Source organism: Bubalus kerabau, chromosome 1 (assembly GCF_029407905.1).
Source record: "Bubalus kerabau isolate K-KA32 ecotype Philippines breed swamp buffalo chromosome 1, PCC_UOA_SB_1v2, whole genome shotgun sequence".
Taxonomy (NCBI): Eukaryota; Metazoa; Chordata; class Mammalia; order Artiodactyla; family Bovidae; genus Bubalus; species Bubalus kerabau.
Genome location: NC_073624.1, coordinates 46,406,649 through 46,476,494, shown reverse-complemented (window position 1 = coordinate 46,476,494; position 69,846 = coordinate 46,406,649). Strand labels below are relative to the sequence as shown.

The 69,846-nt window shown below is 47.2% G+C and overlaps 3 protein-coding genes across 6 annotated transcripts; 1 reads left to right on the top strand and 2 right to left on the bottom strand.

The window, feature by feature from the left end:
- Positions 1 to 27,392: 27,392 nt before the first annotated feature.
- CIMIP4 (ciliary microtubule inner protein 4) lies at positions 27,393 to 43,004 on the bottom strand. Of its 2 annotated transcripts, XM_055566183.1 has the most exons (5): positions 42,983 to 43,004; positions 39,463 to 39,914; positions 37,297 to 37,441; positions 27,828 to 27,938; positions 27,393 to 27,633 (listed from the first exon to the last, which is right to left on the bottom strand). In XM_055566183.1, the coding sequence occupies exons 1-5, from the start codon at positions 43,002 to 43,004 to the stop codon at positions 27,545 to 27,547; spliced, it is 819 nt and encodes a 272-aa protein (XP_055422158.1). In that variant the 3' UTR covers positions 27,393 to 27,544. The 2 variants fall into 2 exon arrangements, 1 of the variants encoding a protein (XP_055422158.1); XR_008709345.1 differs by lacking the exons at positions 27,828 to 27,938; positions 37,297 to 37,441; positions 39,463 to 39,914; positions 42,983 to 43,004 and adding an exon at positions 34,399 to 34,480.
- Positions 43,005 to 47,152: 4,148 nt separating this feature from the next.
- On the bottom strand, positions 47,153 to 54,483 carry TST (thiosulfate sulfurtransferase). The gene is made up of 3 exons (XM_055574074.1): positions 54,257 to 54,483; positions 52,977 to 53,592; positions 47,153 to 47,618 (listed from the first exon to the last, which is right to left on the bottom strand). Exons 1-3 carry the CDS (start codon positions 54,350 to 54,352, stop codon positions 47,320 to 47,322), a joined length of 1,011 nt encoding a protein of 336 aa, XP_055430049.1. The 5' UTR covers positions 54,353 to 54,483; the 3' UTR covers positions 47,153 to 47,319.
- A 19-nt stretch (positions 54,484 to 54,502) lies between these two features.
- MPST (mercaptopyruvate sulfurtransferase) lies at positions 54,503 to 64,158 on the top strand. Of its 3 annotated transcripts, none has more exons than XM_055574094.1 (3): positions 54,503 to 54,631; positions 60,013 to 60,634; positions 63,583 to 64,158. In XM_055574094.1, the coding sequence occupies exons 2-3, from the start codon at positions 60,040 to 60,042 to the stop codon at positions 63,879 to 63,881; spliced, it is 894 nt and encodes a 297-aa protein (XP_055430069.1). In that variant the 5' UTR covers positions 54,503 to 54,631; positions 60,013 to 60,039; the 3' UTR covers positions 63,882 to 64,158. The 3 variants fall into 3 exon arrangements, with proteins under 3 accessions (XP_055430069.1, XP_055430060.1, XP_055430075.1); XM_055574085.1 differs by lacking the exon at positions 54,503 to 54,631 and adding an exon at positions 54,638 to 54,727; XM_055574100.1 differs by lacking the exon at positions 54,503 to 54,631 and adding an exon at positions 55,032 to 55,122.
- Positions 64,159 to 69,846: the final 5,688 nt, after the last annotated feature.

Genomic DNA, 69,846 nt, shown 5'->3' with positions numbered 1-69,846 from the left:
CCCAGGAGTAAGCCGCTCAGGTTCAGGTTCTCGGGTACTCCACAAAGGCGCAGACTCAGTTGGGCCTGCGTTTTGTGCCTTTCCCAGGTCCGAGCAGCTCAGGTGACCTGGTGCTTGGCGACCGCACACTCCCCAGGTGGGGCGGCGAGTCTTAGCACCTCCCTCGTCCCAGCTGCTCAGCTTCCGGGGTGCGCAGCGGGAGCGCCGTCTCAGGTGTGCCATGTGTCTCCTCTGGGTAGCTCATCTCTGCCTGCGACCCTTCTGGTGGATGTCAACCATCCAGGATCCCAGGAAAACTTGGTTAGCAACTGGGAGCCTGCTCGCAGTTTGGTAGAGGATGCCGTCTCTGGGGCTGAGATTGCCCTTTTCCAGCTCTGGCTGTAGCTCGCCTGCCTCTCTGCCTCTGGTGGGGGATGGGCCAGTCCACAGCTGGCTAGCTCTCCTCTGGTATTTGCTCAGTCCTTTGTTCTGTGAGTGGGCTGGCAATGCCTTAGGTTAGAGCTTTTCTCGTGAAAGTTCTCTTTCTCTCTCTCTCTCTTTTCTCTCTCTCTCTCTCTCTGGCTATCTCACAGTTGGAGTTGCTATCTCACTTTAGCTCCCTCAGATTGTCCTCAGGGCATTCAGGCCCAGTCCTTACCCTAAGCAATGTAACTCTCGCATCCCTGTTCAGCCCCCGCTTGCTGGTGGCCGTTGAGAGGATTTCCTGGTGTTTGGAAACTTCTCCTCTTTCACAACTCCCTCCCCATGACAGGTCTCCATCCTTAACTCTTTTGTCTCTCTTTTTATCTTTTATATTTTGTCCTACCTCCTTTTGAAGTCAATGGGCTGCCTTTCTGGGTGCCTGGTGTCCTCTGCTAGTGTTCAGAAGTTGTTTTGTGGAATTTGCTCAGCATTCAGATGATCTTTTGATGAATTTGTGGCGGAGAAAGTGGTCTCCCCATGCTATTCCTCCACCATCTTAGGACCGCCCCCCTCAATAGTCTTAAATAAAGTCTTCCTTGTCTGTTTCATTTGGCTGAGTACGATTTGCTTTGGCAACAGAAGCCACAGTGGTGGGACTGTCCCTCAGAACCTGAAACCCAGGATTATGGGTTATGGAGAGATTTCTAATGTTATAGAAGCTACTGGTAGGGCCTTTAATTCATTGTACTGATTAATTTCTTGAGTTGGCACTATCATTGCACTGTGGGAGTGAATTATTCTACTCAGTCAGATAGTCCTTTGAGACAATGTTGAATCTGACTTGCCAATACTTTATCAATGATTTTGTGTCTGCATTTAAAAGTCTGGTAAATCTATAGATCTCTTTTTGTGCTAGCTTTATCAAATTTGGGGAACATGGAGGGGAAAAAAGATAAGTAAAAATAGCATTGCTCTCACATTTAGATTGAGGATCAAAAAAGCTATCAAATATCAAGTATTTTTAAATTGCTACAGTAAAAAAAGGAGAGGACTCTCTTAATGATGCAATCATCTGCTGAAGCTTCGTGCTTTCTAAATATTGTGCTGCTTCTAGAAATTTGCTAATCTTGCTGTTGAATCATTTATGTATACTGACATAATTTTTGAACTATCATCAATTTTCATGAATTATATAATTTAGCCTGAGCAATGTTTCAGAAGCCTTTGAAACAACTGAATTATTCAAAGAGTCTTAATATGAGCAATAAAAAGTAAATGAATATGCTCATGAGCACCAGAGGAATTCAGTTTTTTTCTGGGAGGTGAGTTTGAGTTCAGATAAAGAAGGTAAAGCAATAAAGCATTGGTTTTCAGGCTTTTTATTCCGTTGGTAATTCTAGCTGCAAGCCTGTTCCTGATTAGCAGCTGGTCAAATGGGCACTCTAAAAAGGACCTTCATCTTCTTGATCTTAGGTTTTCTTTCTCAAGAGGGGCTTAGGTGTTTTCTCCCCACAGTTTAAGAATGTGACAGCCGCACTGAACCTAACTGGGAAGTTTTCCTTACATCTTTGCCTTTCCTCTGGGATCATGTAAATAACACAGGGATAATCTGTTGCTTAAAAGTAACTTGTCTTAAAAGAACTTAAACACTAAATGAATTTAAGCATTTGAAAGAACTTGTTAAACTGTCTGGACTCAATACATGTATAAGTGGTTAATTATTATATATGTTTTTCCTTTTGTTTCTAGTATTATTCTGTTTTCCAGTATTTTACAATACTTTTAAGGAGACTTGTTGGTTTCTAAAAAATACTCTTTCTACATGACAGCTGACATTCATCTCCCAAGGATCTATGTCAAAAGAAAAGCTCCCCCTGCCCAGTCCTGACCCTGCCAAGAGCTGTGTCTGTCTCCTGGGGCATAATATTAATTTGATATACTTCGTGGCATATTATTTTTTAAAATTTTATTGAAGTATGGTTGATTTACAATGCCAGGTTTAATTTCTGCTGTACATTGAAGTGACTCAGTTATACTCAGTTATATACACATGTGTGTATATATATATATTCTTTTCCATTATGTTTTATCATAGAATGAGCATAGTTCCCTGTGCTATATAGTAGGATCTGCTTGTTTGTCCATCCTATAGATAATAGTTTTCATCTGCTAATCCCAAATTCTTAGTTCTTCCTTTCCCCCAACCTCTTCCCCCTTGGCAATGTGACATATTATTAAACTGAGCATCAGATTAAAACCTACATCAGAAATATACTCATGTTTTTTCTCCCTCATTAGCATTTCTACTTCTTTTTGAATTGGTTTTGGTTTGTGATATTTTACCAGATAATCAGGCATTTCAACTAGACCTTCCAAATTATGGGCACAAAGTTGCACATAATGTTTCCTTGTACTTGTCAATTTTCTCTATTTCTATGACAATATCTACTGTTCTTATTTGTATATTACACACTTTTTGTCCTCTCTTTTAAAATTAGGCCTAGGCCTGGGCAGCATTAAGTCTTCTGAAACACTCAGAATAAAATCATTGATATCATCTACATAAAAGATATAAGATCATAAATGTCTTTAGTGCCAAAAGTTTTCTAACCCGGAAGCAGAAAAAGGCCTCGTATAACTTTTTCAGTATTAACATTTCATCTCTGGTGGGTCATTATCAGGTTCCTTCAGGAAAGTTCTTCACACGGAACCTAAGGTTCTGTGATACCAAAGCATCAGGACTTTCTTCTTTTGGTGGGAAGAAAGAGAGGAATTACTCTTACTTCTTCATTCCCCCTCCTTCTCTCCCTTTTTTCTATCTTTCCTTCCCACTTTCCTTCCTTCCTTCTTTCTTTCCTTTCTCCTTGTTAACTGTTGCCGCCTTTTCTTCAGGAGGCTGTGCCAAGGGCTTCATGTCCCTCCAAGTAAAGCTTGCTTATCTCTAACAAGAAGGAATTACCCCACATCTACAAGTTCTTCATTCTAAGTAGCCATCTCAAAATTAGGTTTAAAAATAATTCAGATTTGTGGTTGGAATTGTACCTGCTTGCTGGCTATATATGCATATACTTCTCTTAAAAATTAGAGAAAAGTGAGCGAGTGTATCATTATTCCAAGTGAGATAAAAGGAACATGATATTGAACATCACACAGGTCCTGGTGGTAACTTCTCCATCTGGCTGTTGCAGGGAGTCTCGGCCATGGGCAAACCCCACTGGTGTCACTGCTGTCAAAAAGAGAACTGAAAAAGTCAAACTCTAAGACAGCCCCAGAGGTTGAAGAACCCTACCTTCGAGCAAAGGACTGGGAACAGTGCCAGGGTGCCTGGCTTACAACACCACGTATTCTCTCACAGTCTCTGGCTCAGATCAGATGTGGCTCAGCTGGATTGCCCAGCTCAGGGTCTCTGGCAAGGACACAGGCAAAGTGTCAGCTGGGGCCACAGTCATCTCAAGGTTCAACTGAGCCAGGATTCGCTGCCAAGTTCACTCAGTGATAACTGAGGGGATTGTGCCTTGTGGACTCTAGGACTAGGAGTCTCAGTTCCTTTCTGACTATGGACCAGAGCCTGACACACTCAGTCTTGTAGCACATGGGCTGTTCCGTCAGGCAGTTTGCAACATGGCAGGTGAGGGGCTTAGTTGCTCTGCGGCCTATGGGATCTTCCCAGACCAGGGATCAAACGCATGTCTCCTGCATTGGCAGGTGGATTCTTTACTGCTGAGCCACCAGGGAAGCCCTAGAGAGAGTATTTTTATTACTGGCAGCTTCCCATTCGATGATGTATTTCAAACCAAAGATGTCTTGGGGGGATTTCTTGAAAGAAATTTTTGTCAATCAAGTGCTGGAACATAGATAAAACTGACTTAAGTTTGTGGGACATTGATGCTTTAAGATACACTTAGTAATTCAACAAACAATAAAATAAAGTATACAGTTATAAAAAAGAGAGAGAGAGAAACTGAATAGCACCCACACAATATTCATTTTTGCAACTGGCCAAGTGGACGGAACTGGTGTTAATAACTTTTCCTCCCATCACTCATTCTGTTTTCCTTGCCCCCAGCCAGCACTTCCATACTCCTGGTTCTTTACCTGTCAGAGCAACTCACATTATCCTTGAAGGTGGTTCTGCCTCATTTAGATCGCTGTAGTTCTGTTCTTACTTTTACCATTGGGCATACAATGTTTTGGAGAAGGAAATAGCAACCCACTCCAGTATTTTTGCCTGGGAAATCCCATGGACAGAGGAGCCTGGTGGGCTACAGTCTATGGAGTCCCAAAGAGTAGGTCACAACCTAGCAACCGAGCATATAATGTTAAGAGGCATCACACAAAGGCCTGGATCCTTTCCATGGTGTAATACCAATCTTCTCCCTTGAGCATCACAACCAGTGACCCCAACAGGACCATGGCTCACTTCTTGCCTGTTGGTTTAGTGATGTGATAAGCCTCAAGTGGCCAGGTGCAGCCTCAGCTTCTGGGACAGCAGAACCTTTGTCTAATGTCCCCTGTTAGAATCATTTCTCCCTCAGTAACCTAGATTTCTAAACCAGCAAAGCCCAATATTGCAGAGACAGGAACACAGTTTTTGCAAAGGGGCCATTAGGAAAGTCTAGTTCCAGTTCTGGCCTTTGTTCCTTGACCAGTATCTTCAAAAAGTCTGAAGACTTCCCTGGAAGTCCAGTGGTTAAGCCTCCATGCTCCCACTGCAAGAACTAAGATCCCACAAGCCCTGTGGAGTAGCCAGAAAAAAAAAAAAAATCTAGGTTCTCCCCTTTCCCTGATGCTCAGTCCCTTTGGAGAAGGCTAGAAGAAACATTTATCATATAAATGTTGGGCAGTGTGGCAGGATCCTTCCTTGAAGGGACCCACCCTTCCCTTTAATCAAGGGGCTCTGTTCTATGAACTGGCCCAATTCTAGGAATTGAATGAGGGGGCAAAGCTTCTTAGTGTGGTGACTCAAATCACATCCCTGTCCATTAGGAGTTTTTTCATTTGTACAGATTAAAACTTTCTTAGGCTGCCCAACTACATCACTCCTAAGTACACCATGCCCAATTAACTTCTGCTAAAGCCCTCTCAGGTTATACTATCCTTTCACTATTTCAGCTCTGCTTCCCAAGGTGCTTACCACATCCACCTTACAACTACTTCCTCTTAGCCTGCACAACCCCTGGACTCCATCAAGCCCCTAAATTCAGGGTACCCATTGCAAAGGTAGCATCTCCCACATCGTTCCTGGTCTGCAAAAAACAACCAGAGACTTTCAAGGAGGTTGCACTCCTCTCACCACTGAAGCAGGGATTAGCGCACTTCCAAAGGTCTCTATGAGCATGTGGTTTGCTTGATAGAAAGTGATGCAAACAGTGGGACTTCCCTGGTGGTCCAGTGGCTAAGACTCTGCGCTTCCAATGCAGGGGGCCCAAGTTGGATCCCTGGTTAGGGAACTAGATCCCACATGCCAAAACTAAGAGTTTGCATGCCACAACTAAAGATTCCTCATGCTGTAATGAAGATGGAAGATTCTCTGTGTACCACAACTAAGACCTGGGGCAGCCAAATAAATAAGTAAATTTTTTAAGGAAAGAGAGAAAGATAGAAAGTGATGCAAAAAGACTAAAGAGAAGGACTTATGGTGATGCTAACAGTCTTTCCTGTTAGCTCAGCTGGTAAAGAACCTGCCTGCAATGCAGGAGGATCCCAGTTCAATTCCTGGGTCAGGAAGATGCCCTGGAGAAGGGATAGGCTACCCACTCCAGTATTCTTGGGCTTCCCTGGTGGCTCAGCTGGTAAAGAATCCTCTTGCAATGCGGGAGACCTGGGTTTGATCCCTGGGTTGGGAAGATCCCCTGGAGGAGGGAATGGCTACCCACTCCAATATTCTGGCCTGGAGAATTCCATGGACTGTATAGTCCATGGGGTCCCAAAGGATCAGACACAGCTAAGCAACTTCCACTTTCACTCTTTCACACAACAGTCCTTCAGTGAAACATCTGGTTTCTCCTATCTTCCAATAGTAAATTACACTTTCCCTTAGTGTCTCCTGCAAAGATTGTGGGGAGATCACACCTGAAAGATCCAGCTAGCTTGATCAGTTGCCAAGTGCTTGCACATCATCACAAGTTATGTCCTGCTATGAGCTTTCCTAACAACCATGTATTCTGAGCAGACGCTCTGCATGTTCATTAGATATTTTTGTCTCATGCTGCTGAACATCTGCACTGCGGTGCAGCTCCGTGTCCCTGGATGACTGATGGGAAAGAGGCTTCCCCATCTCCAGTAGGCTTTGCCGCATCTCATCAGCCCAAAGTATTTCCCCCAGTTTTATTGAGGCATGGTTGGTGAATAAAAACTGTATGTGTTTACATGGTACTGTGTGATTTCTTCACACAACATGATGATTTAATATACTTTTGCAGTGTGAAATGAACATCACAATCAAGTTAATTAATACATCCATCAGCTCATGTGGTAACCATGTTTGAGACTTACTCTCTTAGCAAATTTCAAGCCAACAATAAATATGAGACAGTACAGTCACTATGTTGTAATTTACATCCCCAGAACCTATTCATCTTATAACTGAAATTTTGTACCTTTTGACCAGCATCTCCCCATTTGTCCCACCCCTAGTTCCTGGCAAACACTATTCTACTCTCTGTTTCTCTGAGTCCTGTTTTTTAGATTCCACATATAAGTGAGATGATACAACATCTGTCTTTCTGTGTCTGGCTTACTTTACTTAGCATAATGTCCTCCAGATTCAACCATGTTATCACAAATGGCAGGATTTCTTTCTTTTTTATAGCTGAATAATATTCCACTATGTATATATACTACATTTTCTTTATCCATTCATCCATGAGAAGATCCCCTGGAGGAGGGAATGGCTACCCCCTGCAGTATTCTGGCCTGGAGAATTCCATGGACTGTATAGTCCGTGGGGTCCCACTGATGAACACTTGGGTTGTTTCTGTATCTTGGCCATTGTGAATAGTGCTACTGTGAACACGAAAGGGCAACTCTCTCTTCAAGATGCTGCTTTCATTTCCTTTGAATACATACCCAGAAGTGGACTTGCTAGATCGTATGGTAGTTCTACTTTTAATTTTTGTGAGGAACCACCATACTATTTTCCATAAATGTAAATTTCCATAAATGTAAATTGATTGCACCAATTTACATTCTGACCAACAGTGTGGTCTTCCCTGGTGGTCCAGATGGTAAAGAATCGGCTTGCAATTCAGGAGACTGGGTTCAATCCCTGGGTCAGGAAGAGCCCCTGGAGGAGGGTGTGGCAACCCACTCCAGTATTCTTGCCTGGAGAATCTCTGGACAGAGAAGGCTAGTGGGCTACAGTCCAGAGGGTCACAGAGTCATGACTGAAGCGACCCAGCACACACACACCCACAGAAGAAAAGGTGCTGAAGTAAAGAAAAGTCTTGGAGGAGGGGCACACTGCCACCTTCTGTTCAGTTCAGTTCAGTCGCTCAGTCGTGTCCGACTTTCTGCAACAGGCTTTTAAAAAGTGCCAAGCTATGGATGAGTGGCTCAGATGCTAAAGAATGTGCCTGCAATGTGGGAGACTCAGGTTCGATCCCTGGGTTGGGAAGATCCCCTGCAGAAGGGAAAGGCTACCCACCCCAGTATTCTTGCCTGGAGAATTCTATGGACAGAGGAGCCTGGTGGGCTACAGCCCACGGGATCTCAGAGTCAGATATGACTGAGCAACTAACACTATCACTATCCTGTGTGATTATGACAAAATGTGTTGCATTTGTAATCTGAAAATTGTAAGAAACAAAAAAAGAAAACTATTAAAAGTAAATGAGAAAAAATGCTGCTGCTGCTAAGTCACTTGAGTCGTGTCCGACTCTGTGTGACTCCATAGACGGCAGCCCACCAGGCTCCCCCGTCCCTGGGATTCTCCAGGAAAGAACACTGGATCTGGTTGCCATTTCCTTCTCCAATGCATGAAAGTGAAAAGTGAAAGTGAAGTCGCTCAGTCGTGTCCGACTCTTAGTGACCCCATGGACTGCAGCCTACCAGGCTCCTCCGTCCATGGGATTTTCCAGGCAAGAGTACCAGAGTGGGTTGCCATTGCCTTCTCCGGAGAAAAAATGAATTGGATAAAAATATAGGCACAGAAGAATGGAATGGGTAAACCTTGAACATTTGTTGCTTTGAGAAATCTCCAAGCTTTCCGGAAAACGGTAGATGCACCTACATTCTCTGCCGGCCCGGCCCTCCTTTCCTTTCCAGCCAGAGATGAGGCTTGACTCAGCTTGGTGCTGCCACCTAGAGGTCATCATCAGACATGACTCCAAATACAATCGGTAGAGACAGCCCCTTCTGCGGCAGTATGCAGTTTTCATTCTAACAAGGCTGACGGCGGAGCTTTGTGGGAACTTCCAGTGTGAAGACAAGAAGGCAGGAAAGAGTGAGACAGAATGAGACAGATAACACATGTGTGTGCATCTGTTCAAAAGTATTAAGCATTTCAAATCATGGCAATAGATCATTGAACTAAGTGGGGGCCCCTCTGACTGTAATGCCCTGTGTGACCACATAGGTTGTACAACGAAGAAGTTGTCCTGGTTTGCACACTTGAGTCTGGATGTGTGCATGTTTTCTATGCTTTTCTATAACTCTCATATGTGTATGTGTGTACAAACACACATATCTGTGTGCAGGCATCATGCTGATGTTCAGCCGTCTGTGAATACACATTTGTTCAGGTAACTGTGTATGCCCATGATGGTGTATTTGTGTGTGGGAGAGAAAGCAGGTTTCTGTATTCCAGGGCATGGGAGCCTCAGGTCTGTGACTTGGGCTGTTGGGGAATGGTAAATGGGCTGGTTGGCTTCCTGGGTAACACTTCCAACAGGTGCACCTGGACCTGCCCACCGAAAACTGCAGAACTCTCAGAGGATAACTTCATACAAACCCCCACATTAAAAGATTTGATCAGACTCTAGTCCAGCTTCTAGCAACCTAAGGCTGTGCCCTTTGGATGACACCAAGCCTCCCACTGAAAGGCCTGCCTGAGAAAACATAGCTGCTGGGAGAATTCACCATCTGTTGCAGCCAACACCCAACCATAGGTCTCTGCCCTCCCTTTCTTAGAGTGTTTGCCAGAAAGAGCTTACATGACAAGTCCCTCCTCTACGCTTTTGAAATGTTTGTGTTTCTCCTCCAACCCAGGAGTAGCTTCCTCAAGGACCCGGATGAAAGACATCCTTTTGAAACACAAAGACCAGGGAGGCCAATCCCATCTCCTAGACTCTGGGAGGGCAGAATCTCAGCCTCCACGACTGCCAGCCTCCAGCACCTGGCCTCATCACATTGATTTGACCCAAACCTCAGGCTCTGCTTACCTTTGACACCACACCACTGCCATCTTCACTGTCCAGGGCACCCAGCCACAGGACAGAGGATGCTCTCTGGCTTTGGGAACAGAGCTCACCAAAGGCTCCAGGGACCAGATACTTGGGGCCCCTGGAGAGCCCTACACCCTGCCCCCACCCTTCAGTGGGGTAACTCTGAGGCCCAGGGTCCAGACGCTTCCCAGACTTCCTTGGGGGAATCAAGTTCTTTCCAGTTGTCCATGTGGTAATTTACTTCATAATGTACATTTTATTTCTCTCTCATTTCCTGAGTAAACCATTCACAAGATCCCTGCCCCAGGGTCTGCTTCTGAGGACCCCAAACTCAGGCTGCCCTCCAAGGCTCGTACCCCCAGGGACTGCTCTAGAAGAGTCTTTGTTTTCTGAGCTTCTCTCTGCTCAGTCAGCTGACCAGGACCCAGGCAGCCTGGCAATGGGTCATGTGTTTATCTGTCTCCTGCAGGCAGAGCTGTGCTCAGACGCCAAGGAGGGGGCCCCTGGCTCTTATTTCTCACCCTGCATCTCCCCTCTCAGCTTTTCTGCTTCCCAAATGAGTTTTTACCTTTTTCTCTTTCTTTGCTTGTTTGCTTTTTAATGATTTCTGGGGAGCAAGACCATGTGGAAGATAAAATGACTGCATAGCATTTATCAAGCACCTACCCTGGGCCAGGCACTGCTACTGACCACTACTTTTAGGGAGCCGTTGACCACCCTCTGTCCATCAAGCTGCCTGAGGAGATTTGTTCTCTGACTTTCCTTACATATGAGGACCCCAGGATTCAGAGCAGCCTTAAGGAACCTGTCCAGGGGCTCATAGATGTTTGTTGGCTGAGTCAGGCATCCCAAGGGAGAATCCTGAGACCCAAGTCCCAGCTCTGCCTGCCAATGTGAGCTGGGTTAGCAAAGATAAGGAGGTCACCAAGAGCTCATCACTTCACTTGATTCCTTGTGCCTCATTTTCCCCATCTATTAATTAAGGGAATGCAAGGGTTTTCTAAAGTCCCTCCAGCCTTTGCTTTCATGCTTCTCTTTAGGGATGGAGTACGTGGTCTGCTTACCTCAGGCCACAGTCCAAGACTCCCTGCATGCCTGGTTGCCTATAAACAATTTACCCAGGTTAATTTTCCTTGTTGACATTATCTGGCTCTCACTCAGATCAAATACTCGAAAGTTTGCCTCCTCCTTCACTCAGCTTTTAAAAGATCACTGGCATTCCACTATCAGAAAGAATTTAAAAAAAAAAGAATTTAAGGATCAGCCAACATGAAAATCCCTGTGTGAACTTCCTCCTCTGGACTCAGATACAAACATTTGAGAAGCCTCGCCCCGTGCCCACACTAATTCCTGAGGAAACCACTGTTTACATTTCTTCAGAGCAATGTAACCTGTGGTTAAGGGCAAGGACTTCAGAGTTAGACCCTCAGAATTCAAATCCCAGCTCCACCACTTACCGACTGTGTGGACCTCTCTGTGCCACCATTTCCAGATCTGTAGAATGGGACCGTTAAAGGAAACGACTCTGAAGGAGCGTTGTGACTGAGTTGATGTATGTAAAGCTCTCAGTGCTATTTTCTAAATGGACTCTGCCTGGGTTTCTAGTCCCTTAAATCCAAGGACACAGAGGCTCTCCACAGTGACTCACCTTTCCTGTGGAGGACCCTTGCGAGGAGGCTGAGGAGTGGGTCTTACCCTGGGCAACAGGGTAAATAGGTAAATAGAATGAAAGGGAAAGCAAGAACCTAGGGAATATCTCTTAAGGATCATAGGTGAAGATCTGTGACTGAAAACTGTTGCTTACCTGTCAGCAAACAAAGAATGTTGCATCTGTCGACCACTATAGCCACTCAAACGGTGAGCCCTGAAGGGACTCAGGATGAGAAAGCACAGGATACCAGCCTTAGATATCAAAGGTGCATATCAAAGGAGTGATTTCAGTGAGCCCAGACTCTGGTATCTTCCCATATAGAGAAAAGCTAAATTCCTTAACTTGAGATACCTGGTTTTCTTTAATTAATGGTAATTTTTGATGTTCCAGCTACCTTTAGTCTTTGTTAGAAAACCCCTCTATAGCCAGGACCACCCCCCCCCCCTTACATCTGGGGAGCAGTTCCTCTGTCTCCTGGGGTTGAAGTTCTCAGAAAATCCACCTAATATAGCACAACTCTCAACTTTTAGGTTGTTTCCCCTCTCCGCCCCGCCCCCCCCACCCCCGCTCCCCCCCCAACCCTGTGGCTACTCTTCATTGTGGTTTCTCATGGCAAAGGCTTCTCTTTTTGTGGAGCACGGGATTAGTTGCTCCAGAGCATGTGAGATCTTTCCAGATCAGGGATCGAACCAGACTGGGATATTCCTAGACCTTGCACTGCATGGCGGCTTTTCAACCACTGGGCCACCAGTGAAGAAGCCCTTGTGATTCTTATTATAATTGCAAGGCCCACTTCAGCAATAACCATCAGGAAACACTGAGAAAATAAAGGCTTATTACTTACAGGACCTGGAAATTACACAGTACAGTGGGGCCGGAGAGCAAGGTCCTGGGGAGGAAGAGAGGGAGAGAGAACAAACTGGGTTTCTACTTTTACTGGGGTCAAAGGTGAGGGGGCTAAGGTTCTGAGTGTTCATTCTTGTCAAACTACAGATTGGCACTTGCCATCCACCTCTACTAGGATTATTAAATCAGTTGCTGCTGCAGCTGCTGACCTTCAATGCCCTCGGAAAGGAGTTCAGGGCAGAGGACAGAAATGAGGCACTCTGAGCTTTGGGAAAACTGGCAGAACAGGTCTTCAGACAGATGTCTTCAGGAGCCAATTTATGAGCCTGATTCTTGTACCTCCTCATGGAGACGTCTTGGTGACATGTATTCTCCTCGTGATTAGCAGTACTGTACTCTACTGTGCTTAGTCCCTCAGTCGTGTCTGACTCTCTGTGACCCTATGGGCTGTAGCCCACCAGGCTCCTCTGTCCACAGGGATTCTCCAGGCAAGAATACCGGAGTGAGTTGCCATCTCCTATTCCAGGGGATCTTCCCAACCCAGGAATCGAACCGGGGTCTCTACATCGCAGGCACGTTCTTTACCAGCTGAGCTACTATGACTAGCAGCAACCTTCTGTAAAAAATGTGTGCTTAGTTGCCTGTATTCCTCCTTTACCAAAATCACTTATATACTGACCTTCCCTTACCTCTTTGGAGCAGTTTCTCAGAGCTATCTGAGATGCTATCTCCTGGGCTATAGTCCTCATTTTGCCCCAAATAAAACTTAGCTCACAACTCTCATATTGTGCTTTTTTTTTTTTTTTAAGTTGGCACTGTTTATTGGTGAATTTAAAACATAAGCAGGGAAATTTAAAGTGTGAGAACAAGTGACCCAAATAGTCAGTGATTGAAATCAACCAAGATCTCTAAAACTGAGGAGACTCAGTGGAGGGGTAGGGGCGTGGGGTGGGGGGTGGCATGGCTCTTTTCTTAGTCCTGTGGCTGCTCAATGTGCTTCTTTGTGATCTCCATGTTTCAAGTGGATGCCTCTGTGATGAAAGCTTAAATCAGGCCCTTGCATTGCCAAGAAGAAAAAAGCAAATGTCAGGGCTTACCCTCTACACTCCTTAGCATTCTGCTCATCTCTGTCTTCCATTATTTTTTTAAATATTTATTTAATTTTATTTGGCTACGTCAGGTCTCGTTGCAGCATGCAGAATCTTTGCTGCATTATGCAGGATCTTTCACTGCAGTGCACAGATTCTCAGTTGCACAGGCATGGTTGCTCCATGGCATGTGGGGTCTTATTTCCCTGACGAGGATCAAACTACATCCCCAGCACTGCAAGGCAGAGTCTTAACCACCAGACATCAAGGAATTCCCTCTGTCCTCTGTTAATATCACCCTGTAGCCTGGGAGCCCTCTGAACATAAGGACAACTCATCTCTGTCTCTTCCATGATGCCAAATACCCAATACATACTAGGTTCTTGGTAAATGCAAGTCCACCGAAAGAGACTAGGAATGGGGGAGATCCAGGCCTGCCTTCTGGCCACTACCTGGAGCAAGTCACCCTCTAGCTTGTAATCCAGGGAAGCCAGCAGCACAAGAATGGGAGAAGAGGCTGGGTTATCCCTCACATGGCCTAATTCACACAGGATCACCATGAAACTCACCCCCTTGTCCTAAGGACAGGCTCGTGCCTTCTCTTATTACTTAAAAGCTTCCCAGATGAGATGCCTGCAGGCTTGGCCAGAGGGAGGAAGCCAGGCCCTTTGGCCTTGATACAGAGCATCCTGGTTGACACATGAGTCCATCCACCACCACTCTCCCCCTGCCAAAAAAAAAACCAAGGCTCTTCTCCCCCAGATGATTCCCCAAGCTTCTGAACCTGCAATTTTAATAAAATCAGTTTTATTGTCACAGCTCTTGGTGGCTTTCTGTGTGCTAGGCACAATGGAAAACAGTGAAGACTAGGCAATAATTTGCAGTGGCACAATGAATCTTTGCATATTCCAGGTCCTAAGAAATCTTGCACAAAAAGAAAATTAAATCAGCATCATCCATTTGACAATGGGACAATTCTTTAAATCATACCTGTTAATATGTCCCAGTGTTTCTTGAAACACAGTTGGGAAACCTAGGCCTGAAAGAAAAGAATAAGCATTTATTACATGCCTGAAAGAGGGCTATATGCTATGCCTGATCCTGGACATGCATTTTCTCAGACAGTTCTGAGACTGGTGTTATTTCCCCTGAGATGAAGGAGAATGAGTCTCTGATAAGCAAGGTGATCTTCTCAGGGACTAGAGCCCAGCTAGAGAGTCACTTATGGCTGCAGAGTCTCTTGTTGCCTCTTGGATTTCCCCTGGACTTACTGCGTGCATGCATGCATGCATGCATGCATGCTCTCCATTCAGTCGTGTCTGACTCTTTGTGACCCCACAGACTGTAGTCTGCCAGGCTCCTCTGTCCATGGGATTCTCCAGGCAAGAATACTGGAGTGGGTTGCCATTCCCTTCTTCTCCAAGGGATTTTCCTGACCCAGGGATCAAACCTAGGTCTCCTGCAGCTCCTGCATTGCACACAGATTCTTTACCACTGAGCCACGGGGGAAGCTGGGACTTATTACAGCTGCTGCTAGCTCCCATTTACCACAGAGACAATGATTCCCAGAGGGAGAAGGCAGAAAGCCTCTTCCAGCCACTCTGGACTGTCACTGACAGTTTGGATTTGCAAAGCTGACCATGTGTACCGTTCACTTTCAGATTAAACAGGAGTTCACTCAATTGGGCCTTAGCTTCCACAGCGATAAAATGGAGCTATGAATGAAGAGCGGGAAATACATGGTTAGAAAGGTGTAATTAAATGGTCTCTGGGTCCCCTCCTTAGCACATACATGCTGGATTTCTAAGGTCTAAGTACTTTGCTGTAATTTAGAGACACTACCAACAGGGAGTGAACTGGACTAGGATAACAGCCAGGTAGAGCAGGTCGCCTGAGTCCCAGGATAGAGCATTGGAAGTTGCTTTTATAGGTTTCTCCCTCAGGTGGTACTTGAATATCACAGAATATATGAAGACAGATCTGAATCACTTTGAGTAAATGAAGTCCTGCAAGAATGGAAGGATGAATAACTTTTCCATTCCATGCACTAATGCTACTTAAGACCTGGTCCCTGTACCTCCTAGAAACTTAAGAATCACCATGTCTACCATCTAATGGGCTTCCCTCGTAGCTCAGTCAGTAAAGAATCTGCCTGCAATGCAGGACACCCGGGTTCAATCCCTGAATCAGGGAGATCCCCTGGAGAAGGTAATGGCAATCCACTCCAGTATTCTTGTCTGGAGAATCCCATGGACAAAGGAGCCTGGCAGGCTACAGTCCATGGGGTCGCAAGGTTGGACACAACTTAGCGACTAAACCACCACCACCATCTAATGACCTCAGAAACACAATGAACAAGGAATGCTGTTGGAAACAGCACCAGTGAAATTAAGGTCTCATTTAAGTTTTAAAAGCTGTGCATGTTTTATTTTGCCCAGATTGCAGCTTCTCTCTCTCTCCAGAATATTCAATGTTTAATTAAAAAGGGCTTCTCTTAATGTCCGGAGATAAAATCTTTAACTGAAGCAAAGGCATAAAATGTCTTTGTTCATTTGTTCATTTTGTTCAAATTGAAATTGCTCATTTAACTTAAAATCACCTTCCCCACATTCTGCTACTCAGAGGCTCTTCCTGAGCATCTGAGCTCTCTCAGAGGGCATCTTGCCAGCTCTCGCCAGCAGTTACAGGAAACAAAGCAGTTACAGAAACAAAACAAATGTAATGTGAAGCTGAATTTCTGCAGTATCCTTTCAATCCACCTTCCATACTGTGAAGGTGGAAAATCGCTCAGCTCTGATGAGCAATGAAACTGTTGGGTGTGTGCTTTTTGAAGGTTACATAAATGGCACATTTCATATTGTAAGGCTCATTCTGCAGACTGTCATTTCCACCCACTATGATATATCGCGAGATCTTTCCATGCTGGTGTATGTAGATGTGGTTCGGCCCTTTTCACTGTCATAAATGACCCTCCTTGTCCATTCTCTGCCTAACAGATCTGTGCGTTGTCTTGCTGTTACAAACAATGCTGCAATGAATATCTTTGCATGAGGTTCCTTGTGTGCATGTTTCAGAGTCTCTCTAAGCTGTGCAGAAATTGAAGTGCTAGGTTGTAAAATTTAATTTCAACCTTGCTAAATTCTTCCTTGCTGTTCTGGATTCATGATTCATGGAGTGTATGTGACTTCTCATTTCTCTCCTCACCTATACTTGCATTTTAATGTTTGCCAACTCTATGAATTTATTGTTTTAATTTGCATAATGGTCTCTCTAATTATTGGAGGTATTGAGCATCTTTTCAACTTGGTTATGTGGTTGCTTCTGTCATTATCAGCCCTTTGTGTTCCAGCCAGACTCTAAGCTCCTGGAGGGAGCATTGGATCTCACATCCAAAACCCTCAGAAGGCACAGTCCCATCCAAGTATAGATTCTCTTTCTGTGAACTTTTCCCCCTTGACCTTTGTGCCCCACCTTGGAGTCTTACCCTCCAAGATTAAGAAATAAGCAGCTCCCCAAATAAGCATGCTAGGTTTGTGCTCACACAATACCTTCAGTCTGGAATGCTGTAACTCTTCCAGGCCATCTGAACCTACCTACTCATGTCCCAAGGTTCACCTCAAGATCTTCCTCCTCTATGAGGTCATCTATGAGCCCCCAGCCCTCTCTCCCACCCCAGGTTCATCTCTGTGCTTCCATTGGCCCCATATGACCTTCTCACGGCATGCGTAAAACTTATGAGCGTCTTTGATTGATTCATCTCTCCACCAAACTCTGGACTCCTTGAGGACAGGCGCCATGTTTTATTCATCTCTGAACTTCTGGTTTATTGTTCAGTACTGGACAGAGAGTAGATGCATAGTATGTGTTTGTCAGATGGGTGGATGAGCCTCAAGGCCAGCTCCTTCCACATCAATTCTCTGCAGACTGTGATGTCCTTAAGGATGGAACTGTATTAATTCATACCATTGTGCCCTATGGTGGCTAACAGAGCCAAATGATTATGGCCCTCAGTATCTGTGATTGCCTGGTAGATCAGAAAACAACTTTGGACAGAATTTCCTGAATTTTTCACCCCAGCTTCCTGCTGGAGAATTTCCTTGGTCTCTCCAAGCCTCAGTTTCCTCATCTTCATAAAGAGGATGATAATAGCATTGAGGATGGCATAAGGATGAAATAAGGCTGTGTGTGTGTAAAGCATCTGGCACACAACCACAAGCATCTGGCATATTATAATTTCTACATCAGAACAGGATGGGGGTCTACTTTAGCTACAATTCTCTAGATGGCTCATTTTTTTTTCAGTTGCCATATGTAATGAGCAGATAGTTCAGTTCAGTTCAGTTCAGTCACTCAGTCCTGTCTGACTCTTTGCAACTCCATGGACTGCAACACGCCAGGCTTCTCTGTCCATCACCAATTCCCGGAGCTTGCTCAAACTCATGACCACCAAATCAGTGATGCCATCCAACCATCTCATCCTCTGTTGTCCCCTTCTCCTCCTGATTTCAATCCTTCCCAGCACCAGGGTCTTTCCCACTGAGTCAGTTCTTCACATCAGGTGGCCAAAGTCATAGCTCAATCAGTAAAGAATCTGCCTACAATTCAAGAGGCACGAGTTCAATTCCTGGGTTGGGAAGATCCCCTGGATAAGGAAATGGCAACCCACTCTAGTATTCTTTTTTTTTTTTTTTTTTAGGAGTTTAATTTAATTTAATTTAATTTTTTAAAATTTTATTTTATTTTTAAACTTTACATAATTGTATTAGTTTTGCCAAATATCAAAATGAATCTGCCACAGGTATACATGTGCTCCCCATCCTGAACCCTCCTCCCTCCTCCCTCCCCGTTCCATCCCCCTGGGCCGTCCCAGTGCACCAGCCCCAAGCATCCAGCATCGTGCATCGAACCTGGACTGGCAACTCGTTCCATACATGATATTTTACATGTTTCAATGCCATTCTCCCAAATCTTCCCACCCTCTCCCTCTCTCACAGAGTCCATAAGACTGTTCCGTACATCAGTGTCTCTTTTGCTGTCTCGTACACAGGGTTATTGTTACCATCTTTCTAAATTCCATATATATGCGTTAGGATACTGTATTGGTGTTTTCTTTCTGGCTTACTTCACTCTGTATAATAGGCTCCAGTTTCATCCACCTCATTAGAACTGATTCAAATGTATTCTTTTTAATGGCTGAGTAATACTCCATTGTGTATATGTACCACAGCTTTCTTATCCATTCATCTGCTGATGGACATCTAGGTTGCTTCCATGTCCTGGCTATTATAAACAGTGCTGCGATGAACATTGGGGTACACGTGTCTCTTTCCCTTCTGGTTTCCTCAGTGTGTATGCCCAGCAGTGGGATTGCTGGATCATAAGGCAGGTCTATTTCCAGTTTTTTAAGGAATCTCCACACTGTTCTCCATAGTGGCTGTACTAGTTTGCATTCCCACCAACAGTGTAAGAGGGTTCCCTTTTCTCCACACCCTCTCCAGCATTTATTACTTGTAGACTTTTGGATCGCAGCCATTCTGACTGGTGTGAAATGGTACCTCATCGTGGTTTTGATTTGCATTTCTCTGATAATGAGTGATGTTGAGCATCTTTCATGTGTTTGTTAGCCATCTGTATGTCTTCTTTGGAGAAATGTCTGTTTAGTTCTTTGGCCCATTTTTTGATTGGGTCATTTATTTTTCTGGAGTTGAGCTGTAGGAGTTGCTTGTATATTCTCGAGATTAGTTGTTTGTCAGTTGCTTCATTTGCTATTATCTTCTCCCATTCTGAAGGCTGTCTTTTCACCTTGCTAATAGTTTCCTTTGATGTGCAGAAGCTTTTAAGGTTAATTAGGTCCAATTTGTTTATTTTTGCTTTTATTTCCAATATTCTGGGAGGTGGGTCATAGAGGATCCTGCTGTGATGTATGTCAGAGAGTGTTTTGCCTATGTTCTCCTCTAGGAGTTTTATAGTTTCTGGTCTTACGTTTAGATCTTTAATCCATTTTGAGTTTATTTTTGTGTATGGTGTTAGAAAGTGTTCTAGTTTCATTCTTTTACAAGTGGTTGACCAGATTTCCCAGCACCACTTGTTAAAGAGATTGTCTTTAATCCATTGTATATTCTTGCCTCCTTTGTCAAAGATAAGGTGTCCATATGTGCGTGGATTTATCTCTGGGCTTTCTATTTTGTTCCATTGATCTATATTTCTGTCTTTGTGCCAGTACCATACTGTCTTGATAACTGTGGCTTTGTAGTAGAGCCTGAAGTCAGGTAGGTTGATTCCTCCAGTTCCATTCTTCTTTCTCAAGATCGCTTTGGCTATTCGAGGTTTTTTGTATTTCCATACAAATTGTGAAATTATTTGTTCTAGCTCTGTGAAGAATGCTGTTGGTAGCTTGATAGGGATTGCATTGAATCTATAGATTGCTTTGGGTAGTATACTCATTTTCACTATATTGATTCTTCCAATCCATGAACATGGTATATTTCTCCATCTGTTAGTGTCCTCTTTGATTTCTTTCAACAGTGTTTTATAGTTTTCTATATATAGGTCTTTAGTTTCTTTAGGTAGATATATTCCTAAGTATTTTATTCTTTCCGTTGCAATGGTGAATGGAATTGTTTCCTTAATTTCTCTTTCTGTTTTCTCATTATTAGTGTATAGGAATGCAAGTGATTTCTGTGTGTTGATTTTATATCCTGCAACTTTACTATAGTCATTGATTAGTTCTAGTAATTTTCTGGTGGAGTCTTTAGGGTTTTCTATGTAGAGGATCATGTCATCTGCAAACAGTGAGAGCTTTACTTCTTCTTTTCCAATTTGGATTCCTTTTATTTCTTTTTCTGCTCTGATTGCTGTGGCTAAAACTTCCAAAACTATGTTGAATAGTAATGGTGAAAGTGGGCACCCTTGTCTTGTTCCTGACTTTAGAGGAAATGCTTTCAATTTTTCACCATTGAGGATAATGTTTGCTGTGGGTTTGTCATATATAGCTTTTATTATGTTGAGGTATGTTCCTTCTATTCCTGCTTTCTGGAGAGTTTTTATCATAAATGGATGTTGAATTTTGTCAAAGGCTTTCTCTGCATCTCTTGAGATAATCATATGGTTTTTATTTTTCAATTTGTTAATGTGGTGTATCACATTGATTGATTTGCGGATATTGAAGAATCCTTGCATCCCTGGGATAAAGCCCACTTGGTCATGGTGTATGATCTTTTTAATGTGTTGTTGGATTCTGACTGCTAGAATTTTGTTAAGGATTTTTGCATCTATGTTCATCAGTGATATTGGCCTGTAGTTTTCTTTTTTTGTGGGATCTTTGTCAGGTTTTGGTATTAGGGTGATGGTGGCCTCATAGAATGAGTTTGGAAGTTTACCATCCTCTGAAATTTTCTGGAAGAGTTTGAGCAGGATAGGTGTGAGCTCTTCTCTAAATTTTTGGTAGAATTCAGCTGTGAAGCCGTCTGGACCTGGGCTTTTGTTTGCTGGAAGATTTTTGATTAGAGTTTCAATTTCCATGCTTGTGATGGGTCTGTTAAGATTTTCTATTTCTTCCTGGTCGAGTTTTGGAAAGTTGTACTTTTCTAAGAATTTGTCCATTTCTTCCACGTTGTCCATTTTATTGGCATATAGTTGTTGATAGTACTCTCTTATGATCCTTTGTATTTCTGTGTTGTCTGTTGTGATCTCTCCATTTTCATTTCTAATTTTATTGATTTGATTTTTCTCCCTTTGTTTCTTGATGAGTCTGGCTAATGGTTTGTCAATTTTATTTATCCTTTCAAAAAAACAGCTTTTGGTTTTGTTGATTTTTGCTATGATCTCTTTTGTTTCTTTTGCATTTATTTCTGCTCTAAGTTTTAAGATTTCTTTCCTTCTACTAACCCTGGGGTTCTTCATTTCTTCCTTTTCTAGTTGCTTTAGGTGTAGAGTTAGGTTATTTATTTGACTTTTTTCTTGTTTCTTGAGGTGTGCCTGTATTGCTATGAACTTTCCCCTTAGGACTGCTTTTACCGTGTCCCACAGGTTTTGGGTTGTTGTGTTTTCATTTTCATTCGTTTCTATGCAAATTTTGATTTCTTTTTTGATTTCTTCTGTGATTTGTTGGTTATTCAGCAGCGTGTTGTTCAGCCTCCATATGTTGGAATTTTTAATAGTTTTTCTCTTGTAATTGAGATCTAATCTTACTGCATTGTGGTCAGAAAAGATGCTTGGAATGATTTCTATTTTTTTGAATTTGCCAAGGCTAGCTTTATGGCCCAGGATGTGATCTATCCTGGAGAAAGGTTCCATGTGCGCTTGAGAAAAAGGTGAAATTCATTGTTTTGGGATGAAATGTCCTATAGATATCAATTAGGTCTAACTGGTCTATTGTATCGTTTAAAGTTTGTGTTTCCTTGTTAATTTTCTGTTTAGTTGATCTATCCATAGGTGTGAGTGGGGTATTAAAGTCTCCCACTATTATTGTTATTGTTAATTTCTCCTTTCATACTTGTTAGCATTTGTCTTACATACTGCGGTGCTCCTATGTTGGGTGCATATATATTTATAATTGTTATATCTTCTTCTTGGATTGATCCTTTGATCATTATGTAGTGACCATCTTTGTCTCTTTTCACAGTCTTTGTTTTAAAGTCTATTTTATCTGATATGAGTATTGCTACTCCTGCTTTCTTTTGGTCCCTATTTGCATGGAAAATCTTTTTCCAGCCCTTCACTTTCAGTCTGTATGTGTCCCCTGTTTTGAGGTGGGTCTCTTGTAGACAACATATGTAGGGGTCTTGTTTTTGTATCCATTCAGCCAGTCTTTGTCTTTTGGTTGGGGCATTCAACCCATTTACGTTTAAGGTAATTACTGATAAGTATGATCCCGTTGCCATTTCCTTTATTGTTTTGGGTTCGAATTTATACACCATTTTTGTGTTTCCTGTCTAGAGAATATCCTTTAGTATTTGTTGGAGAGCTGGTTTGGTGGTGCAGAATTCTCTCAGCTTTTGCTTGTCTGAAAAGCTTTTGATTTCTCCTTCATACTTGAATGAGATCCTTGCTGGGTACAATAATCTGGGCTGTAGGTTATTTTCTTTCATCATTTTAAGTATGTCTTGCCATTCCCTCCTGGCTTGAAGAGTTTCTATTGAAAGATCAGCTGTTATCCTTATGGGTATTCCCTTGTGTGTTATTTGTTGTTTTTCCCTTGCTGCTTTTAATATTTGTTCTTTGTGTTTGATCTTTGTTAATTTGATTAATATGTGTCTTGGGGTGTTTCGCCTTGGGTTTATCCTGTTTGGGACTTCTGGGTTTCTTGGATTTGGGTGATTATTTCCTTCCCCATTTTAGGGAAGTTTTCAACTATTTTCTCCTCAAGTATTTTCTCATGGTCTTTCTTTTTGTCTTCTTCTTCTGGGACCCCTATGATTCGAATGTTGTAGCGTTTAATATTGTCCTGGAGATCTCTGAGATTGTCCTCATTTCTTTTAATTCATTTTTCTTTTGTCCTCTCTGATTCATTTATTTCTACCATTCTATCTTCTAATTCACTAATCCTATCTTCTGCCTCTGTTATTCTACTATTTGTTGCCTCCAGAGTGTTTTTAATTTCACTTATTGCATTATTCATTATATATTGACTCTTTTTTATTTCTTCTAAGTCCTTGTTAAAACTTTCTTGCATCTTCTCAATCCTTGCCTCCAGGCTATTTATCTGTGATTCCATTTTAATTTCAAGATTTTGGATCAATTTCACTATCATTATTCGGAATTCTTTATCAGGTAGATTCCCTATCTCTTCCTCTTTTGTTTGGTTTGGTGGGCATTTAACCTGTTCCTTTATCTGCTGGCTATTCCTCTGTCTCTTCATCTTGTTTAAATTGCTGAGTTTGGGGTGTCCTTTCTGTATTCTGGCAGTTTGTGGAGTTCTCTTTATTGTGGTGTTTCCTTACTGTGTGTGGGTTTGTACAGGTGGCTTGTCAAGGTTTCCTGGTTAGGGAAGCTTGTGTCGATGTTCTGGTGGATGGAGCTATATTTCTTCTCTCTGGAGTGTAATGAAATGTCCAGCAATGAGTTATGAGGTGTCTGTGGTTTTGGGGTGACTTTGGGCAGCCTGTATCGTGAAGCTCAGGGCTGTGTTCCTTTGTTGCTGGAGAATTTGCTTGGTATGTCTTGCCCTGGAACTTGTTGGCCCTTGTCTGGTGCTTGGTTTCAGTGTCGGTATGGAGGCGTTTGATGAGCTCCTGTCAATTAATGTTCCTTGGAGTCAGGAGTTCCCTGGAGTCAGGGTTTGGACTTAAGCCTCCTACTTCCAGTTATCGGTCTTATTTTTACAGTAGTTTCAAAACTTCTCCTTCTATACAGCACCATTGATAAAACATCTACTTTAAAGATGAAAAGTTTCTCTACTGTGAGGGTCACTCAGAGAGGTTCACAGCGTTACATGGAGAAGAGAAGAGGGAGGAGGGAGAGGTGACCCAAATGAGATGAGGTGGAATCAATAGTGGAGAGAGTGGGCTAGCCAGTAGTCACTTCCTTATGTGCACTCCACAACTGGACCGCTCAGAGATGTTCACAGAGTTATACAGAGAAGAGAAGAAGGAGGCAGGAGACAGAGGTGGCCAGAAGGATAAAAGGGGGAAATGAAAAGGAGGGAGACAGATCCAGCCAGTAATCAGTTCCCTAAGTGTTCTCCACCGTCTGGAACACACAGAAATTCACAGAGTTGGGTAGAGTAGAGAGGGGTTAGGGAGGAGATACAGGCGACCTGGTGGAGAAAACGGAGAGTCCAAAGGGAGAGAGAGCAGTCAAGCCAGTAATCTCGTTCCCTAGTGAAAAATGGGTCCTGAAGATTGGGTTTTTAAAGGTACAAAATTGGTAACAAATACATAAAAGCAAAAATTAAAAATCTAGAGTAGAGTTTGGAATTTCAAAAATGTGATGTTAATGAAAAGAAGAAGGAAAAGAAAGAGAAAAAACGAACAAAGAAAAACAAACAAGGTTGCGAAAATTATAAAAAAAACTACAGGTACAAAATTGATAACTAATACCAAAAAGCAAAAATTAAAAATCTAATCACTCTAGTATTCTTGCCTGGAGAATCCCAAGGACGAAGGAGCCTAGCAGGCCACAGTCCATGGGCTCGTAAGAGTCGGACATGACTTAGCAACTAAACCACCACCAGACTTAATTGATAAAACAGTGGCAGGCTCTGAGAAGACAGAACAGATAGTAGCTACTCAATAGCTACTATTGAATCCAGATGTTTAAGCTGGATTTAGAAAAGGCAGAGGAACCAGAGATCAAATTGCCAACATCTGCTGGATCATCGAAAAAGCAAGAGAGTTCCAGAAAAACATCTTCATCTGCTTTATTGACTACACCAAAGCCTTTGACTATGTGGATCACAACAAACTGTGGAAAATTTTTCAAGAGATGGGAATCCCAGATCACCTGACCTGCCTCCTGAAAAATCTGTATGCAGGTCAAGAAGCAACAGTTAGAACTGGACATGGAACAACAGATTGGTTCCAAATCTGTTATTTGGAAAGGAGTATGTCAAGGCTGTATACTGTCACCTTGCTTATTTAACTTCCATGCAGAGTACATCATGCAAAATGCCAGGCTGGATGAAGCACAAGCTGGAATCAAGATTGCCAGGAGAAATATCAATAACCTCAGATATGCAGATGACACCACCGTTATGGCAGAAAACGAAGAAGAATTAAAAACCCTCATGATAAAAGTGAAGAGGAGAGTGGAAAAATTGGCTTAAAACTCAACATTCAGAAAACTAAGATCATGGCATCTGGTCCCATAACTTCATGGCAAATAGATGGGGAAACAATGGAAACAGTGAGAGACTTTATATTTTGGGGCTCCAAAATCACTGCAGATGGTGACTGCAGCCTTGAAATTAAAAGACACTTGCTCCTTAGAAGTAAATTTATGACCAATCTAAGCAGCATATTAAAAAGCAGAGACATTGCTTTGTGAACAAAGGTCCATCTGGCCAAAGCTATGATTTTTCCAGTAGTCACGTATGGATGTGAGAGTTGGACTATAAAGAAACCTGAACACAGAAGAATTGATGCTTTTGAACTGTGGTGTTGGAGAAGACTTTTGAGAGTCCCTTGGACTGCAAGGAGATCCAACCAGTCCATCCTGAAGGAAATCAGTCCTGAACATTCATTGGAAGGACTGATGCTGAAGCTGAAACTCCAATACTTTGGCCACCTGATGCGAAGAACTGACTCCTTGGAAAAAGCCCTGATGCTGGGAAAGATTGAAGGTGGGAGGAGAAGGGGACGAGAGAGGATGAGATGGTTGGATGGCATCACCGATTCGATGGACATGAGTTTGAACAAGCTCCTGGAGTTGTTGAAGGACAGGGAAGCCTGGCGTGCTGTAGTCCATGGGGTCACAAAGAGTCGGACATGAATGAGTGACTGAACTGCTCTGAACTGAAAGATGAAATCTAGTTTTTCTCACAGAAGAACAGTGTCTTGCAGAAATTAGGTACCTAATATTAGAAAGCTGAGCTGAACTCAATGTTTTACACAGTAAGGTACCCAGTAAATATTAAATCAAGCCAAATTCACTTCCCTGTACTACATCCAATCCTACCTTAAAGATGTCACTCCTTTTTGTGGAAAAAAGGGGCCCGCCCCCTTTTTCTGCCAAAGATACACTTTTGATTTTTCCAGAGGATGATGGTCACTGTGGTAGACAGTTACTGTGGTGAGTCCCCAGTGAACTGTTTCTGCTGATAGGAATGCTCTTGTTTAGCCACCTCCCACTAGAAGTTTGACTTGACTGTATTTGTCTCTGACCACAGGGACATTAACAAGTCAGTGTTAAGACATGATAAGTTCTAACACATTGAGTCTTGTCTCCTTGAGAGACTCCTTCTTGGAACACAGTCACCATGCCAGGAAGAAGCCCAAACTGCTGCAAGGAGAGGCGGAGCTCCAACAAAGAAAAAGTGATGCCCAACCAGCCTCCAACTGAGGAACAAGGTATGTGAGAGAAGCAGCCATTTTCACAGCAGATGCCCCATGGAGCAGAAATGAGCCATACCTTCTAACCTTGCTCAAACTGCACAATCTAAGTAAATAAATGATTGTGGTCATTTTAAGCTCCTAGGTTTAGGGTTGGTTTAGTGCAAATCAGTGATCTGGGCGTTGGGGAGTGCTATGTCTTGGAGACCCACCAGGTTATAAGCTTCGGGATCAGATGGCAAGCATGACTGTCTAACCTGAAACCCCTTCTCTGGGGATTCTTTCTTGGTGCCCCAATTCCGAGGTCCCTCCTCTCTTGTTACCAGGGGCCCTTATTGGTTCAAGATAAGTTTGACTTAAACAGTGAGAAGATGCCCAGGTTCACATTATAAGAAGTTCAGAGGGAGTGGGCGGTGGGTATTGGTTGGGGGCGGGGGGGACTTCTGGCCATGAGGATGGTGTTCCATGAGGTAATGGGGGACCAGATTGTCCTGCAGTGTCTGCAGTTCCTTTAGTCATAGGGTATCTGCCAAGAGCTGTCTGCTCTGCACGTTTCTCTCACCACAAGAGGAGCAAGGAAGGATCCCAAGCTTTCCAAGTAGAGAAAAGAATTTCCCAGAATGCTCCACACACCCACACCTTTTCTTGCATCTCATTGGCCCAAGTTGAATCACATGCCCCTTTCTGAACCAATCACTTTGTGTGTAGAAGGAAGGGTTAGAGTTTCTGAAGACCAATCAAAATTACCCCTGGATTGGAGGAGGCGTGGCCAGTTCCTCTGAAGTCCATTGGATCTTAGGGAAGGAACCGATGTTTGGAAATAATTGGGGTTGTGCTATGGAGTCCGTGCAGTAAGATCCAGCAGGGGTCCCCTATAGGAGCCCTTCGCCCCGGGCGAGGCACCCCGGGCTTGAGCAGAGTTCCACTCGGCTCTCACATTGTTTCCTGGAATTATGAGGGAAACGTGTGTGTGTGTGTCCAGGAGGAAAGGCTGGGGTTGGGTGAGGAAGGAACGGTAGTTTGGACTGTTGGGGCTTCTGTCCTTTCTCAGTAGGTTTCTCCTGCACTATACATTGCCCTCTCCCGCAACCTGAAGAGAGGAGCCAAGCAGAGACAAAGGTTCGGATGTGTGCCTTTCTTTATTAGCACTTTCTCTGAGCGGAGGGCACCTCTCCTGGGTTGCATCTACTTTGAGTTCTTGTTTTTGCTCTTTTCTTTCTCATCCAGTGCTTTCTGCAAGTTCATGTTCATCGCATTTTTCTGGTGCCACCGTCCTGCAGAGCAGAGAGAAGGAGCCAGCACAAATCACCAAGAGGACCTCTGGAGTGTGCAGGTACCAGTGGCAACCCATATGTCTTCCGGGCCCACCCTAGGGCTCTAGCAGCTGTTGTGGTTTCTCTCAGGACCTTAGGCCAACACACCCTACCCAGGGAGATCCCTCCTCCCCCAGTCCCAGCTTCCCACCTACCCAGATCATCCGTCTTCCTGCCATGCCAGTGCTCTAAGTCCCTCACCGATTTCTCAATCACCTCGGGGGTGTAGGACGCCTTCATGAGGCTTTTCGTCTCCTGTGGGGCCCCTATGGAACCCCATGAAGAAAAGAAGCCCCAAATCAACAGAGGTCAAGTACTCCAGGGTTCATATTTGGGTGTCAGTTTCCCCTGTGGATCATGGGTTGTGGAAGGGCAGAGGTTAGGAAGGGTTAGGCAGAGGAAGACTGGCCTGGACTCAAACCCGAGGTCCATCATTTATGGACAGTATGGCCTCAGATAAGATTTTAATCTCTCAGAGCTTTGACCTCTTGATCTGTTCAAAAGAACAAAACGTTCTCACAATATTGGGAAGATTACATTCCTTGGAGCAGCTGGCATGTGGCAGTTGGTACCTATATTTTCATTTAGGTCTGTGTATTAAGTTAAAACACACACGAGGAAATAGTTACCATGATCAAAAGTCAGAAAAATCATCAGAGGACCAAATTCCAAAAGACACAAAGATTTGAATGATCAGTTACAGAATATAAAATTATTGTCATTCAGTGTGTAAAGTTTTGAAAAAGAGAATAAAAACATAAGCAAAGAATAAAAAACTACCCATAAAGAACAGACAGGTTAGTAAAAGAAGCAAATGGAATTTCAGAAATAAAATATAATAGTTGAAAGGTAATGGGTTCAATCCCTAGGTCAGGAAGATCCCCTGAAGGAGGGCATGGCAACCCACTCCAGTATTCTTGCCTGAAGAATCCAACTGGACAGAGAAGCCTGGTGGGCTACAGTTCCTAGGGTCGCAAAGAGTCGGACACAACTGAAGAGACTGAGCATGCACACACAATGGATGGAAAATAAAATAAAAAGAAAGGTGATGATGGATGGTAAGAGGCCTGGGATTTGCTTCAGAATTATCTGGGGTGGGAATGAATAGGTGGGTGAGGAAAATGATGAAACAAGATTAGTTGTGTATTGATAATTAGTGAAGCTGGATGGTAAGTGCAATATCTGCTTATTAAACTCTTCTCTCTACTTTTCTTTAAGTTTGAAAATTGACATCATAACTTTTAAAAACAAATTCAATGAACAGGTAAAAGAGCTAATTAGATACAGATGAGAAAAAATGGTAACCTAGTAGATAATATCTAAAGAAATTAAGTAGAATGCAGCATAGAGGGGGGAAATAAAGATGTGGAAAATAAAAAACTGTTAAATAAAGAGTAAATGAGAAGGCCTAACATATGTCTAATTGTAGTTCTAAAGGAGAGAGTGGAGAAAACAGGGAGAAACAATATTTGGAAAGATAGTGGCTGGAATTTTTTCAGAATTTATGAAATACATGAATCCTTAGATTCAAGAATCACAATTCCCCAGTCAGTTTAAGCAAAAAGAATTCCTTACCTAGGTATAATCAAGTAAAATTTAGAATACCAGAGACAAAGAAATCTTAGAAATAGCCACAGAGAAAAGACGGATTATGAGAATAATAATGAGTTTAAATAACCATCCAAGTGAGAAGGAAATAAATTAGCATCATCAAAGTGCTGACAAAAAGAAATCAACAATTTCGAACTGTTTACAATAACTCTTCCAAGAATAGGATGAAATAAAAATCTTTCTGAGCTTAAAATTTACCAACAACAGGGATTTCCTGGCCAGTCCAGAGGTTAAGACTCTGTGCTCCCAATTCAGGGGACACAGGTTTGATCCCTACTTGGGGAACTGAGATCCCATAGGCCACACAGCTTAGCAAAAAAAAAAAAAAAAAAAAATACCAACGACAGAATCTCACCCCAAAAATCTTCTAAACAACATAATTCAGAAAGAAAAAATAATCCCAGAAGGAAAAAATCTGAGGTAAAAGAAGGGATGGTAGGCAAAGATATTGGAAATCTTGAATAAATCTAAATACACATCAATTATAACAACAGTACCAATGTTGAATATGTGGAGCAAAATAATGACTGTGACAGGTAAGTATTTTTGAAGATTTAGCAGGTGCTAAGCACAGACAGTTTCATTCAAAGCTTTACAGAACTTCCTCACTGAATTTTCCCAACAACCCTAAGAAGTGTGGTTATTACCCCCATTTTGCTGTTGAAGTCACTGAAGCACAGAAAGGTTAAGTCACTTGTTTAAAGTCATGCAGCTGGGAAGTGAAAGATGGAGGACTCAAACGCGGACCCTGTGGCTCCAAAATCCACAGCTTAAACTACTTTGCTTATGTAGAGTAAAAAACCTATAAAATAATCACACATTAGCTGATATTGGAGGGGTGGCAAGAATAAAGGTGAAGCATTCTAACACCTTTATATTGTTCAGAAAAGCTGAAATACCTTGATTAACTTTAGAATTTGCTAACTATGCATGTCAAAATGTCAAAGATAGGAAATTCACTGGAGGTCCAGTGGTTAGGACTGAGCTTCCACGGTAAGGGAACTAAGATCCTGCAAGCCACACAGTTCGGCCAGAAAGAAGAAAACTCAAGGATAAGCACTGAGAGAATAGGAAGAATAAGGACAAAAATTAGATTGGGCGAAAAAAAGAAAGCTCACTCAAATCCAAAACAAGGGAAAGAGAAAAAAAGCAGCATAGAAAAATTAGGTCAAACAGAAAGTACAAAATAAGACCGTAAAAATAAATCCAAATCTATCAGTAATTAAAATAAATATAAATGGAGTAGACCAGCTGTTTAAAAAACAGATGATCAGGCTATAGGTGTTTTAAGATATATATTATTTAAAGCACATTTAAAGCAAAAGGACACGAAGAGAAGATAAACACGGAAATACAGAAAAGGATTAATAATCACAAAATCACAAAGCAATCTAGTCACATGACATTAATATTGGATAAAATAGACTGTAAAGCAAAAGCACTATAAGAGATAAAAGTAACTGCAGTTCATTCCGGTGACATAATAATTCTAAACTAGCTGCCCTGGAATAATCACGAAATTGGTAAAGCAAATCTGACAGAACTACAAAGAGCAATTGACAAGGCTGCTATCATAGGAGAAGACTTGAAGGTACATCTTTTAGTAATTAATAGATACAGAATCCTGAATTCAAACTATTTTCAAATATATATTGATTATCTATAAAAATTGACCATCTGCCGGATTATAAAGCTCCGCATTTGAAAGGACTGCAGTCATTACAGGTCGTGTTCTCTAATGATGATGCTATTGAGAAAGAAATCCACTTTTTTTAAAAGTGATTCTTATGGTGTTTAGTATTTATCGATTTAAATATTTACAGAACACAATGTTAAGTCAGAGACTTGGACTGAAGCCCTAAGGCTAGTAGAGATCAGATAACAGACTGAGCTGTGAAATAACTCCTGGGGTCACTTGGGGAGCTTGACACATTGCCTGAAAGTTTGGGGTGCCCCAAGGCTTGGAACAAGAGGCATTGGCCCCAGATAAGAATGCACCAGGCATAATAATTCAAGTGCAAGGATGTACATGCATGTGTTTCCGTGAACCAGATGTGAGCTAGTGGAGAGAGGACCAGCCTGGAGCCATTTTCAGTCCTGCCTCTGATCTGGTCCTCCTCACTGGTCCTCCTGCTTCTAGTCCTGCCCTTCTGGGTTCTGTCCTGTAATGCTACAGCCAGATGGATCCTTGGAAACAGAAGTCACTCCTTAGTACAAAATCCTACAGTGGTTCCCAGTAAAAGGGCCAGAAAGAGTCTATGTCCTTAGCATGGCCCCTGTGCCTGACTGCTCTTGCCCTGCAATCCACAGGCTGAGCCCCACTCCTTCTGGTCTGTACTCAAATGTCTCCTACCCAAGAGGTCTGACACTATAGAGAAAAGCAAAGGGATTGTTAACAAGAGTCAAACAGGGACTTCCTTGCCGGTCAAGTGATTAGGACTCAGCACTTTCACAGCCATGAGCCAAAAACATCAAAAAAATGGGTCAAACAAAAGTGAGATGAGGCAGCTGGGAGAAATACAGGAGAGGCTTCCAAGGTCCCTGTAAAGCCACCCACTGACCCAGGAGGTGGCACACAACTAGTTATTATTATTCTTTATATTCTACACAAAGACTTTATACACTCTTCTACATGACAGCCTTTACAATTAAAAAAAAAAATAATGCATCTGTTGTTTAATTGCTATGTCCATCTCTTTTGTGATCCACGTGGACTATAGCCCGCCAGCCTCCTCTGTCCTTGGGATTTCCCAGGCAAGGAGTGGGTAGCCATGCCCTTCTCCAAGGGATCTTCCTAACCCAGGGATTGAACCCTCAACTCCTGTGTTGGCAGGTGGATTCTTTACCCCTGAGCCACCCAGGAAGCCTGATAATGCATCTATACTAATTTAAATGTAGGTATACAAGTTTGGTTTAATATTTAAAAATCAGTTAATATTATTTACCACATCAACAGATCAAAGGAAAAAATCATATGATCATCTAAGTAACAGCTGTATGACTTCCCTGGTGGTCCAGAGGTTAAGACTCTGTGCTCCCACTGTGGGGGTCATGGGTTCCAACCCTGGTCGGGGAACTAAGATGTTGTGAGATGCAGCCAAAAATAGAAAAACTTTATGGGGCTTCCCTGGTGGTTCAGTGGTTAGGACTCCACCCTGCCGAGGGTCTGGGTGGGGAACTCATCCATGCAAGCCAAGCAGTACAGTCAAAAAAACTAAACAAAAACAGCTGTAGAAATAGTTCATACAACTCAGCACTCATGCACGACTTTTTAAAAAATTAAAGTGCTAGCTAACTAGGAATAAATGGAACCCTCAATCTGATAAAAGGTACCTTCAAATTCCTTTTAAAATATTGGATTTAATAGTAAAATGTTAGACTCAAGAAGCAGAGAGGGATACCTGCTTATTTGCACCATTGTCCCAGATAAGCCAGCTGGGACAGATGGTACAAAGATGGAATAGAGCCTCATGGGTAATAATGTGAACTCTGGTCCCAGGCTGCCAGAGTTTAACCCCAACTCTGACTATTCCTAGATGTGTGGCCTTAAGCAAGTTATTTAAGCAAGTGGCCTTAAGCAAGTCATTTTTTCTATCTTAAAAAGGTGGCAGGGGCAGATTATAGCAATACTGCCTAAGGTTCTTATGAAAATTAAAATGTATACAAAGTACTTAGAGCAGTGCCTGGCTCATGTTACATGCTACACATAATTAGAGCCATTGTTATTATTAAAAATAAGAAGCCCCAAAGAATCTACAAACAAATTATTGGAATTAATAGGTGAATTGAGTAAGCCCTCTGGGTATAAGATTAATGTACAAAAATTAAAATTGCCTCTGTGTATATAAGCAGCCAAAGTTAGAAAAAAAATCACATTTTTAAAAAGATACCATTTGCAATAAGCAGCAAAAAGTAGATAAATAAAAGATTTTTCAAAGCAAGTCTAACAAAAAGTTGTGTAATCTTTGTAGAAAAAAAAATTTTAAGTGTTACTGACACATTTTGAAGGTAGATTTAAATTAATGGGATACTCATGGATTGGAAAATTCATTGTCAGAAAACTGACAACTGCCCCTAAATTGAGCTGTAGATTCAATGTATCAATACTTTCAATCAAAATGCCAACAGGATTTTTCATGGATATTGACAAGCTGATTTAGAATTCATATGAAGAGCAAAGAGCCTAGAATAAGCTATGACATTAGCTATTCCTGCTGGTGGTGGTGAAGGAGTAGGGAGTGAAGACAGCCCAACCAGATATCAGGCCACTTATAATACCCTGATAATTAAAAGTGTAATATTCGACCAGTGGACAGAACAGAGAGCCTGGAAACTGATCCATGCACATAAGGAAACTTGATGGAGACCAGTTGTACCACTGCAGGTCACTGGGGGCCAAAGATGAGATAATTCAGTAAAAGGTACTGAGAAAATTGGATTTTCACACCAAGGAGAAATTAACAATGAATCCTTGCTTCACACTGAAAACAGAAATCAACTCCACATGGATTAAAGACTTAGGTGTGAAAACCAAAACTAAATATTTTAGTAGACTATATAAAAGATTATCTTTATGACTCAGCATGGCATAGGATTTCTTCAAGCCACTCCTCCTGGACCCTTCTCTATCTCAGTAAATGACAATCTCATCCTTTAAGTTGTTCAGGTCAAAAACCATGACATCAACCTTTATTCCCTCTCATGCACCCCAAATCCATTGGTTGGTATATTGTGTTTGCCCTGCCTTACACAAATAGCCAGGCTCCTCCTGCATCAGATCACCGTCACCATTACCTCCCTGTGCCACCACATTGCACAATGTGTGTGCGTGATCAGTTGTGTCCGACTCTGTGATCCCATGGACTGAAGCCCATCAGGCTGCTCTGTCCATGGGATTTCCCAGGCAGGAATACTGGAGTGGGTTGCCATTTCCTCCTCCAGGGGATCTTCCCGCCCCAGATATCAAACCGGCATCTCCTAAATCTCCTGCGTTGGTAGGCAGGTTCTTTACCACTTGAGCCACCTGGGAAGCCCATTCTTGCACAATGGTACCTATCAGAGTCATAAAATGCAGCAGCCCTGCTCTCTAGACCAAGCCCCCATCATTTACCCCACCTGGATTTTTGCAGGCACCTCCTCACTGGTCTCCCTGTTTCTATCCCAGCTCCCTGTGTTCTCAACACAGCAACTGGAATGATCCTTTAATCTAAGTCAATGCCATTCTCTGCTTAAGACCCTCCCTTGGCTCCTCATCTCACTAAGAGAAAAGACCCTCCTGCTGCCTTCCTCACCTAGCCTGCTTCCTCCCTCCCACTCCTGTCCAGCCACAGGCGCCTCCTCAGCCTGGAGCAGCAAATGCCAAGACCAACCTGGGCGGATGGAGGGGGATGGATGGGTGAGGCACGCTGCCCGTCTGCTTTCTGCTGGGTGCAGAAAGCAACGCCTTAATTTGTAAGCCCTTGCCAATTTCTGGAGTTGACCCTTGAACAGTATGGGTTTGAAATGCACAGGTCCACCTATATGTGTATTTTTTTTTCCCATAAATATAGTACCTGCATTTTCCTTCTATAGATCTTTGAAAATTAACTAGGTGTAGGGGAAGTTTGTGTTTGGTTATGGGTCGCCATACATGGAAACAAAAGAACTAGGATTTGAGTCCTGATTCTGTTTCAACTATCTCAGCGTCCTCCCTTGGGTGAGTCATTTATCAATTCCTTTGTTTGGGGGGCAGAGATAGTAGTACTTGGATTGTTGATTGTGTGCTGGGGGTACGGGTAGAGCAGTGGTTGACACCCTGACTGATCTGTGTTCAAAGGACAATTGTAGGACTATGGCCAATTGTAAGATAGCTTATGATATCAACAATTTGGTAAAATTTAACCATCACCTCTTAGAAGCTGATGCAAGCTAGTTTGCACTGGCTCCATGGGTTTGTTTGCACCCTTGGCGCAATTGTGTTTCTCAGGCTGGCTGAAGTGTGCATGTGCATGTTAGTCGCTCAGTCATGTCTGACTCTTTGTGGCCCCATGGACTGAAGTTGGCCAGGCTCCTCTGTTCATGGAATTTTCCAGACAAGAATACTGTAGTAGGTTGTCATTCATTCCCTTCTCCAAGGGCTCTTCCCAGCCCAGGGTCTCCTGCATTGCAGGCAGATTCCTTTCCATGTGACCACCAGGGAAGCCCTGGGTAAAGTATACACAGATGCTTTTTATATCATTCTTTTAAATGTATGTAGAGAGACTTCCCTGGTTGCTCAGACTGTAAAGCGTCTGCCTGCAATGTGGGAGACCTGGGTTTGATCCCTGGGTCGGGAAGATCTCCTGGAGAAGGAAATAGCAACCCACTCCAGTATTCTTGCTTGGAAAATCCCATGGACAGAGGAGCCTGGTAGGCTACAGTCCATGGGGTTGCAAAGAGTCAGATACGACTGAGTGACTTCACTTCACTTCAGACATCACCATGTAAAGACATACATAAAATTATTGAGTGATAATTGGAATGGAAGGCCGACTCCCAAGACTCAGAAAGGGACAATCTGAGGCTGTATTCTCTCTTTTCTCCCCAAGCACTACCCCTTCTTCAGGCTCAAAGGAAAACTCAGAAAGTTTTACAGTGGTTGTCTGGTTCCTTGGGTGATGAGGATCTGAGCCAGGTAGGAGATTGCCAGGCCCTGAGGACACTGAGAAGGCATAGAGTAAGGAGGGAGGAAAGAAGGGGGCCAGAAAGACTTGATATTTTGCAATGAGGCCAAACTGGAATGTGGGGACAGAGAGACGCTGCTCCTTGCTCACCGAGGACCCCCATCCGAGCAATCAGTCAGTCCCCTGGGAACAGGGTCATATTTTGGGAGGTGACCAAGTACTGGGAAAAGACTCTGGGGCTTTGCAGGCGGAAGGAAAACCTGGATTTGAGTTTCAGATCCACCTTGTATGACCAAGAAGCCCTGGGGAAATTGTTTCCCATCAGCCTGTGAGATGGATCTAGGGGTACTCCTCTGACAAATAGGACCTCAGAGGCCCACAGGACTTGCTGCAGATGTCTTGGCCTCCGACCCACACTTTGCCCCGGAGGTGCCCCTGCTGGGCTCTGGGAAAGAAAAATACTGGCCTGTCAGATAGTAAGCTGGTTCCTCATAAAATCCTGTCATGTTATAAGCCCCATTGTACCAAGAAAGTACATAAAGAAGGACTGTAAAAAAGGCTGAGCGATGAAGAATTGATGCTTTCAAATTGTGGTGCTGGAGAAGACTCTTAAAGAGTCTCTTGAACTGCAAGATGATCAAATCAGTCAATCCTAAAGGAAATCAACCCTGGATAGTCATTGGCAAGATTATTGGTGAAGCTGAATCTCCAATACTTTGGCCACCTAACGGAAAGAACTGATTCATTGGAAAAGACTGTGATTCTTGGAAAGATTGAAGGCAAAAGGAGAAGAGGGAGGCAGAGGATGAGATGAGTAGATAGCATCACTGATGCAATGGATATGAATTTGAGCAAACTCTGAGAGACAGTCAAGGACAGAGGAGCTTGGCATGCTGCAGTCCATGGGGTCGCAAAGAGTTGAACATGACTTAGCAACTGAACAACAACAACCAAGAAAGTTGGCTGAGGCTAAGAGAGGTTAAGGATCCTGCCTGAGGCCATACCCATTGGCTAAGCTGAACTTTGAACCCAGGAAGTCTGATACTGTCCCTGTAATCAAAGTAGGCCAGACCAGAGATGCACTGGCCTCCTTTTGGCAGATTAGGACACCCGAGTTACAGGGGGGAGGTAGGGCTGACTGCCAACTGGCAGGGACCATCTGCTCCATGAGGACAGACTTCCCAGGGGACTGGACATTCCCAGCACTTGGCACAAAGCCTGGCATACAGGGGGCCCTTGGTGGCTGTGAAATGAGAGTCCCTGGGGATGTATCCTGGGGTCTTAGATTCCTCTGGGGATCCAGGTCCTTCCTGGCCCAATAACTTGAAGGCTGTGGGTTTTCATAGCCCATACCCTTGTCTTTCGGCCTGACCTTGAAACAAGTTTGACCGCATGTTGTAGCCCAGATCATAGTAGTCTGAAAAGATGGAGGTAATTTCCGTGGGGCTCTGGATCCTACTGGGCCATGAGCTTGTCCTCTTCTGGCCCTCCAAGGCTTCCCTGATGGCCTTTCGAGCCTAAGTAGGAAGGGAAGGAGGGAAAGAGAAGACAAAAGGTAGGGAGGCAAAGTGAATCCCACATCTCCCCTCTAATTTCTCCTCCCTTGGAGCCTGCCCTCACCACTCCTCCCCACCCTAAACCTGCAGCCTTCAACCAACCCCAGTCCTGGGAGCTGGCATAGCTGAACGCCCTCACCCTCCCATACCACCTCAGCTTGCACATGGGCCTCAGGCATCAAGGAAGAAAATGATCATGAAAACTTCTCCCTACACTGAACGTGTGAATGTGTCAGTTGTTCAGTCTTGTCCAACTCTTTGCGATCCCATGGACTATAGCCCACCAGGCTCCTCTATTCATGGGATTTTCCAGGCAAGAATACTGGAGTGGGTTGCCATTCCCTTCTCCAAGGGACCTTTCTGACCCAGGAATCGAACCCAGGTCTCCTGCATTGCAGGAGGATTCTTTACCATGTGAGCTACTAGGGAAGCCCTATGGAACAGCAGCAGGGGACATCTTTATAAGGTGGTATTATTTCCACAATTTATAAAGAAGGAAACTGGGCCTCAGGGCAGGGACTCAATCCAGCATACAGCTAGAGAAGGAAGCCTCCTACAATGGTAGGAGTGGTTGAGCCCAGGCCTAAGAGCCAGGAACCTGGTTTGGGTCCCAACTCTGCCATATACCAGCTGCTAATTTGGGCAAGTTTTTGCTCCCTTCTGGGCCTCAGTTCCCCTACTCTTAAAATGAGGGTGGGGGCAGAACTGGGTGGTCTTTGAAGTAACTTCCAGTTCTAATATTTCCTGGCCTGATGACACTTGTGATCTGGGTCGCAGCTGGATTCAAAACAAAACAAAACACAGATCTCTTGGTTTAAGCCCAAGACAACGATGGCCAAAGAGAGAAATGGCACGTTCCCTAGGCTAAGAAGGGCAGAGAGAGATAGAGACCATACTGCCAACCTCAAGATGGGGGCAAGATCCTCCAAGTGGAGTGGGGGGCTTAGGATTTTGACCTCCCAGACTAACAGGAACAAGGGTCCCCCACCTTAAGATGATAAAGTAGAAAGGGACCCACCCACAGCCTTTCTGACCCTGGCTCTTCTACTTGTTCTGTGTGACCCCAGGCAGATCACTTCACCTCTCTGAGCTCCAGATTTATCATCTGTTAAAAAAGATGGTGAAGAACAGGGGAGCCTGGTGTGCTGCAGTCCATGGGGTCGAAATGAGTTGGACATGACTTAGCCTCTGAACAATAGCAAAAAAAGAAATAATGACTAGTGCCTGGCCTCCTGTACAATGTATCCGTTATGAGGGTTGAGATGATGACTTTAAAAATATGTCTCAAAATGCCTCAAAATATCTGTTTGACTAGAAGTGGCAGGTAGGCAGGTAAGCTTTCTATCAACTTTCAGTTGATCAGCACTGAGTTCCTGCAATGATGTATCAAGTGGAGGAAAAGGGCCAACATCGATTGATGATGTCTGCCATGAATTCAGGCTCTGTTATTTGCCAGCCTGATCTAGTCAGCCTCACTTGACAGATGTAGAGACTGGGTTCAGAGAGGAGAAGTAGCTATACAAAGTCTCCCAGGATTCAGGGGCAGAACCAGGATTCAAACCTAAATCTTCTGATTCCCAGTCAATCCTGTCCCCTTGAGGAGACTTAAGTTAAAAGCATCTAATTCTAACATAAATCTTATAAGTGCAAAATCATTACAGACCAGGGCTCCAGAATCTGCCAGACAGTTTGGATCCCGTTTAACTTGGGTTAATTTACTTAAGCCTGCTAAAGCTTGGGCTTCTAATCTGTAAAATGAGGATTATTATAGTACCTCCCTCACTGGGAAAATTGAACGGTTAGATGTGAATACTAAACAGTACACAGTGCCTGGCCCATAGCAAATGTGCAGTAAACACTACTCTGACGATATTATTACAGGGACTCTGTACTCAAGAGCAACTTCCTTTAGGGGTCCTCATTGCCCATCTCCATGCTTGACCCTCCTGCCACCCTTAGCTTCCTGTGCCCCGTTCTGACACCTGCTCTTCGGACACCAGCTGGTCCACCACGTTGCTCCCAAACTTGTGACGAATATTGTTGGGAATGCTGCTGCCGCTCTGGCCCTGGGCCCCAGAGTTGGGGTCTTCCTTCGGCGCCTGGCACGGCTGAGCCCCTTCTCGTAAGGAAGCCCTGCTCTCCCTCGAGGAGGGTCTGAAGCTCCCCTTCTTCAGGGATTCCGGGTCTGAGTCCCTCCAGAGGGATCCCCGGCTGACAGCTGAAGGGGGTGGAGGCAGGATCTCCTCCAGGGAGGCCCGCCCCAGGGAGCTGCTTTGGGGGCTGTCTCCTTGGTAAAGGGATGGCTTCAGGGAGACCGGGGCCTGGTACTTGAGCTTGGAGGTATCCAAAGGGCTATGGGCAGCTCTCCAGGGGTCCGTGTCCTGCTGGCCTTCCTTGTTGTTGTTCGGATGGGCCCTGGTCAGAGTGGTTGTACCTGAAAAGGGAAGAGACAGGAAAGAAAGGAGAGGAGACAGACATGCAGAAAGTGGAGGGTAGGAAAATGATGATGGCAATGGGGAGGGGGAATAGACAGACAACCCAGAGTAGAAAAAAAGATGGTATGGGGTGTTGGGGGGGTGGGTAGGATGGAAAGAAGTCACGGGAGACAGAAGTATGGGTGAGAAATCAGGAGAGAGACCAAGAGAGAGGGTAGTAGCCTGAAAAGTGTCCCACTGGACAAGGCAGCCCTCACTGTTTTTGACCACAGGGGCTGCAGCCCCAGCCTGACCAGCCTTGAGGCTAGCTGTGTGACCTTCAGAAAAGGAGGTGACCTCTCTGTGCTTTGGTGAACTGACTCCATTTGGTTAGTTCCCTTCTGTACCTTGAACCCCCTCCATCCACCACCCCCGACCCCCAACAATCCAGTGAGCAACTGTGAAAGCTGGCAGAGGGCATCTTTCAGCTTGGCCAAATCACACAGCTAGAAAGTACTAGAGCTAGGTTGTCCGGCTTTTGTCCCCAGTTAGAGCTGCTTCCCAACCCCACTTCTCTCCCCTGTTCTCCAGCTCATGGAATAGTGTCATCCCAGCCACTTCCGGGCTCTCACACCCCATCTCTCCCCTTCCCTGTCCCCATCCCCACTCCTGCCCTGACTTCCAGTTCCCAGGAATTTCCTGCCCCAAGCCCGCAGGTCTGCTCATTCTCTTCCCTGATCCCTGGCTGTAGCCAAACTGCCACTCCTTCCCCACCACACCTCATGATGTCCGACCTCCCAGCCTTTGCTCAGACTGGTTCTGCTACCTGGAAGTCCAGCTCCTCCTTTCCCCTGAGTTAAAATCCTCCGGGTTCTTTCCAACTCAGCCCCACCAGAAAGTCCTCACTGACACCCACCCCAAGCTGGTGGAGCCAATGCCTCCTTTTCAATTCCACAACTCTGTTCCCAGCACGCTCCATGCATCTCTCTGGGTTTTCCCCTCTGACCATCCTTGTAAGATTCAAACCCTGTTATTTTCTCTCCCTGATCAGGGAGGGGAGTCATGGTAGTGGGTCCACAGGTGAGTCGGTCCTGGGCCTCCCCTCAGCACCCACCAGAACCCTGTGCATCAGAGATTGCTGGTGGCTCCCATCTGTGAGGGAGTGAATGAGTAGATGGCTGCAGGGGAGTCAGACCCAGGTCACCCTGCAGCTCATCAATTCTGAAATGTCCTTTCTTCTCATGTTAGCATCCTTGACATCCAGCTGCATCTGATGATCAGTGCGCTCTGGTCTAACCAGCAATGTTTTCTTTCTTAATGACCAGTAACTAAGTAACATTTCACCTTACAACCCCCCCCCCCCAACAGTGACTTACAACACATTTTATATAGCATTTTACACGTGGTATATAATAAACACCTTCTTCCTGGGCAAAATACAGAAGGCAGGTCTGTCTCTGCCCCCTCCCCACATATAGCCACCCCCACAATCTTCAGTCTCAGGTGGTAGCTGTCCCTCCACAATGTTTTGGATGAATCCTCTAGTACTCCTGAAAGATACACAGCCCTGTGGGCTCAGGAGGAGCCCTGCCCTGAGCTGGGCTTCCATCTCCCCACAAGCACAAGGCAGGGCCATGGTTGATCAGGCCAGTGCTGAGTGCTCCTACTGCTGTCTGCCTGCATTCTCTTGAGAAGGTTCGCTGTCCCCATCCTGGAAGCCTTGTCCCCAGAGGTGCCCTTTTCTTGACTGCCTGTTTGTTGGCCAGAACCACAAGACAGGAGGGAGGGAAGGCAGTCTGGTCTTGGGGAACAGGTTTCTCTTCTTTTGTGAAGACAACAAAAGGGCAAGAACAGGATACTCTGACTTCAGCTCCATGGGGGTAATGATGGTAGGGAGGAGAATAGTGAGAAGGAAGCGGGCAGGTCTCCAGGATCCATACTCCTGTTTCTCCCAGGCTGTGCTACTGCCTGCCTCCTCTAAACACAGTTTATCTTAACTGCCTGCTCACCCTCCACGTGCCCTTTAGGGTTAGGAGAGCTGCAATGGCTGGGAACATATCTCCTGTCCCTGGCTCAGAAAGCCAACGTGTGTGTGTGTGTTCAGTCACTTCAGTCATGTCGGACCTATGGACAGTAGCCCACCAGGCTCCTTTGTCCATGGGATTCTCCAGGCAAGAATGCTGGAGTGGATTGCCATGCCCTCCTCCAGGGGACCTTCCGGAGCCAGGGATTGAACTTGTATCTCTTGCGTCTCCTGCATTGCAGATGGATTCTTTATGCAAAGAGTCACCTGGGAAGCCCAGTCAAATAAATTAATAAATAATTAAAAAAAAATTGCAAAGAATTCCCTGGCACTCCAGTGGTTAGGACTCCACACTCTCACTGCCAAGGGTGCAGGTTCGATCTCTGGTCAGGGAACTAAGACCCCCGCAAGTTGCGTGGTGGAGCCAGGAAAAAAAAAAAAAAAAAGGAACAATAATGCAGTGATTAAAGCAGGATCCTAGTTTCTCCTCAAGGGATATCTTTGAGTTTTTCTGCAGGAACTAAGGTCTCCACCCTGGTAGAGGATGAAAACTTCAGAATGGAGCATAAGATTCCTAGAGCACCACTCTGTTACCTCACTACTACCCAATCAGAAAGAAGTCACACACCTTACAGCCTTCACCCCAAAGCCTATAAAATCTTCTGCCTGAAAACCATTGAGGAGTTCAGGGGTTTTGAGCATGAGCCACCCATTTTCCTTGCTTGGCCCTGTAAGGAACTTTTTTCTGCTCCAAACTCTGATGTTTTAGTTTATATGGCCTCACTGTGCCATGGGCACATGAACTTGTGTTTGGTTACAAGAGGGGACACTAAGGTGGGGTCATAATCCCCAAGATCAGGCAGATGGGAGGGGATCATCAATCCTCTGTCCCCTTCCTCTTCCTTCTGTCTTCAGATAAAAGCCTCAAGGAAGTCGGGGCCACACAGCAGGTCTAGAGGCCAAAGGAAGACTAAGAGGGGGAGGGGTTGGTCCTTGTTGTCCTCAGGGGGTCCCTCCAGAGGCCCTGCATTGTGCATTCAGCGTGTCCCTGCTTGCCCATCCTACCTGGTCGGTGGCCCAGCTCCATTGGCTCTTGCTGTGGAACAGGTAATTCCAAGCTTCGTCCTGCAGACAAAGAAACACACAGGGTCATCTCAAATGACAAGTCTCTGTAAACAAAGATGAATGGAGGGCTGAACAGGGAGGCCTGTGGCCATCTGCCCAACCCCTGACCGGAGGGCTCCCTGTGCTGCCTCCATGGCTCTCTGGCACCAAGGAGCCCCCTGCTCCATCTACCCATCACCCCTGGCACTGGACCTGCTTCCTGGACCCTGGCAGGCTGGATCACCCCATCTCCAGTACCTCTTTCTCAAGGAACCTGGGGTTCCTCTTCCTCCTTTGCAATCTTTTTCTTCTATTTCCTCCCCCATCTGTACCACCCAACCCTCTCTAGGGGCCCCCAGCAGGCCCCTAGCTGGGAGGGGCATTGCCCAAAGCCCCCCATCCTGGAGACTACTTGCCTTCTGCAAATAGGATTTTGTCTATTTTTACTAACTGGTCATTCAAAGAGAGGAACCAGCTTGGCCAACATGGAGGAGAGCCAAGAGCAGGAATCGACTCTGGAATAATCTCTGTCTTTCTTCCAAAGAACAGGCCTTTGGGTCAAATTTGAGGGCCAGCTCTGGCATCTTAAAAGCCTCTGCAGCTTTCAGGTTTATATTCCTTTCTTCTAAGTGAATTTTTTTCTTCATTCATATTCTCTTATTCTTTTGCATGTTTTTTTAAAGGACTTTTGTGAAATTTGTAATATGAATAGGATAAAATGATTTAGGATAAATGATGATTAATAAGATCTAAGTGGTAACTATCTTTTAATAAGGAAAACATAGAAGCATTAAGTCAGAGCTGGAAAGGGTCTTTGAGATTAGTTAATCCAATCCCTTTATTTTACTGATAAAGAAACAGACTCAGAGGGTGTGATTTGTCAGGTCACCCAGCGAATTGGTCTCTGCCAATAAACTCAGAGAGGTTAAGAACCAGATGAATTGTATTCTCTTGAAAAATCACCCCAAACAAAACACCCTATTAATTTTGACTTAATTGTTTGGTGACTGTGCAGCTTCTGGTATGACTCTTTAACAATCCTTAGCCCCCTGGTATTCATACACTGTGTTTCCCCTCAACTCTTGAGTCTGGGCTGGACCTAGTGACTTGCTTCCTTTAAAAAAAAAAAAATTATTTCTTTTTTGGCTGTGTCGGGTCTCATTGCATCATGCGAAATCTTGCGTTGTAGCAAATGGACTCTAGTTGTGGCTCGCGGGCTTAGTTGCTCTAAGGCATGTGGTATCTTAGTTCCCCAACCAGGGATTGAAGTTATGTCCCCTGTACTGCAAGGCAGATTCTTAACCACTGAACCACCAGGGAAGTCCTGGAAGGGATGCTTGTCGTCAGAAGCTAGAGGGTGGGCTGAGGTGGACTGTGACTTCTGTCTTGTTCACAATCTCTCTGACTCTTCTTGTGCTGATGGAAGCAGTTTCTGTGTTATGAGCTGCCTTCTGGAGAGGCCCCCATGGCAAAGAACTGAGGGCCTGTGGCCACCAGCTCAAGAAGAACTGTGACTCTCAGTTCAACAATCTGACATGACGAGTCTTACCTTGGGCATGGTCACGGAAAGAGGTCCTTCACTAACTGTCCTTTGAGATCAGACAGAAGCCCTGGCCGATACTTTGATCACCGTCTGTGAGAGATCCTGAGACAGATGGCCCATTGAAGCTAATCTGTATTCCTGACCCACAGAAACTATGAGGTAATAAATGTTGTCTTAAGTCACTCAGTTTGGGGGTGATTTGTCATACAGCAGGAGATGACAAATGCATCTCATGTGTTAAGCATTCCTCCATCTAGGTGACTAGCCTTTTCACGAGGACTCAGTGAGATGTTTGGAGAAAGTGTTAACTCACCCTCTTTCACAATTGGAGAAACTGAGGCTCAGAAAAGAAACAGGACCTCTTGCAGGTGGTGCTGAAACCAAGCCCCACTTCTGTCTCCTCTGAGTTCTCTTTCTGCTCCTGTCCCTGTTCCCCATCTCCAGCCACCCCCCGCCCCTGATATGCCCGCTGGAACTCCCCATCAGCTCCAGTGACACCCCCAGTCCAGAGTGGCCTGGACTGGTTTGAACAGAAGTATAGGCTCACTGCCAGTTTCTGACCTGGAGAGAAAGATCCCAAGAGACGTTGGTCAAGGAGGGAGGGAAAGTAGATCCCTTGCAGTCTGGGAGCTCCACTCACAAGCAGCTCTGCATAGAGAGAAAGAAGATGAAGCCCCGTGTCCTGGCAGACTCCTGGCCCACTTCAGGGTCCCTGCCTCACCTGTCCACTCTCTCTCATAACGTCAGAAAACATGTGAACTGCCCTGGTGCGTGCCGAGGCCCAGGAGTGCAGATCTGTGCTGCACAACTGCTGCTGGAGACCAGTGGATAGTTGCTGGGGAGCAGCCCACCCCCGTCCATTGGAGTTGCCATGGTGATCACTATACACAGGGCTCTGTTACCTCAGAGGGCTGATAAGCCCACCCTGGGGAACAGAGGCCAAGGAGAGCCAGTACGGAGGGGGCAGCAGGGGCCTTCAGGCATTGCTCACTCTCTCATCCACTCAAAATGTCCCAAGTATTCACCATGGGTTTGGTTGCATGCTAGGCACAGAGGGCTCAGATGCCATAGAGTGTGAAAGACATTCTTGGGATTACAAATTTGTTAAGAAGAGAGGGTAATTAGTTTTATCTAGGGAAAAAGAAGCGGGGCTCACAGAAGGGCCATTTGAGCTGGGTCTTGACGTATGCGTAGGAGTTTAACAGTTAGAAGAGACTAGACTATTAAAGGCCCAGGTGTGCTTTTGAGCATAAATTAGGTTAACGGGAGTGGGGAGGGAAAGGAAAGATGTACCTGGAGCTGTCTGAGCTGGTTTCAAAGGGATAAGGGATCAGAACAAAATGAGAGCAGGGGTGGAACAGCGAGGATCTACTCTCTTCCCCTTAAACTCCAAGGTTACTTTCTTCTCTTGCAGCTTTCTTATTTCCCACTGCCAGAGCTCTGAGACCTTCTCCCAGGGACTGAATCTGTTTCTCTGGTCCCTCCCCCCAATCACGCCTCTAAAGGTCTTATTCTGAGCCAGGAAAGACACCCAAGGTAGAGACCACCTTCCTTTGGCCCACCTACTTTTTAAAATTTTTTCTTTATACTATGATATAATTTATCATGTGGTGTTAGTTTCAGGTGTACTGCAAAGTGATTCAGTTATACATATATTTATTCTTTTTTCCGATTCCTTTCCCATATAGGTTATTAAAGAATATTGAGTAGAGTTCCCTGTGCTTATAAGTCCTTGTTGATTACCTATTTTATATTAAGAAGTCAGTATATGTTAATTCCAAACTCCTAATTTGTTCCTCCCTCCCCCACCCCCAACCTTTCCCCTTTGGTAACCATAAATTTGTTTTCAAAGACTGTGAGTCTGTTTTTGTTTTATAAGTAAGTTCACTTGTATTATCTTTTCAGATTCCACATGTAAGTGATATCATGCGATGTTTATCTTTCTCTGACTTACCTCACTTAGTATGATAATCTCTAGGCCCTCCATGTTGCTACAAATGGCATTATTTCATTCTTTTTTATGGCTGAGTAATATTCCATTGGATATATAATATGTACCACATCTTTTGTATCCATTCATCTGTTGATGGACATTTAGGTTACTTCAATGTCTTGCTTATTGTAAAGCATGCCGCAGTGAACATGGGGTTCATTGAGCATCATCTGATCATCACCATTTCTGAAAGGCCCCAGGGCCTGTGGGACACCTCTCTGAACACTCATTTCAAGTGGAAGACCAGTTGTCTTCTCTTCTGCCCTCTCTGAACACTCATTTCAAGTGGATGACCAGTTGTCTTCTCTTCTACCCTCTCCTCCCAGAGGGCTGGACCCACAGTACGAAGGGGTGGCCCCAGAAAGCCTGGATCTCACCCTCTTTCTGGCTTACTGATGCCCTTTCCAGGTAAGGGCCTGGTGTGCTCCATCTGACAGGCATCAACAGGCAACTTCTTTTGCCAAAACTAAATAATAAAGTGGTATCCCCAGTGTGGGGGCTGCTGTGAAGTTTCCTTCCTTGGTAGGTTCTAAGGAATTTGAAAGAGAAATACAGGGCAAGGACGGAACCAAAGAGAAAGAGGCAGACACAGCTCCTTGAGAAGGCCAAGTTTATTCCAGTGTTGTTGGGGAAAGGAGCACTCTACACATTAATTCTAAAAACTTGTCCATTTTCTTGGCTGAGGAGGCAAAGATTAGCTGCAGGCCATGCTGGATCACTCTACCAGCAGGAGTAGTGGGCAAGGGGAGAAGAGGCCACCACTCAGGCCTTCCCACCTTTCCCCTGGGACACCCGGGTCTCTGGGGGGGCCCGGTGGAACCACTCAAACCAGGAGCCATCGTAGATGGCCACATCGGGCTTGCCACAGAGGTAAGCAGCCAGGGCAATGTGGCAGGCGCTGACACCCTTCCGGCATGTGGCAATGAGGGGCTTTGTGAGGTCCACCTTCTTGGCCTCGAACATGGCACGGAGCTCCTCCGGGCTCTTTTCAAAGCCATCCTCCGTCAGGAAGTTCATGAAAGGCATGTTGACCGAGCCTCGGATGTGGCCCGAGTCCAGTCCTGGGCAAAGGCAGAGGACAGGACAGGGTTAGGAGCAGCACAGGGGGTGGGGGCGAGTGGGCCTGGAGGTCAGAATCAACCATGGTTATGAGAACAGAGAGCTTTGCAAACAAACAATAACGTCCTTGCCTTTCTCAGAGCTCAGTTTATTCCAGCCCTGGCTACATCCAATGCTCATGACCACCACCCCCACCCCCCATCAAATCTACCTGATATGTTCTACCTGCTTGAGAGGACAGGCTCTACTATCTACTAACCTTTACCTTAGGCAAATTGCTTCACCTCTCTGAACCTCAGTTTTCTCATCTGTCAAATGGGCTCAGTGTTACATTCCTATATTATAGGGCTGTGGAGACGAGTAAATGGGATGAGGAATGCAAATGCTATGGGGAGTACTAATTGCTAAGAACATTGGGTGAAGGGGAGACACAGACCACGCTCTCAGGGAGATTACAGTCTAGCAAGGAAAATAGAGGTTAAATACATAACCAGGATTCACTAAATATAACGTCGCTCTATTTTACAGATGAGTACACTGAGGCTTGACAAAGTGAAAAGACTAGCCTGAGGCAACACAGCGAGGTAAAGGCTGGGCCAGGATTGTGCCCAGTCCCCTGGTTTTCTTGTTAAGCCCACAATGTGTAAAGAGCCTGTGATCCGTTATTAGACGGAAGTTCAAATCCCAGCTCTGCCACTTACGGAGGGGTGACCTTAAGCAGAGGAGAGGCCCCACCTCTGTGAGCCTCAGTGTCCCCATGGGTAATGTGGGAAGGACTGCTGTAAAGGGTAAAGCACCGACTACCTCAGTCGGCCCACCACCCTCAGGTGCTGCTGCTTCTCCATCACTTTCCCACCTACCCTGGGGGGCAGGTGAGAGTGAGGGCCCTGTGGTTCCTTGAGGACCTTCCTAGCAACCCTGAGAGGCTTTGACAGAAGCAGAATGGGGTTTTAGGCTAGCTCCAGGGTCTATTCCAGAAACTTCTCTACACCTAGTTAGGCCCCTCGGCCAAGTCTGGGCTTCAGAATAGCCATCATGTGGGGCAAATGGAACCGGGCCATGGCTGAGCTGGTGCCATGTGCAAGGCCAAGGCCAAGTCCATGGTCCAGCCTCCAGCATGGCCCTGGTCACTCCTCTTCCTCAAGTGTCCCACACCATGGCAGACTAGAGTGCCCACTGGGAGTGGGGCCTCCTTGTCTCCCACAGTCCCTGCTTAACCCAGACTGTGGGGCAGGACCAGGTGGGCAGCAGTGTGAGAGAGAGATCTGATCAGGGTAACCAGGGCACATCCTGGGGCAGTGTGAAGGCAGCTGTGCCCTGTATGTCTGAGCCTCAGTTTTCCACCTGGGAAATGGGGAGATAACCACACCTATCTCACAGGCTTGTGGGAAAGTCAGCTTCAGCAGATAAAAGCCCTTAACCACCTGGGCACCCAGGAGGTGGGCAATCATGCCAACAGTGTCCCATTCTCCTCACCTCAAGGCCAAAGAGAATTTGAAATTCGTTGGCCCAGTCAAGAGTTCCTTTGGTTGACTATAGAGGTCCTGACTTCTTATAGTGATTTATGGGTTGAGTATTCTTGCCTGGGAAATTCCAAGGACAGAGGAGCCTGGAGGGCTACAGTAAATGGGGTTGCAAAGAGTCACGACTGAGCGACTAACACTTTATTCCTGTTGTGATTTCATCCTTTTGTCTGGAAATTTTGATCGGAGATCTGATGTGAACTGACCCTACCGATGAGGAACAATTGGTCTGTTGGCTTCAAGGGTGTTCTTTTCCAAGAAACCAACTTAAAATGTCTCAGAGAGCTCCCTGGTAGCCTAGTGGTTAGGATTCTGGGCTTTAATTGCTGGGGCCCTGGTCAGGGAACTGAACTCCCATGCAGGCACAAAAGAAAAAAGGTTCAGTACCCAGGCAGTGGGCTGGATGAAGTGCATTAAAAAACACCAGCATTTATTGAGTCCTGAACGCTGTTTTGTTTCTTTCCACCCATCCCTGATGAAACAGCTTTATTGTTTTTTTCTAATTACAGAAAAGGCACCTCTTCTGAGTGAAAAAGTGGCGGTAGTATGGGTGGAGGGGGTGTTCTGTAGACTCTGACTCCGCACCCTGGGCAAGCCTCAGGAGTTGGAGGCCCTCCCTTTCGGCCAGCCAGTGCTCAGGGCCTGTCCGAGGAATTTAAATGAGCAGAAACTGGCCGCCTGCATAGGGGGAGGGCTGGGATGAACTTGGCCGGAGAACCTGGGAGACCAGCCAACTAGGGAAAAGGCACCTTGCACCCAGGGGCAAGAACTCCTGCTGTTCCTCCAAGCCCAGCATCAGCTGCAGGCTTGTGGCTCTCCTCTCCCCAGCCACCATGCCAAACCTCTGGAATTAGGCACCCTGACGGCTTATCTGAAGAACTTTTCCTCTGTCCACACATTACCATACAGATGGGCCTCCTGGCACTAACGGGGGGCCCAGGCTCAGAAAGGTGAGGTAACTTGCCCCATGACACACAGCACAGGTGTGATGTGCACTCAGGTGTGTCCGACCTCAAAGCCTGTGTACTCTGACTACCCTGAGCCTTCCTAGAAAGAGCGGCTGAGGCAGGCTGAGATGACCTCTCGTGATGACCAGTTCAGAGGTCTGGGATTTGGTATTCCAACTTTGGCCAAGAAGATGGTGGTCGAGTTGGCAAGTTAGCATCCCACAGGTCACTGATAGGTGTGGTCTTTCAAGGCCAGGAAAACCTGAGTAACTCTTTCTTGCTTTCCTCCTAAAGATACCAAGGAACCCAGTGCAGGCAGCCCCCAGCCCTGCCTGCTGGGAGTCAACTTGGCACCACCTACCCCTTCCTACCCCAGTCCGCAGCCCTGGGAAGACACACAGGCAGAAATCACATGACCCCATGAAGCAATATGAAGCAACGCTTGGGAGCTGTGACCACCCCATGCTTGTTGACACAGCAGCGGCCTTGGGAAATAACCCCTCTTTGATCCTGTGACTGGGATCGAGTTTTGGCCTCAGTGTCTCGCTGCAGAAGTTTCTGCTTCCTTTCCCTACCTGCAAAGGGGGACCACTTGGAACCCCCATCTGCCTCCCTTGCTTGGCTGCTGTAGTTGCCCAGGGGAGAATGTATATAAAGGGTCCTAGAAATAACAGTAAGCATTAAGGGGTCAATATTCTCCCTCTTGACCCTCATGGACCCCACTTCCAAGCAGACGGGAGGAAAAGAGAATAAGGTTTATAAAGATACTGAGCTGGATCAACTCCCACCTCCCACCTTTCCCTAAGGCTCCTCCTATAAGGTGAGCGATGGTGTTCAATAGGAGGGTTCAGAGGTGAAGGGAGAGGCCTGAGGCCACACCTAGGTCTCACACAAAGATGTAAACTCAGGTCTGTCTGACTCACTTTTCTCCTCTTACAAACAGGACCAAAGGCACTGGGAGCACATAACTGAGGCCAGGTGGGAGGTTGCTTGCTTGAAATGGGCAGAAAGTGGCTATGGGGTTTCTAAGGCCCTGCTTCCAGCTCCTCTTGGGGGTCATTCCTTCCAGGGACACCCAGGGCCTGCCACCCATACTCCCCTGGGTATTATATCTGGGTGGCTGAGCCCACGGGGTGCCTTCCTGATCCCATGAGCTCAGCAGAGCCTCATGTGCCTAATGTCTTGTATAGGAGGCCAGCAAACCCTCTTAGGCTTTACAGACAGCTCCAGGCTTTGTACTGTTCTTCATCCTTCTCAAAGTAGCTTTCTAGCCATTGCTGTGTTTAATAAATACATAGCCAGGGGGGTAGGGCTGGCATTACTCTTTTCATTTTATAAGGGAACTCAGAGAGGCTGAGCAATGAACTGATTGAGGTCCCAGTATAAAGGAGGAGCAGGATTCAAACTGGGGCCTGTGCTCCCTGGTCTCCAGATGGGAACTGGAGGGGAGAAGCTGGCTACAAGAGAGGAGCCAGGGACTTTAGAATCAGGGGCTTGCAGGAGGTCCTACCTGCAGCAGCTGGCTTTAACCCCCTCTCTCAGACTTAGTTTCCTCATTTCTAAAATGGGAGAACGGAGGCCGAATCTGGCATCTTTACGCCCTCTGCTCATTTATTCTGTTTGCTTCAGGGCAAGCTGGGGGATAGCTAGAGAAACAATTTCACCTCTCCTCCCTGCAGTGGCATCTCAAGTGCCAAGGAGTGGAAGGTGACTTGAACCAAGGCCAGGAGGGGGCTGCAGGAGCTGGTGCCAGGAGCTAAACAAACTTGAATCTTCAACTTCAGACCTTCATAGAGCAAGCCAATCAGGAAAAACACAGTCCTGGAGAAAGCCACGGCGGGGAGGGCAGAGTCCTGTGCCTTTTTAGTTCTGCCTCCAGCTACCCAAGTGGCCTTGACCCACCCCTTCCTCTGTGTACCACAGCCTCCCCTCTGACTGGAGAGGTGACCTTTCATACCCTCCAGTTCTAAGAGTGTTGGAATGGCTTTCACAATGCTCTCCACAGAGGCACAGAAAGGAAGAGACTTTTCAACAAGTTAGTCCAAATGTTGCATAGGAGGTGGATTCCACAGAGGTTTCCTGAGGACAGTGCTGCAGCACCCCCGGGGCTATCCCGCACCCTGAGAGCAGTGAGGTCGCAGCCACCAGAGGTGTCCAGGAAAGGTGATGGCAAGACCTCTGTGGTCCTGTTAGGAGGTTCTAGAATGCAGTTCTGAGATTCCCCCCACCCCAACTTCCACCAGTGTAGAACCCTCCCTCTTTGTCTGCAGAAGGGGACTCATGAGCCATATCCTTGGAGATGCCTAGCGAATGGGCTCCCTGCTGGCCCCAGGAGGTGAGGGTGGAGCAGGATGGTGGTGCACCCTGGCTTGAAACTAGGCAGCACTGGGTTCAAATCTGGACTCTGCCACTGAGCTGAGCAAGCAACCTAAGGAAGGTCAGGGGGTCTAGGAGAGCTGCAGGAGGGAGGGGGTGCTGGGGAACAGCACTGTTCATGTTGCTAAGAATTTCTGAAGACCTTGAGGGGTCCTGAGGAGACTTCTGTACAGTGATGCCTGTGTGGCTCATGGACGCTGTTGAGCATGTTGGGGAGCTAGTGAGTGGGCATGGATGCGCGTGGATATGTTGTCAGTTACCTACTGATGCCACTCCACACAGAGGCTCGGTTGTGCCTTAGCATGTGGCTACGGGAAAGCATGTGTCTGTTCCCGTGGATCATAGCTGGAAAAACCTTTAGGTTGGGCTCTCCCTTTTCATTTTACAGATGGAAAGACTGAGGCCCTCCTGGGGGCTGCTGAGGGCAAAACCTGGAGAGGGTCCCAGATATCCTACTCCCCATCTCTCCATAAGCATTGCTCCCCAGGGACCATCCCCCCATGGGGACACCTACCTACTGCATCTGGCTCCGGCTGTGTGCCCAGGTACCGCCCTTGGGCCCGTGAATCCACCAGCTGGAACCTCTTTGATTCGAGGTTCTCCAGCACCTGCTCGTAGGTCTTGAGCAGGGAGCGGTTCAGCGTGGCTTTGAAGATGGCTGGCTCTGGGCGTGAGGGCTCAGATGTCACCGGGTGGCCCTCCTTCAGCCAGTTCCGGAAGCCACCATTGAGCACGGACACGGTGCGGTGGCCAAACACACGGAACATCCACCAGACCCGCGGCGCATAGAAGCTGCCCAGGTCGTCACCATCGTACACCACCACATGCGTGTCGTTGCTGATGCCCAGGCTGCCCACGTAGTCAGCGAAGCCCGCCTCGCTGGGCAGCATCACCTCGTAAGGCGAGGCCTTGTCCCGACACTCCTCTATGTCAAAAAAGGAGGCGCCGGGCACATGGCGCTCCAGGTATTCCTTGCGGGCCTCGCGGGTGCCCGGAGAGTACCAGGACGCATCCAGCACCCGAAGGCCAGGGCCCACCTTACCAGCCCGGACGGACTCCGCCAGCCACATGGTGGAGACCAGCGCCCGGTAGAGCACCTGATGAACCATGGTGTCAGCTCTCCGTGTCACCTGGCGCGGGTGGGAACCAGGAAAGAGATCGGCGTGAGGACCGTTCGTGCAGTGGGCTGGGGCCTGGGAGGAGGAGCTTTTTTCTCACTGCATTTCCCCAGGAGTGTCGTGTTTATGGCAACCCGGCAGGGTTGAGGTGTGCAGTGGGTTAGGTTTGCAGATTCCCTAGGGAAAGCCTGCTTCCGCCGCTCCCTGCACCCCCCGCCCGCGCAGAAGTGGGTGGAGCGAGAGGGCTGGGGATCGCGGAGCTGGCTGAGAGGGTGTCCGGCCTTAGAAGCTACTATCCTCTCCCTCAGGATCCTCCAGGAGTAGCGAAAAGATGTCTGGGAGGAGAATGCATCTTGGGCTTAGAGACCCCTTCCTGGGAGCGTAGCGGAGTGGGCACATGGAACACTGTCCGCTGGAGGCCCGCAGCCGCCCTCACCCGCGCCTCTCGCCTTGCAAACCTTCCTGCAGTCTCTCAGCAACCTGGGGTCGCCCGCCTCCTAAATGCCCGCGTCCGGCCCAGCCTGGTGTCCTCTGCCCGAGTTGGGTCCAGGGTTCCCGGGGCACCCCCGCCCCGCTCTCGCCACCGGGACCCTCCCCAGGGTCGCAGGTGGTTTGGCCGGCGGCCCAATCCCGAGCGGCCCGGGCGCATACCGCAGCCCCACCCCGCCGCACTCACTCGCCCTCGCCGCCGCCCTGGCGCTTGCCACTGCCCGCTGGAGAAGTTGGCAGGTTCAAACCCGGAGCCCGCAACTCCCCGGCCGGCCCACACCATCGCGCGGCCTCCCGCGGGGGGGATCGCGCGCCGCCCGCCACTCCATGCGCTCCGGCCCCGCGCCGCGCCCGCCCCGGGCCAGTCCCCGGACTTTCGGCGCCTCTCGAACCCGCGGGGACCCGGTGAGGAAACCGGACGGCAGGCGGGGCTGCGCGGGGCGGGGCTCGGTGGCGCGGGCTTCCCCCCACGGCCTGGCCAGTGGAAGGTGCCGGCAGCCTAGGCTCCCAGTGGCCCGGGCGGTGGGCTGTGCCGGAGTCTCCTCCCTTTCGCCCGAAGCAGGTTAGTGATGGGAGGAGGGTACTGCTGAGGGCTCGGGGAGGGGGCTCTCTGCGCGAGGTCATGGCCGAACCCGGAAGCCGGGAGCCCGAGACTCCGGTAACTGCTGCTGTGTGGTTCTTGCCTTTCCTTAGGGGGAGCCCGATCGTCGGGGTGCGCAGAGTGGGGCTCCCCCGAGAGGCCTGAGCAGAGCAAGGGGCCGTAGTCTAGGAGGGAAGAAGCACCCCTTCCGTAGTCTAGGAGGGAAGGACGGCTGTCCGCGGCTGCTGGGGGGCGGCCCAGGCTGTCCGCGGCTGCTGGGGGGCGGCCCCCTGGGCGGGGGCGGGGTAAGAACAGGGGGAGGGGGTTGTCACCTGGTGACAGTGGGGAGGACTAATAAATCCTGACCAAGAGGCCAGGAAGAGGAGGCCAACTGACCCACAGGCTCCAGGAGGACGAACTGGCAAAGAACTTGCTGGAGTGAAACGAAACTAACATTTGTCAAGGCCTGCTTGGTGAGGCACTTTACTGGGGACTCCTATGGCTGTCACTTAACTTCCCATAACAACCCTGGGAGTAGGCCAGGAACTTCTTTAAAGACTTGGAAAAAAGTTGCCCAGGGGCTCGCGGTGACATTGAGGCCAGGCCATTTGTTAATCCTGGGTCTGAAGCCCACATGGCAGAGGCTGCTTTTGTTTACTTGCTCATCCCTGAAGTCACATATTTTTTTAAAAAAACTGCCTTTGTCCTTAACCTATTTCATTATAAGTGTATATAATTTAATTTTTAATAATGGCTGTGTTTAACAACCAGTTGGCTTAATTCCTGAAAATCTAACAATTACTTCTTGCAAGCTATTGGGACACCCCTACCCACCCCTACTCAGTTTTTGTATATGCTATTATGTATGCTTGGAGTGCTTTTTTCATCCCCCTTGGAAAAAAATTCTTTTTATGCTGAAACAATGATAGTCTCACAGAAAGTTGTAAAATTCATACTTTGATAAGCATTTACCCAGGGAATTCTCTGAGCTTTGTGCTTTGCAGTCAAGGGAGAGAGGGGGCCAGGAAGTACAATACCAGGGAAGCCCTTGTAGAAGGTCGAGTCTGACTGGACCCTGCTATTCCAGGGCCCATCCCAGATGGCAGCCTGGTGCTTACACCTCCCCTAGCACAGTGTGTACCTGGGAGACGGGCCTGGGGCTGTCCTGATTGTCTGGGGGTCCTTGACTCCCAGAGCAGCCCCACCTACAGCCATCCAGGCCTGCCCAAGCACATTGGGACCTGGTCCACACCCTTCAGTGACACACATGGCCTGCTCTCCCAAAACCTCCTCTACCTCCTATAGTCCTTAATGGGAACTGCCAATCCAGCATAGGGAGTGTGTGTGTGTGTGTGTGTGTGTGTGTGTGTGGCAGGATGACAGACCTCTGAAGTCCCGATTCTAGACTTGCTGATGATGGATCAGAGGCCACCCATGAGAGTAACTTTGAAGAAATTATGGGATTTTTATGAGCTGTCTTTAATGATTATTAAAACCAGCCATATGCAGGGCATTATGGTGGCGCTTTGATGTTCACTGGGGCTTCCCTGCTGGCTCAGTCAATAAAGAATCTGCCTGCAATGTGGGAGACCGGGTTCGATCCCTGGATCAGGAAGATCCCCTGGAGAAGGAAATGGCAACCCACTCCATTATTCTTGCATGGAGAATTCCATGGACAGAGGAGCCTAATGGCTAAAGTCCATGGGGCCACAAAGAGTCGGACATGACTAACACTTGATGTTCATTATTTAATTTTCACCATTAAGAGGTGAAGATTGGAAGCTCAATTATAAGAAATGGAAATGGTTCTGGGCCCCTCACATGCCCGCTCAGCACATACCTGGTTAAGAGGGGCATGGGACTGGCACTGACTTTGGAGGGGCTCTGGCTCCCAAGTCAGCATTCTTTCCACTCTAAATAGATCCCTGTGGAAAAAACCAAGGAACCTCAAGAATGAGGAGTGGGGAGGGGCTGCTGTGGTTCTCAATGGGGTCTTCAGGTAGTTCAGTTCATTTCAGTTGCTCAGTCATATCTGACTCTTTGCAACCCCATGAACCCCAGCATGCCAGGCCTCCCTGTCCATCACCAACTCCTGGAGTTTACCCAAACTCATGTCCATTAAGTCAGTGATGCCATCTAACCATCTCATCCTCTCTTTTCCCCTTCTCCTCCTGCCTTCAATCTTTCCCAACATCAGGGTCTTTTCAAATGAGTCAGCCCTTCACATCAGGTGGCCAAAATATTGGAGTTTCAGCTTCAACATCAGTCCTTCCACTGAACACTCAGGACTGATTTCCTTTAGGATGGACTGATTGGATCTCCTTGCAGTCCAAGGAACTCTCAAGAGTCTTCTCCAACACCAGGTAGAGGCCTGCTGAATCCCTCAACATAACCTAGTGCAATGTAACCCACAGGCACTGCGATCACTCCTTAGCCAAAGCCTCTGGCAGCCTCACCCCGAACATGTCAAATCAGCTTGGATTTTCCCTTCCTCCCACCTTCACACCTCTAGTATGCCCCCTCTGCTCCCACTGAACTCCAAACTTTCTGCAATTATGTTGTGTCTCTTTTCTTTCCTTTTGGCAGCACTGGGTCTTCGTTGCTGCATGCAGGTTTTCTCCAATTGCAGCAAGCGGGGGCTGTTCTTTGTTGTGCTCAGGCTTCTCACTGTGGTGACTTCTCTTGTTGCGGAGCACCATCTCTGGGGCATGCAGGATTCAGCAGATGCAGCACTCAGGCTCAGGAGTGTGGCTCGTGGGCTCTAGAGCACAGGCTCAGTAGTTGCGGTGCACCGGCTTAGTTGCCCCGCAGCATGAGCATGTGGGATTTCTCTAGACATGGGATTGAACCCGTGTCCCCTGCATCAGCAGGCAGAGTCTTAACCATCTTAACCACAGGACTACCAGGGAAGTCCTGCAATTACATTCTCTTGAGCAGGCCTGTGGCCGCTAACTCCCAGGGCCTGGTCACATGGGTAGCATGGTTCCTAAAAGCCAGGCTGCACCGAGACTGAGGGAGGGACTGGGCACCAGATATCACACTGTGGACACACGAGGCCCTGGTCATCATTGACCTTCAGGCTGGGAAACTTTAGCCTCAGAAGTTACAACCCAATTGTACATCTTGAGGCTGCCCCTGACCAGCTCTGTGACTATGCTATGCTAAGTCACTTCAGTCGTCGACTCTGTGCGACCCCATAGACGGCAGGCCACCAGGCTCCCTGTCCCTGGGATTCTCCAGGCAAGAACGCTGGAGTGGGTTGCCATTTCCTTCTCCAATGCATGAAAGTGAAAAGTGAAAGTGAAGTCTCTCAGTTGTGTCCGATTCTTAGCGACCCCATGGACTGCAGCCCACCAGGCTCCTCTGTCCTTGGGATTTTCCAGGCAAGAGCACTGGAGTGGGGTGCCATTGCCTTCTCCGAGCTCTGTGACTAGGGCAAGGCATTTTTATCTCTAACCACCAGTGGTCTCATTCAGAAACAGGCAGCCCCACCTAGTGACTGCTGAAGGCTGTGTTACTTAGTACATGGCCTGCAGGGGCACTCCACAAAATGCTCCATTCTCTACCCACCCCCTTCCCCTTGGTGGCAGGGCTGTTTGGCATGGATGCAAGGTTGCACCCTGCACTGGGGGGTACACAGCCAAGGCGGTGGGTGGGGCTGACCTGTAGTTCGAACTCCACTCACCCAGCCACGTGCTCTGGTGGAGACTGTGCCTCTGCCTGGCAGAAGGGGCACCTTTCTCTAACCTGCCCAAAGGTACCTAGGGTGTCCACGCATTTGGAGCCTGGCCCTGGAAGGCTGTGAGCTGACTTGTCATGGTGGGCTGGTAAACTGCTATACTCAGAACTGCTGGCCTGCAAGGGAGAGAAGAGGGTGAGGAGTGAGGCCCTAATCGCTGTTTCCAGAGAGGAAGAAAGGTAGCCGCTCAGTTGTGTCCAACTCTTTGTGATCCCATGGACCCAGAGGAGCCCACCAGACTCCTCTGTCTGTGGAATTCTCCAGACAAACATATTGGAGTGGGTTGACATTTCCTTCTCCAGAGGATCTTCCCCAGGAGATTGAACCCCAGTCTCCTGCATTGCAGGCCAGGAAAGCCCCAAGAGAGGAGTCTCAAAGAGTGAAATCAGACTTTGCTGAACTGCCTGGCAGTTGCTGTGAAGCCTGGCACCACCACCACTTCTTAGCTGTTGACCCTTGGTCTTTTTTTTTTTTTTTTTTAAATGCAGTCGCTCAGTCATGTCCGACTCTTTGCTACCCCATGGACTGTAGCCCACCAGGCTCCTCCGTCCATGGGGTTCTCCAGGCAAGAATACTGGAGTGACCCTTGGTCTTTAGTGCACTTCTGTGAACTTCAGTGTCCCCTCCAGGAAACAAGGAGAAGAATACAAACCTTCTTGTGGTTACTCATATAACAAATAATTGAGAGCCTACCCTGTGTCCTGTAGTGTTGTAAGGTGTTGTGAAGATTAAAGCACACATAGGGATGAGATGGTTGGATGGTATCACCAACTCAGTGGACATGAGTTTGAGCAAGCTCTGAGAGTTGGTGATGGACAGGGAAGCCTGGCGTGCTGCAGTCCATGGGGTCTCAAAGAGTAGGACAAGACTGAGCGAGCTGAACTGAAGGAGGATTAATTAACTAATTCCAGTTGCTAGACCTCTGAGGCTGTTTATTATAAATGTTTGATGAATGGGTGAATTTCACCAGGGATCTTGGTTGATTGCAAGCAAAGCTGAGCTGCACCTTAGGGAGGGGCTAAGAATTTGCCCCTACTTGCCTTAAAGTGCCAGGAGCTTGCGTTCTAAGTCACTTCAGTCCTGTCCAACTCTGCGACCCTATGTATGGACTGTAGTCCACCAGGCTTCTCTGTCCATGGGATTCTGCAGGCAAGAGTCCTGGAATGGGTTGCCACGCTCTTCTCCAGGGGATCTTGCCAAACCAGGGATAGAACTCAAGTCTGTTATGTCTCCTGCATTGGCAGGTGGGTTCTTTACCACTAGGGCCACCTGGGAAGCCAGCAGGGCCTTCTCCTAATTGGGCTCTCTCCCTATCCACCCCACCTCAAGCAGTGGTGAGAGCCATCGCCTTGCCCCCTCTAAGGGGTCATGGTCATTCTGGGATTGCTCTGTGTATATATCCCAGGCTTAGCAGGGCAAGGGAGGGGAGGCTCCCGGTGATCTAAGTCTGTATCTTGGGTTTACCACCACTGGTTTTTCGTGTTCCCTGGACTCTGCCCTCCCTAAGCTCCACTGCGCCCTCCGGCCCTGGACCCGGCCCTCGCCCCAGGGGCACAGGCGTTTCCTGCCCCTGGGCCACTGGCCTCTTCCTTAATACCCTCCTGACCTCCTCCTTGTCGCGCAGGCCTGCAGCCCCAGTGTCACCGCCGCCATGGCCTCGAAGCAGCTCTTCCGCGCGCTTGTGTCAGCGCAGTGGGTGGCCGAGGCACTCCGGGCCCCACAGGCCGGGCAGCCCCTGCGGCTGCTCGATGCCTCATGGTACCTGGCCAAGCTGGGCCGCGACGCGCGCCGCGAGTTCGAGGAGCGCCACATCCCGGGCGCCGCCTTCTTTGACATCGACCAGTGCAGCGACCGCACATCGCCCTATGACCACATGCTGCCCAGCGCGGCACACTTCTCAGAGTATGTGGGCCGCCTGGGCGTGGGCGCCGCCACCCACGTGGTGGTCTACGACGCCAGCGATCAGGGCCTCTACGCGGCGCCGCGAGTCTGGTGGATGTTCCGCGTCTTCGGCCACCGCACGGTATCTCTGCTCGACGGTGGCCTCCGCAACTGGCTGCGCCAGGGCTTCCCGCTGAGCTCAGGCAAGAGCCGTCCCGAGCCCGCCGAGTTCCACGCGGTGCTGGACCCCGCCTACATCAAGACTTACGAGGACATCAAGGAGAACCTTGAATCCCGGCGCTTCCAGGTGGTGGACGCCCGTGCCGCCGGCCGCTTCCGGGGCACGGAGCCTGAGCCCCGAGACGGTAACCAATGAGCGAAGCGCCCAGGAAGTCTCTGCCTGAGCACTGCCCTCGCCTCACTCTTGCCTTAAAGGGTGGGGTGGTGGGGGCCGGCTGAGATCCAGTTTCTAGTCATCTCACTGGGCTTTATTCTAAAGTGGAGGCAATAATATTTGCTCCCCCTCCACCCCCAAACTAGTTGGAAACCCAGAATGCCCTGTATAAATGTGAGAATCCAAACAGCCCCCTCCCAGTACTATGGATGGGGGTCACTGCCAAATGGGAGGAGGGGACAGGCCCAGTTGGGGGAAAGCCCCACATAGATGGTGCTTGATCAGGTCTACCACCATCTCTGAGGGTGATGGAGCCAGGAAAGAGGAGAGAAAAAGTGGAGAATGAAAGTCGTCAGAGGGGCCAAAGGCTAGCAGAGAGCAGGACAGAGGAGCCTCAAGTACAGAGAGAGATTGCTGCCCCAGATTGGAGCAGAAACTGAACAGAGGGTGGTTGCTGGCCTCGGCTGGGGCAGGGCCTCTCCCACATGGGCTGGGTTCCCCACGGAGTTCAACATCTGGCTGCTTCCTGAGATCTGGGGAGAGGCGGCCATTCTAAGGCTTCACATCCCCTTCTGTAAGGAGCAGGGTTGGGAAGGGGTCCCCACAAAGCAGGTGGATCCATAACCACTTTGGTGTGAGCTTTTTAATGATCTCACAAGAGGACTTCCCTGGTGGTGGTTTTTTAGCTGGTGAGTCATGTCTGACTCTCTTGTGACCCCATGGACTGTAGCCTATCAGGCTCCTCTGTCCCTGGGATCCTTCAGGCAAGAATATTGGAGAGGGTTTGCTGTTTCCTTCTTTCCCTGGTGGTCCAGTGGTTAAAAATCTGCCTTCCAATGCAGGGCACATGGGTTCGATCTCTGATAGGGGAACTAAGATCCCACATGCTGCAGTGCAACTAAGCCTGAGCCACAACTAGAGAGCCTGTTCTCTTGCAACAAGAGAAGCCTGTGTGCTGCATCGAACACCCAGCACAGCCAAAAAGAAAAAGATCCCACAAGACGGGTGCTCTTCTCATACAGAAGGGGACATGGAGCCTTAGAAGGGCCACCTTTTCCCAGATCTCAGGAGGCAGCCAGGCGTTGAACTCCAGTGCCCACCTTTAACTGCACTGAACAACCAGTAATCCCCCAGTCATTTCTCTCATGTCTGCTTTGAGGAGGGCGCAGGGAACTTGCCTCTTCCTCTGGGAAGCTCTCCCTGAATGGATCCCTACCCCTGAATCAGGGCTGGCTGGAGCGTCTGTTTCTAGAGCAGCTTGGGCTCACCCTCTCCTAGCACTGTTAGGGTGATCTGAGGGCAAGGACCATCCATGCTCCCAGTGCGTCCTGAAGACTAACCCAGCAGCTGAATGGTGTCCAGAGAGGTTTTGTGAATTCACAAGGTCCCGACACAGGGAGCCCTGCAGAGCTGTGTAGACATGACTGTGGGAAACTGCTGATGGCCAAACTTTTTTGAACCTAAGTTAGTGGCAGTTTGAGATGGTCCAGCCTAATAGGGATGCCACCTTGAACCTGTGGGACCCTTCAGCTTAGCCCCTGGGTGGGGGTGGGGGTGATGGAGCAATGTAGGGCAGCGAGCCAGAGCCAGACCTGGGTTCAGAGCTCTCCCCAGGTTGCACTAGCTGTGTGACACCTGGCAGGTCACCTCGTCTCTGAACTGCAGCTTCTGCGTGGGTCAAGTCAGAGCAGAACATGGAGATTAAAGGATGCAGTGAGGGTTAAATGAGAGCAAGTGTGTTAAGCACTTAGCTCTGTGTTTGCACATACAGGATGCACTTGAGAAACGGGAAGTGGGATAATTAACGTGTGCTTCCCTGGCTGTGGGTCTTTACAGGGGTGCTTAATGCTTACCTCCATTGTGCTTGCTCATTCGTAAAATGGAAGATAAGGGTAAATGCCCAGCCAGCCTGTTGTCAAGGTGAACGAGCTGATGTGTATACAGGCTCCAGCTAAATCTGTGGAGAATATCAGCGTCCCCATTGTCCCCCCTCCACAGCCTGAGACCTGGCCTGCTTGATACCCTCTGCCTGAGATGCTCTCAACTTCTACTACCCAGTCCCTTCAACCTGGTTAAATCTTATTCAGCCTTCAGGGCTTAATCAGAGAAGCTTTCCCGCCCCTCCGCCTCCCAGGCAGTGGTTCCTGCTTGGCAGCAGAGGCTCTGGGGCCTCTCTGCTCCGACTAGCTTGGGCCAGTCTGTTCCATGTGCCTCTATTTCCTCGTCTGTACAAAAAGGAGAAAAGTAATTGCTTTCCCATAGTATTAGAGCAAGAATTAAAGGGAGAGATACAACTGAGGGGCTCTTAGCACAAAGTAAACCCTCAGTAAGGTCAGCTACAGTGATTCCTGTTACTGTGTATTACTGTTATTTACGATATGCAATATATCCCCATGCTACCCAAGAGGGCCTTTTAGTAACACCCATCATCCCTGGAGAAGGAAATGGCAACCCACTCCAGTATTCTTGCCTGGAGAATCCTATGGACAGAGGAACCTGGCGGGCTACAGTCCATGGGGTTGCAGAACGTTGGACGTGACTGAAGCTACTGAGCATGCACACACGCAAAATAATGAGTACGCCAGCATGCATTTACCTAGAGCTTCCTCTAATTGTCAGCACAGTCAGTCTTCAGGAAGCCTAGGGCAGAGTGTGGCTTCTGTGGAGTCTGAGTCCTGGGTTCAGAGCCCAGGCAGCAATTCACTAGATGTGTGACACTGGACAGTAGCAAACCTCAGCATCTCCTGCAAAACAGATTCCTGTACAGTGGCTGCCTGGGTTTCCTGCTTGTGCGGACTACCTGAGATGATGCTTAGAGGGTAGCGCCGTGGCTGCATGGAAAGTTCTCAGTCCCGCAGGGGCCATTCCTACCGCCCTTGTGCAAACGTTTGTTCCCTGCCTCCTGCTCTCCTGTTGCAGGCATCGAGCCCGGCCACATCCCTGGCACCATCAACATCCCGTTCACGGACTTCCTGACCGAGGACGGACTGGAGAAGAGCCCCGAGGAGATCCGCCGCCTCTTCCAGGACAAGAAGGTGGACCTGTCCCTGCCCCTGGTGGCCACGTGTGGCTCCGGCATCACAGCCTGCCACGTGGCCTTGGGCGCCTACCTCTGTGGCAAGCCGGATGTACCTATCTATGACGGCTCCTGGGTGGAGTGGTACATGCGTGCCCAACCTGAGGACATCATCTCTGAGGGCCGGGGGAAGACCCACTGAGGCATGGCGGGACACAGGAAACTTGGGTGACACCCAGCCAGCGGTACCCAGCCCAGTGGTTCCGACTCTGCTCTGACCAGGATAGTGTTTCTTCCTCCAACTCAGGTGGTACATGGGGCGACACCCCAGAGGCCAGGAACTCTGTGGACTTGTGGGCTCCCAGTGGAGGCAGCAGAGAAGGAGGCAGCGGGCACAGGGGGAGGGGAGTTGCCTTTGTGGGGCTGAACTGGAGCCCCACTTCCCTTCTGTTGAAGAAATAAAACAGTCAAGTGCTAAACCCTTCTGACTGCGGGGCTGCCTCAGCTCTCCTCCGCTCCTGGGCTGACGGCTCCAGCATGCCCAGCTCGGGAGCTCCATGGAGCCAGAGCGTCTTGAGAACCGTGTCCCCTCTGCTTTCTGAGTGGTGCTGGGGCCCCAGAGGCCTTCCAGTCCTGAGACCGAATGTCTCCCTGACAGCTGTCTTCTACTTCTTTTGCTGCATGAATGAATGAATATGTTAGGCACTCAGCAGTGTCTGACTCTCTGCAACCTCATGGACTATAGCCTGCCAGGCTCCTCTATCCATGGAATTCCCCAGGCAAGAATACTGGAGTAGGTAGCCATTCCCCTCTCCAGGGAGTCTTTGCTGGGGTCTCCCTTCTGGCTTCTGGGTTATTTAAGGTGAATCTGCTGTGGTATGTCTGGAGTCCCACCCAAAGCCAGCCCTTTCCCATGGGTAAGTAATACATCTCATTTCAAGACAGATGGTTCCAGAACTTAATAGGAGGCTGTACCACACCGAGGAGGCCCATTCTAGCCCAGGATGTTTTGGAGAAGGGCAGAGTTTAGTCAAATTAGAGGGGAATCTAGTTTTAGACTCTGAGAGCCACCCTTGGAGCCTTGCCTTTGGGGCTACCTGGGGGTGGGCAATATGAGGCGCTTTGATCCTTTCTGCTTAAGGAGAAAGAACCCTTATTCCCCAGGTTTCTCAAGGGTAAGGAATCTATTCTCCTCCTTCCATGTTTGTTCTTTGTGCAAGGATGGACATGGGTGTCAGAAGGCACCAGGTGCCCTCTGTTGGAACCTGGGTCACCCCTCCCTCAGGCATCTTCCAGCCCCCGAGGCATCTCTTGGTAGCAAAGGCCCAGGTGTCAGCCAGTATTGGGGGGACCTCAAGAAGGAAAAAAAGACCAGAAGGGGCAGACTTACCCAAGCTCACACGATGGACTCACGACATAGCTGGAACCAGATCCAGATTTTCTGACTCTGAATTTACTTTTTTTTTTTCACCCAAGACTCTGAGTCGTCTCTCCCAAGTCCACAGGGATGGTGGGGAACCAATGGGACAGAATCTTGGTTTTCTGAGTAAAAGGTCTAAAATAAGTCCCACCTCTCTGAGCCTCAACTTTCTTACCTATAAAATGGGAATAATACGTACTTTTGAGGAAGGGATTTCAGACAAGGACCTGACCAAGAGCCCAGCAGCCCTGAGCTATGAAGATAGCCCTGAGCCCTATCTTCATAGCTCAGGGCTTCTCCACCTTGGGGCAACTGACATTTGGGCTGGATAATCTTTCTTTGTAAGAGCATCCTGGGCATCAGAGAATGTTTAATGGTATTTGTGGCCTCTACCCATGAGATGCCAGCAGCACCAACCAGTTGTGAGAAAAAGAAATGTCTCCAGATAAGGCCAAATGTCCCCAAAGAGGCAAAAAGATCCACCTAGTTGAGCACCAGTGCTGTAGGAACAATGGCCATACTTGATGACAGCAGTCAGGACCAATACAAACAGGGGTCTCCACATGGAGGGAACCCCCATCTCCCCATCATGAACCCTTTCCCCTGGGGGCTGAATTTAACAGTTTAGGAATCTTCCTTTCCAGCTGATTTCAGACAAACCTCGTTTTCTCCCTTAAAAATGTCCCTGCCTCTTCAAGGAGTTGGGTTTGTTGGCAAACACATGTGAGGTCTGATCTGGCTTCCAGTTCCCTTGCCCCATGCAAGGCTTCCCTGACTAGGGATCGAACTGGTGTCTCCTGCAGTGGCAGGCAGATTCTTTGCCACCAAACCACCAGGGAAGCCCCCATCTTTTTCTTTTTAATTGTCTGTTTATTTTTGTTGTAAACCACACGTGGGATCCCTTCTCCCACAAGGGATTGAACCCACGCCCCCTCCGTTGGAATTGTGGAGTCTTCACCACCAGACCACCAGGGAAGTCCCAGTTTCTTCACTTTCAAAATGAGTGTAATCATACCTTCATTGAGCAACATGGGGATTCAATGAGAAAATCCATAGCAACTGTTTAGGTTGGTGGCAGGCACAGAGTCAATATCGAGTGTTACTGTTGTTTTGTAAAGGACTTTTACTTTATCAGCATTTGGAGTGTCTCTTGTACTTCCATCATTGGGGGAAGGGAACGTGAGTATGAGAATTATGTTCCAGCCCTGGAAAAGCCTCCCAGCCAGGAAGGAGAAACTGGCCCAGGGTATATTTTTAGAGAGAAATGGTGAAATGATCTATTTTACAACAGACTTATTTCACAAGAGCCTTTTGATGAAGGTGAAAGAGGAGAGTGAAAATGCTAGCTTAAAACTCAGTATTCAGAAAACAAAGATCATAGCATTTGGGCCCATCACTTCATGGCAAGTAGATGGGAAAACAATGGAAACAGTGACAGACTTTATTTTCTTGGGCTCCAAAATCACTGCAAACAGTGACTGCAGCCATGAAATTAAAAGACGCTTGCTCTTTGGAAGAAAAGCTATGATAAACCTAGACAAGGTGTTAAAAAGCAAAGACATCTCTTTGCCGACAAAGGTCCATCTAGTCAAAGCTGTGGTTTTTCCAGTAGTCATGTATGGATGTGAGAGTTGGACCATAGAGAAAGCTGAGTGCTGAAGATTTGATATTTTCAACCTGTGGTGCTGGAGAAGACTTTTGAGGGTCTCTTGGACAGCAAGGAGATCAAACTAGTCAGTCCTAAAGAAAATCAACCCTGAATATTCATTGGAAGGACTGATGCTGAAACCGAAGCTCCAGTACTTCCAAGTACTTCCAAGACCATGATGCTGGGAAAGATTGAAGGCAGGAGGAGGAGGGGACAACAGAGGATGAGATGATTAGATAGCATCACCAACTCGATGGACATGAATTTGAGCAAACAGGAAACAGTGGAGGACAGAGAAGCTTGGCGTGCTTCAGTCCTTGAAGTCACAGTATCAGACATGACTTAACTACTGAACAATAACATTTCGCAAGTGGAAAGACAGGCTCAGGGATATTGAGTCATTTGCCTAAGGGCACACAGCTGTTTTGAGAGAGGAGCCTAATGGGAGTTAGAATTCTCAGAGTAGGAGCCTCTCTGGTGGATTAGGAAAACCTGAGTTGGTTTTCCCAATTTCAGGATCAAGGGGAGAAGGGAGTAGAACTCAGGGTTTGGATACCCATGTGGCAAGGTTGTGGAAGGTGGCCAAGTATCTTGAGCCAGGCCCCGAGTTTTGAGCAGAGATTTGGTCAGGCTCCCACCCCCAACACCAGACACATCACCCTTCCCTCCCCCACCCCTGCCCACAAGCAAGGAACCCGCTAATCTGAGCTGGGGTTTTTTTCCTCCTGGGAAGGTTCTCCATAGATCCAGAAAAGTTCAGAGGCAATATACTCGGGGGTGGGAGAAGGGAGACGGAGACGTGCCTTTCTAGATTTCTCGGAGCTGCAGTTGGTTTAACTCTGGAGGAGTTGGCTAGGAAAGACCCAGGGCCTTCCTGAGCCCTGCCTTGCAAGTCTGAACTCCTAGAATAATTAACTGTTCCCTGCACAGCACGCATCCTACCTTTCCACGTGTGTTCCAGGAACTTGCAACATTGTACAACAGGGATGATGAAAGTTTTGTTCACTTGGTAAATATTTGCAGAGCACCCTCCTCTGAGTCAGGGACAACTGGAAGTTTGCAAGCCTCGTCTCACATGTGCATTGGATTCTGTCCACTCTCTGGCTTGTTGCCTGGAGCAATCATGGCACAAAGGAGCCCCCACCCTGCACAGTGGGCTGAATAATGAAGTGATGTGCTGATTCAGTCCCGGCTCTGCTCGAGGCCCCAGAAGGTCTGCTTTCCAGACCCTTCCCAATTGGGACCTCAGTCATCTCATCTGGAAAATGGGAGCAAACTGCCCTGCTGCTTACAGGGTGGATGTGATGTCAGATAAGGGAGCTCTCCAAACTATCTAAGACATTTTCTACTGTAGGTCATTCCCACTGAAAATAAATAACCCCAGCTATATAAGAAGGATGGAGCTTTATTATCCTTAACATATGGAGAATGAGTCACTTGGGAGGTGAAATTTTCAGATTAACTGAAGCTTTATAATTTTTTAAATTAACTTTTATGGGAGTATAGTTGCTTTACAATGTTGTGTGTCTGCTGTAGAGCAAGTGAATCAGCTATATGTATACATGGTGGCGGTTTAGTCACTAAGTCTTGACTCTTTGCGACCCCATGGACTGTACCATGCCAGGCTCCTCTGTCCATGGGATTTCCCAGGCAAGAATACTGGAGTGGGTTGCCATTTCCTTCTCCAATATGTATCCCCTCTTTTTTGGATTTCCTTCCCATTTAGGTCACCACGGAGTACTGAGTAGATTCCCCTGTATTATACAGTAGCTTCTCACTAGTTATCAATTTTACACATAGTATCAATAGTGTATATATGTCAATCCCAATTCATCCCACCCTTTCTTTCCCCCTTGGTGTCCACATGGTTTTTCTCTACTCCTGAAGCTTTATCATTTTCAGTTCAGTTCAGTCACTCAGTCGTGTCCGACTCTGCGACCCCATGAATTGCAGCACACTAGGCCTCCCTGTCCATCACCATCTCCCGGAGTTCAATCAAACTCACGTGCATCAAGTCGGTGATGCCATCCAGCCGTCTCATCCTCTGTCGTCCCTTTCTCCTCCTGCCCCCAATCCCTCCCAGCATCAGGGTCTTTTCCAATGAGTCAGCTCTTCACACGAGGTGGCCAAAGTACTGGAGTTTCAGCTTTAGCATCATTCCTTGCAAAGAACACCCAGGGTTGATCTCCTTTAGAATGGACTGGTAGATCTCCTTGCAGTCCAAGGGACTCTCAAGAGTCTTCTCCAACACCACAGTTCAAAAGCATCAATTCTTTGGTGCTCAGCTTTCTTCACTTTTTAAGCACCCCCAAATTTAACAGTGGGTGGGACACAGTATACTGAGGGTGCCAGAACTCTCTGTGGCTTTGTTTCATCACTTTACTGTGAGCACTGTTTGCCCCTAAAATAAATGGCCCCCATTGCTGTGACTTTCCAGTCCTCAAGTCCTTGCATCTCCAGACCGTCCTTGACCACTGTCCATCCTGGTTAATATAGTGCTCTCCAGAGTCTCCATCTGCTTCTAGGTGGGCCCACTCTCCAGATGATGCCAACTATTCTAGAGCTTAAACCACTGGTGAACCAGTGCCTCTGGCAACCCACGGGGGTCCACTGCCTGCAGTGCCATCACCCTGCTCCTCTGTCCATGTCCCCTGTCTCAGTGTGTATGGCCACCACACAGGGGTCACCTGTGCCCAGACCTGCCTGACAGCCAGTTCTCCAGAGTTGGCCTCTCTTCCCCATAGCCAATCAACACCCAGGCCCATGATTTCCACCTCTGTTCTCATTGCCTTGGTACAGGTCACCACTCCCACCCCCATGCCAAAGACACACAGATACAACCTGTCCAGTCATTAATTCCAGCACAAACCTTCAGGAACAAGCCTTGTACTGGGATCTGGGGCATGGAGGATAAAGACATAAGGGGAACTTGCCTAGTGGAGAGGGGCAGACAGACAGATAGGCCATGATAGGTGTGGCAGGGAGGATCTAAGAGATGAAACAGAACAGGAGAGGGTGGAACAGATGGCTCTGGGTCTGAGAGGCTGGTCTGCACAGGCTAGTAGCCCCTTTCTGAATCCCCTGGCCTGTACCTCCTCA

Bases quoted from the DNA above. Each gene is read 5' to 3' on its own strand.
- CIMIP4 (XM_055566183.1), bottom strand. From the start codon at position 43,004: ATGGAGCTGGGCCACCGACCAG. The intron at 39,915-42,982 runs GTAGGATGGGCA...TTCCCTTTTCAG, and splicing joins GGAGCTGGGCCACCGACCAG to GTACAACCACTCTGACCAGG. The intron at 27,939-37,296 runs GTCAGGCCGAAA...GGGGTTCCATAG, and splicing joins GCGGTCAAACTTGTTTCAAG to GGGCCCCACAGGAGACGAAA.
- TST (XM_055574074.1), bottom strand. From the start codon at position 54,352: ATGGTGTGGGCCGGCCGGGGAGTTGCGGGCTCCGGGTTTGAACCTGCC. The intron at 53,593-54,256 runs GTGAGTGCGGCG...CACCCGCGCCAG, and splicing joins CAGGGCGGCGGCGAGGGCGA to GTGACACGGAGAGCTGACAC. The intron at 47,619-52,976 runs GTAGGTGTCCCC...GCCTTTGCCCAG, and splicing joins GCCGGAGCCAGATGCAGTAG to GACTGGACTCGGGCCACATC.
- MPST (XM_055574085.1), top strand. From the start codon at position 54,692: ATGGCCGAACCCGGAAGCCGGGAGCCCGAGACTCCG. The intron at 54,728-60,012 runs GTAACTGCTGCT...CTTGTCGCGCAG, and splicing joins GCCGGGAGCCCGAGACTCCG to GCCTGCAGCCCCAGTGTCAC. The intron at 60,635-63,582 runs GTAACCAATGAG...CTCCTGTTGCAG, and splicing joins GGAGCCTGAGCCCCGAGACG to GCATCGAGCCCGGCCACATC.